The 60,948-nt window shown below is 41.3% G+C and overlaps 2 protein-coding genes and 2 long non-coding RNA genes across 4 annotated transcripts; 1 reads left to right on the top strand and 3 right to left on the bottom strand.

Moving 5' to 3' along the window:
- Positions 1-8,672: 8,672 nt before the first annotated feature.
- On the bottom strand, positions 8,673-13,266 carry LOC308439791 (uncharacterized protein; the record flags this gene model as incomplete). The annotated part of the gene is made up of 3 exons (XM_080941727.1): positions 8,673-8,791; positions 11,299-12,361; positions 13,198-13,266. 3 exons carry the CDS (start codon positions 13,264-13,266, stop codon positions 8,673-8,675), a joined length of 1,251 nt encoding a protein of 416 aa, XP_080797853.1.
- Positions 13,267-14,282: 1,016 nt separating this feature from the next.
- On the bottom strand, positions 14,283-22,066 carry LOC308439753. Its single transcript, XR_013975627.1, has 3 exons — positions 21,799-22,066; positions 14,626-14,752; positions 14,283-14,444 (listed from the first exon to the last, which is right to left on the bottom strand). It is a non-coding gene; the product is annotated as an uncharacterized lncRNA (long non-coding RNA).
- A 5,377-nt stretch (positions 22,067-27,443) lies between these two features.
- Positions 27,444-41,521, bottom strand: LOC308439752 (zinc finger protein 431-like). The gene is made up of 4 exons (XM_080941713.1): positions 41,254-41,521; positions 36,865-36,991; positions 36,621-36,681; positions 27,444-29,324 (listed from the first exon to the last, which is right to left on the bottom strand). The coding sequence occupies exons 1-4, from the start codon at positions 41,254-41,256 to the stop codon at positions 29,201-29,203; spliced, it is 315 nt and encodes a 104-aa protein (XP_080797839.1). The 5' UTR covers positions 41,257-41,521; the 3' UTR covers positions 27,444-29,200.
- A 4-nt stretch (positions 41,522-41,525) lies between these two features.
- On the top strand, positions 41,526-45,150 carry LOC308439754. The gene is made up of 3 exons (XR_013975628.1): positions 41,526-41,747; positions 44,341-44,476; positions 44,786-45,150. It is a non-coding gene; the product is annotated as an uncharacterized lncRNA (long non-coding RNA).
- The last annotated feature ends 15,798 nt before the right edge of the window (positions 45,151-60,948 follow it).

The following is a 60,948-nucleotide window of genomic DNA, read 5'->3' as shown; positions in this document are numbered from 1 at the left end:
CCATTATCATCAAGGCAGGAAACATGGCAGCATCCAGTCAGGCCTGGTGCTGGAAGAGCTGAGAGTTCTACATCTTGTTCCAAAGGTAAACAGGAGAATATTTTCTCCCATGTGGCTAGGATGAGGGTCTTAAAGTCCACCTCCAAAGTGACACACTTCCTCTAATAAAGCCACACCTACTCCAACAAGGCCACACCTCCTAATAGTGTCACTCTGTGGGCTAAGCATATTTAAACCACCACACAGGGTCTGCTGGTTCTGTAAACATTTAAATAAGAATATAATGTGTCTACCTGCCTGAGACACCCTGCAAATATGGGCACTGGGCCAGTACAAAGAATTATTAGAGCATTATCTGTTATAGTGTTGTGGGTGGGGCAAGGCTTTTAAGCTGAGTGGATTTTGTAAGCTTATGGCAGCTGAGGGAGGGAGAGTCACTTTTCTTTAGTGTGGCTCCTGCTAGGATGCCATGCCCCAGTGGATAGCTCTATGTGTGCACATGGGTAGCACCAATTGGACTCAGTGGGCTTGATTAATTAATTAATTAATTATGAAAGGAAGATATAAAGTTGGGAGTGGGATGTAATCCTTGGATGGAATTGGAGCAGGGTAAGGAGTGGTCCACAGAATATACCTGTATTAAATTTTCACATAAAAATGGGAAAAATGTTATAATCATCATCAGTGTTAATGACAAGTTTATAACTTTATATTATAAGCACTATTTGATGTTGATTTCCTGTAAGAAAAAACATTAGCAGTGGGACAATTTGACCTCCCAAGTAGCAGCCATTAAACTTTCTCTTGCTGAGTCACTTATTTTGAGAAATAGTCATATTCATTTAGAAAAAATGACTTCATGAAATTTCTAGGTAAATGGGTGGAACTAGAAGCTATCATCCTGAGTGAGGTAACCCAGTCACAAAAGAACACACATGGTATGCACTCACTGATAAGCAGATCCTAGCCCCAAAAAGCTCTGAATGCCCATGAAACAACTCATAGAACTTATGAAGCTCAAAAAAAAAAAAAAAAAAAAAAAAAAAAAAAAAAAAAAAAAAAAGGAAGGCCAGAATGTGGATGCCTCATTCCTTTTTAGAAGGTAGAACAAAACACTCATGGGAGGAAATACAGGGACAAATAGAGGAGCTGGGATTGAAGAAAAGATCATCTAGAGACTGCCTCACCAGGGGATCCACCCCATATGCAGCCACCAAACCCAGTCACTATTGCTGATGCTGAGAAGTGTTTACTGGCAGGAGCCTGATATGGATGCCTCCTCAGAGGCTCTGCCAGAGTCATACAGATACAGTTGAGGATGCTTGCAGCTAACCATCGTACTTAACACGGGGAACCCCAGTGTAAGAGCTAGAGAAAGGACTGAAGGAACAGAAAGGGTTTGCAACACCATGGGAAGAACATTATCAACCAACCAAACCCTCCAGAACCCGCAGGAACTAAAACATCAACCAATGAGCACACATGGAGAGACCCATGGCTCCAGGTGCATATGCAGCAGAGGATAGCATTGTCTAGCATCGATGGGAGGAGAGGCCTTTGGTCCAGTGAAGGCTCATTTTCCCAGTGTAGGGGAATGCCAAGGCACTGGGGTGGAGGGGGTGGTTGAGAGAGGGAGTGCCTTCATGAAAGCAAGCAGAGGGGGAGGGGAAATGGGAGTGGGGAAAATAGGGATAACATTTGAAATATAAATACAGAAAATATCCAATAATAAATTTAATTTCAAAAAAAGAACAAAAGAAAAAGAAGATTTGCAATGTTCACAGACCTCTAACAAGGCTCTTGGAGACAATCTTCGTAATTATAAAAGGAAAAAAAAAAACACCCTTTTTTTTTCTGTAGTGGGATGCTGGCTTTATTTTATATTTATGAATGTATGAATTTCATTCACAGTCATGTATTAGTTCATAAAAATTGATGTACTAAGAAAATTTCAAAGTGAGATTAATCTGGTATAGTTCAAAGAAAACTAGTTTAGAATGCATGAGGTAAAGGATGTGAACCCTAGGTCTCTGGTTAATGAACCGTGTGGCAGGGGACAATCTGAGACACTTCAGGAATTGCATCTAAAGCTGTGAAATACCATGAAAGAGACATAATCAGCAGATGCTAGCACTGATTAGCATAGAATATATAAATGAAAGTGTCTGACTGTTTGAGTCATAGTGGACATGTGATACTGTAAGATACTAGGCAAATACCAGTGTAGTTTCTTGTTTAACTGTCATTCAAATTAACATATTTTATGGCTCTAAAACCTTCATTTTGTGACTATTGGGAGCAAAATTGCTGTCTTGTTTTACCCATGATTCTTTGTTCAAACTTTTATCAACATGATGTTTTGTTTCTGGATATTATGTCTACATACCTTTTACCTTCTCCCTTTACTATGAAAAAAATATTAAAATGTTACTTTAAAATTTTTTAAAAGCCAGCTACACTACTCCTGAACTAGCACCACCCTACAGTCCCCTTGAAATAAAATTTTTAACGTTTATTTATTTGTTTTATGTATGTGAGTACACTGTGACTGTCTTCAGACACACCAGTAGAGGGCACCAAATACCATTACAAATGGTTGAGAGCCATACACACACACACACACACACACACACACACACACACACACACACACACACACAAGAGACTTAGGTCCAATCCATGTGTGATCTTTGGTTGATGGTTCAGTCTCTGGAAGTTTCCAAGGGTCCAATTAGTTAACTCAGTTGGACTTCCTGTGGAGTTTTCATCTTTTTCAGGTTCTTCAAACCCCCCCATCTTTCTCTCTCTCTTGAACAAGACTCGCCAAACTCTAATGTTTTGAGGGGTGAGTCTCTGCATCTCTTTACATTGGCTGAGGGTGGAGCCTCTCAGAGGACAGTTATGCTGGACTCCTGTCTAAAAGCATAACAGAGTATCATTAATAGGGTCAGGAATTGGTTCTTGCTTATGGGATGGGTCTCAATTTGGGCCAGTCATTGGTAGGCTATTCCCTCCTTCCTTGATCCATCTTTCTTCCTGTATATCTTGTAGGCCAGACACATTTTGGGTTAAAGATTTCATGGGTGAGTTGCTGTTCTTATCCCTCCACCTGGAATCCTGCCTGGCAATAGAAAGTGGCTACTTCAGCCTCCCCAGACCCCCATGACTGTGAGTCTCTGATAGAGTCTCTCCCATAGACTCCCTTGGGAACTCCCCCTGTTCCAAGTTTCTGGAACATCCTAGAGATACCCTCACCTGCCCACTACCAATTTCCCTTCTTTCTCCCCCGCTTTCCCTACCCCTGATGCCCTGTCATGTTCTCCTCTCCATCCTATTTTCCACCCAGTTCTCTCCCTCCATCCACCTTCAACACCTATCTTATTTCCCCTTCTGAGAAAGATTCAAGCATCTTCCCTTGGACCTCCTTGTTATTTGGCTTGTTTGGGTCCATGAATTGTAGCGTGGTTATCCTGTACTTTATGGCTAATATCCACGTAAAGGTGTGTGCATACCACACATGTTCATTTATATGTGGGTTACCTCACTCAGGATGATATTTTTTTGTTCCATCAATTTGTTGGTACAATTCATGATATCCTTGTTTTTAATAGCGTAGTAGTATTCCATTGTGTAAACGAACCAAATTATCTTTATCCATTCTTCAGTTGAGGGACATCTGGATCATTTTTAGTTTCTGGCTATTACAAATAAAGCTGCTATGAACATAGTAGAGCAAGTGTCTTTATGGGATGGTGGAGCATCTTTTGAGTATATACCCAAAAGTGGTTTAGCTGGCTCTTAAGATAGAACTATTTATCCTCAATTTTCTGAGAGACTGTCAAATTGATTTCCAGCGTAGCTGTATAAGTTTGCACTCCTACCAGGAAAGCTGGAAAGCTCTTGCTTGCTCCACATCCTCGCCATGAGTTTTTGATCTTAGCCATTCTGATGGATGTAAAATGGAATCTCAGGACCACTTTGATTTGCATTTCCCTGATAAGTAAGGAGGGGCTTTAACCATTTCTTTAAGCGTTTCTCAGCCATTGGAGATTCCTCTGTTGAGAATTCTCTGTTTAGCTCTGTACCCCACTTTTCAATTGTGTTATTTGGGTTGCTGGCGTCTAATTCCATGGGTTCTTTACATATTTTGGATATTAGCCCTCTGTCAGATGTAGTGCTGGTGAAAATATTTTCCTAATCTGTACCCTATTTTTTTTTTATTGCCAATGTCTTTTGCCTGACAAAAGCTTTGGAGTTTCATGAGGTCCCACTGATTAATTGTTGATCTTAGTGCCTAAGCTACAGGTGTTCTGTTCAGGAAACTGTCTTCTGTACCAATGAGTTCAAAGTTTAGTGTATCTGGTTTTATGTTGAGGTCTTTGTTCCATTTGTCCTTGAGCTTTGTACAGGTGATAAATATGGATCTATTTGTACTCTTCTTTAGATACACTAAACCTTTCTTCCTCTTGTCGGAAGGAACCATCTAGGTGCTGCCGGGCCAGTTTCCCCTTCAGTGTCCTGACCCTGTGGAAAATTCTATCCAGGTCCCGTTTGATGTCCACCAAGGTGCAGGTATGGTCATCTGTTGCAGCCGCGGGCTGGACAGGTAGTTACAGTTCAGAAGCATCTCACTGGTTTCTGGAAGTGATCCAGCATGCTCTGGGCCAGCATTATGGCACTGGCATCATCAGTGTTCACCATGCCGAGGAAGTGGCCGCAGAAGTTCCTTGAGGCTGAATCTGGGGTTTCCATGGCTTTCTCCATGGCCTTCGATGCCTAAACATCTGGTAGCCTGGCCTGTGCTTCTGGCATGGTGCCCTGATTGAGTGATTTTAAGTATACATGGAATAAAGAAATCTAATCCTTTGATATAAAATAGAAAAACAAAAGATTGGAGACAGAAGGAAACACTGTCTCAATAATAACGATGATAATAATAATAGTAGTAAATTGCTCTTCACAAAAGGGAGAATTAATGAAATTGATTTAACTGATATTAAGGACTAGAGGAGAAATAGTGCTAATTGGGTAAAATTAGTTTTTAATGTACAGCCATGTTATTGACAGACATATTTCTTTATTTCCTTTTTTAATGTATATAAAATGTTCCATAATATACTTGTTTATTGTCTGAAAAACCTTTTGCTTTCATTTTATATATACATTAGATTGGTTTAAGTAATAAAGTTTTGAAAATTTTGAAATTATATATATATATATATATATATATATATATATATATATATATATATATATATGGGTTTTGTCTGCATGTATGTCTGTACAATAGGTGTCATTAGTGCCCATGGAGTCTGGAAGAGGGCATCTAATCCCATTGAAGTGTAGATACTTATATGAGGTAGTGATACTCTAGAAAGGTTCTGGAACTTAAACCCTGGATGTCTAAAAGAGCACTCAGTACTCCAAATTCTGAAGTTGGTGGGACATTTCCTCATCACATGAAGGGTTTTTTAAATTTCCTCTGATAAGTGAATTATGGAATGAGAACAGACTATAGAGTTGGTCAGGTCCAACTCTATCCATTACAGAAGGAAGACTTACTGACTGGTTTTTAAGTCAGTGACTCAGGATCAAGTGGACTATGCCTTTGTGTTTCTGCTTTTCAGGCACATGAACTATTAGAATTAGTCCCAGTGGACCTTGTATTTAGGATGTACATTTTCCTAAGTTCTAGTCAAATTATGACTACTAATATGTCTACTAAAGATGCTAAATACCTTGTGGAAAAGCACCCCCTTTTTACCAAAGTATACTAAATTAAGTAATTCTTTTCCAGTAAATAGATAAATTACCAATTTTGCACAAAACTGATTGTCCTAATGAAGATTGTTCCTTTGATAAATATCAAAATTAGGAATCAAATCTGGTAGGTAATGCCAGGACTCAGGTTGAGTCGGGAAGATAAGATAGTTGTGAGTTCTAGGTCATCCTGGGCTATAGAGACCCTCGGTCAGAAAACCAAAAAATGAGCAAATATACATAACACCTACTAATAACCGTGGGAAGCAGGGAAAATGCAGATTTGATGGGACATGAGCAGCCTCTTAGCATGCACACTGACGTCCAGAATGAGTTGCTGCAGCGATGCCCGTCAAGAAGGGCACATGCTTAGCAATCCTGTTACGTACCAATGACGTAAGCATGTTCTGGCAAGACTTCCTCGTGGGGAGCAGGGTAAGTCAAGAAGCCTACAGTAACATTTCCAGTCCATACACTCTACCATTTCCCTTCCATTGACCTTATATGATATTACATGCTGAATGGGACTGTGAAGTGATCTTTGATAATCACTCATTTGGTTGGTCTTTAATATTTTAACTGAATATTTCCCTATGGTTTTGGCTTACAGAACCTTCCAGTGGTTGAGGCATTTCTGGGCCCTTTCATAGAGTTCCACGAAAAAAAGCAGACATGAGAATTCTTAGACTTACTTTTAACCAATCAGTTTCATTCAGTCTAATCCTTTCCAAAGTATCTTTATTTATAAACCCTTGAACAGTATCCAGAACCTGAATCTTAAACTTGAAAGAGGAGGGCTAAAGATGGTTTTAAGGCATGGAATCCTCCTCTCTTGCCATTTGCACCTCCAGTTCCCTTCATCTGTCACATCTCTACCACGAATCCATCCATGGCTCCATCCGGGGATTTTCCGAACACTAGTCAGTCATTTCTCTTGAGTAGGTGATGAGGTGTGATGTGGGAAGCCACTGTATTCGCCATTACAAGATGGCACTCAGCCCGAAGGGAGGGTGGCCAGTTTTGAGATAAACAACCTAAGTGCTCATGCACGCCTGCCTGTTTTTGCTGTATCATGGTGACTTTGAGTATGCTAATTAGGGCGCACAGAATGCACCAATCAGGTGGCAGCACAGTCCTCCTAAGCATATATAAGGAGGGCTGGTTTCTGGGCTCAGGGTCTTTTGCTACTGCAATCAAGCCCGCAATAAACGCCTGTAGAAGGATCCTGTTGTGGCGCGTCTTCCTTGCCGGCAAGATAGGCGATCGCTACAGTGTGAGACTCACTGCTCTTGAATGCACCCTGTACCATAACCAAGGTGGTGGTCTTTAAACTGAGATTTGGCTGGGATCTTTCATTACTAAATCCTTTCTGCTATGTCTCTATGGAGATTGGATGTTTGCTGTAAGTACCATGTTTTCTACAGTTTTCAAAGGGTTTTAAAGTCTGTTTTACTTTGATTTCATGTTGTACAGACAGGGTCGAAAACCATATTCAATAACTACAGTTTTTAGAGGTCACACCCTAAATGCTTACGATAAGGGTGTCTTAGATTTACAAGCTCATCCCTTATCCATTTCTATTTATTTTTTCTTATGGCTTTTACGGGGAGACATCATGGAAAACCTATGGGTACACATGGAGAAAAGAAGATCACAAGAGAGAATTGGCACAGCAGCTTCAGTGTCTGCCCCTAATGCTGGAACTGTAGTTCTGAATTTAGACAAGACACAGGGGCTGGAGGAAAGGACAAGTAGTCCTCTCCTTCCTCATCCTCAATAGAATCCACACCAACCTTCTCATAATTCTCTAGAGCAGCCATGTCCTTACAGGGCTCAGAGATCTCCCCCTCCTTCATGCCCTCACCCACACAGGTACACAAGGACATGCTTAGCATACATGTCATCTAGGCATGTCTAGGCCTCAGCAATGGCTGTGTTGTTGTCCAGCATCCAGAGCTCTCTGGACCAGGTACCACAGTTGTGGGTTAATAATTACTGCCAAACTTGAGGCAAGTGGGACACCAGTCCACAAACTGGATGCTGTGCATGGTCTCCATGGTAGCATTGGCAGTATTGACATCTTCTGGGACCCTATTACCACAGTAGAGGAGGCAGAAAGCCATGTATTTACCATAGCGGGGGTCACATTACACTATCTAGTTGGCTGGCTCAATGCAGGTATCACTGTGATAAAATGCTGTTCATGGAAGGCTTTCTCAGGAGACATGAGAAGCAAAAATGGCCAATAAGAGGAAAATGGAGGGTAGAGAACCAGGTTGAACTGGCATTCTGTCAGAAACATTAAGGGTCTAAACAAATCTGAGGCAAGTGGTGATGGAACAAACACTCTGGCTAATAAAACTTTTATGGTTAGTATATGTTGGGCACTCAATGTTGACATTTCTATAACAGGTATCATAAATGGTCCGACTATCTACCATTAAAAAAATATTGAGAATGCTACAGGTTGGAGTGGGTGGTGAGGATGGAATTGTAGGGTCAACAACAGTAGTAAAAACCTGGGAGTACAGGGTAAAAGGCAAACACCAGCTTGACTTCTTTCTCTTATTTAGAGAGAACCACTCCATCAACAGTGAGGTAAACCCTGAAAGTTTCCCCACCAGCACTATGAAAGAAGGCCTGGGACCCCTGCCCTGGTCAGCCAGCTGAGAATTCTATGGAAGACACAGTCAGTGATCTCTTTGCCAATGGTGATGTGACCACAGCCATAGCTATTGGTACCATTTTCCTAGCTTGAGATGAGCTGTTCAACGTGGAAGAGCTGGAAGGAGGGGCCAGTGAACACATCAGTAACTGTGGGTTCCAGGTCTATAAACACTGCCCAGAGCACATGCTTGCCAGCTCCTGTCTCACTGAAGACGTTGAAGGAGTAATTTCCCTCAGTGCCGTTGTCACTGGGTATCTGCCTTCAGGATGGACGTCATGTAGAAGGCATTAGAGCTCCAGCAGGCATTGTTAATCTGGACACCGGCCTGGCCAACATGGGTGGAGATGTACTCACACATGATAGCTTTGTTAGAAGAAAAGGGAACAGAAGCAGAGACTGGGTCCCCGTTTCTATTCCCAACACCCAACAGTCAAGGTACATAACACAATGACACCCCTTATCTATTTCAGAGGTAAGTTTTAACGTAAGGTGTAGGCTATTTTATTCTATATATTGACTTTTAGAAACTGTTCCACTTAACCTGAGATCAGAAACCACCATGCAATTAGCTTGGAAAACCCAATCACCTCACAGCACATGATTTTTACTTATAAATCTAGCTTGAATATTGAGGATTCACCAATGTAGGGCTATTGCTACTTAAAAAAGAGCATAGGGTAGATGATACATTGTAACTGAAAAGCTTGCTTGGAACACAGAAAGTAAACGGCTCCTTCTAGTCCCACCCCCTTTTTTTGTGGATCAGTCTGTGAGGTAATTTGTATCCTGATTCATTGCCCTCCTACTTTTAGGAAAAGTCTTATTTAAACAAATTGACCAGTCTCTTGAAGTGAAGAACCTTTCTATAGTTAAGATTGCAGAGACATTGATACACATTTCTATTTTGATGATTTATACATATTACCTGAAATTTATGCTTTTATATCATGACACAGATTATTAGAATAGAGCTTGAGGCTGGAGAGATGGCTCAGCAGTGAAGAACACCTACTGTTCTTCCAGAGGTTCATATTTCAATTCAGAGCAACCTCATTGTGGTTCAAAACCATGTTAAGGGAACTGGTGTCCTCATTGGGTGTGTCTGAGGACACCAACAGTATACTCACGTACATTAAATACATCTTTAATCACACACAAAGAATTAAGATTTACCTTACTCCTGATATAACATCCTATTTTCAATCTAATCGTTTGCAGCTAATTTCCATGTACTATGTGGTTCTTGTTTTTATGGCTAGTTTTGTCTGCACCACTTTTAGGAGAGAATTTTGTAATATATTTGCTCTGATTTGATTCTAATTTTCTGATAACTTTTTGTTAGAAATATGTAAAGAAAGTTGCTGGCATCCAGAGTGTCAGAGATCTTCAGGCTGACTTTAAACCTGACCCCTAAACTTCTAATATCCTAACCCCTAAAACGTAACCCTGACCCCTAAAAACTCAACCCTATCCCTATCCTCAGCCCTACCCCTTATAACCTTACCCTTCTACCCCTCTAACCCTAACTCCCGCCCATTCCCTAACCATCTATCCCTACACCTCTAACCCTTTTCCGTTTAACCCTATCCACCTGACCCTCTATCTCTAACCTTTAAATTTCTTATACAAAGTGTATCCCCAATGTCCCTAACTGTAACCCCTGACCTTCGAACACAAACAGCTTGATTACAATAAACTGTAAACTTTGATTTTGACCAGGTGCTCGAGATGTTGTACCTCTAAGCAGACTTCAAAACACTAAGATTTTATCACACTGAACAGATATGGGTTTTTTCCACTACCTGCTCTTTTCTGCATTCAGAGATAACTGGGAAGGGCAAAAGCTGTACACTGCTTCCATTTACAGGTGCTCAGGAAATGGAAACATAAAAAATAGTTTTTGTTATATAATGAGTATAGAAATGTGCAAAGACTTCACCATAGTAAACACATTGAGCACTTTCTCTGCAGTGTGATATGTTTTATGCATCCTGTCTTAGTTTGGGTTTTATTGTTGTGAAAAGATACCATGACCAAGACAACTCTTATAAAGGACAACATTTAATTGGACATAGTGTACAATTCCAGATGTTCAGTCTATTATCATCAAGGTGGAAAGAATGGCAGTGTCAATCAGTCATGGTGGAACAGGAGCTGAGAGATCTATATCCTGATCAGAACATAGCCAGAAGAATCTTCAGGAGTGGATAGAGCTTAAGCATAGGATCTCAAAGCCAATCCCTACAGTGACACACTTCCTCAAAAAGGCCACAACTCCTAGTGCCAGTTGACATGGGCCAAGCATATTCAAACCACCACACTTTGAAGATCAGTGTGATCTGTAAAACCTTTATCAGAATTGTTACATTCATGGTGTTTCTCTCCAGCATGTGTTCTTTTATGTACCTGGAGGTGACTGGATTGACAATAAGCTTTATCACACTGATTACATTTATAAGGTTTGTCTCTAGTATGAATTCTTTCATGATTTTGAAGTTGACCATGAGATGCAAAGGTTTTACTACATTGATTACATTCATATGGCTTTACTCCAGAATGTATTGCTTTATGCATTCCGAGCTTAGCACTAGATACAAAGGCTTTATCACATTCATTACATTTGTAAGGTTTCTCTCCAGTGTGAATTCTTTCATGTCTTCTAAGACCACTCGGACATGAAAATGGTTTACTACATTGATTACATGCATAGGGTTTTTCTCCAGTATGTGTTCTTCTATGTACCTGAAGATGGCTTCCATTTGTAAATGCTTTACCACATTGGTCACATTCATAGGGTTTCTCTCCAGTATGTGTTCTTTTATGTACTTGTAGATAACTATGATATGCAAAGGCTTTGCCACATTGATCACATTCATAAGGTCTCTCTCCAGTATGTGTTATTTTATGCATTTGGAGATGACTTTGTCGAGAAAAGGCTTTGCCACATTGAAGACATTCATAAGGTTTTTCTCCAGTATGTGTTTTTTCATGCCTTCGGAGATAACAGTTGTTTGCAAAGGCTTTACCACACTGAGCACATTCATAGGGTTTTTCTCCAGTATGGGTTCTTTTATGAATTTGGAGATGACTGCGGTGTGCAAACATTTTGCCACATTGGTTACATTCATAGGGCTTTTCTCCAGTATGTTTGCTTTCATGTATTTGAAGATTACTTTGTCCTGAAGAGGCTTCACTACAATCATTACATTTGTAGGGTTTTTCTGCAGTAGGTATTGTTTTGGGCATTTGAAGATTATAATCATGTGTAAAGTCTTTACCACACTGACTGCATTTGTAAGGTTTTTTTCCAGTGTGAATTTTTTCATGTCTTTTAAGAGTATTCTGACCTGCAAAGGCCTTACCACATTGATTGCATTTGTAAGGTTTCTCTCCAGTATGTGTTCTTTTATGGACTTGGAGTTCAGTTGATCGAGAATAAGCTTTACCACATTCATTGCATTTGTAACGTTTCTCTCTATTATGCTTTCTTGCATGATTTTGAAGTTGACCATGAGAGGCAAAGAATTTACCACATTGCTTACATTCAAAAGGCTTCACTCCAGAATGTGTTGCTTTATGCATTCGAAGACTAGCATTACACACAAAGGTTTTACCACATTCACTACATTTGTAGGGTTTCTCTCCAGTGTGAACTCTTTCATGTCTTTTAAGATCATTCTGACCTGCAAAGGCCTTACCACATTGATTACATTGATAGGGCTTCTCTCCAGTATGTGTTCTTCTATGTACTCGGAGATGACAACTGTGTGCAAAGGCCTTACCACATTGGTCACATTCATAGGGCTTCTCTCCAGTGTGAATTCTTTTATGTACTTGTAGATAACTATGATATCCAAAGGCTTTGCCACACTGATTACATTTGTAAGGTTTCTCTCCAGTATGTGTTATTTTATGTATTTGAAGATGACCATACTGTGAAAAAGCTTTGCCACATTGATCACATACATAGGGTTTTTCTCCAGTATGGATTCTTTTATGAATTTGTAGATGAGTATGGTGTGCAAAGGCTTTACCACACTGGGTACATTCATAGGGCTTTCCTCCAATATGTGTGCTTTTATTTGTTTGGAGATTACTGTGATCTGAATAGACTTTATCACATTTATTACATTTGTAGGGTTTCCCTGCAGTAGGTAGTATTTTCGGCTTTTGAAGATTATAATCATGTGCAAAGGCTTTACCACATTGATTACACTTGTAGGGTTTCTCTTCTGTATGAATTTTTGCATGACTTTGAAGTTGACCATGAGAGGCAAAGGATTTACCACATTGTTTACATTCATAAGGCTTCAATCTAGTATGTGTTGCTTTATGTTTTCGCAGACTAGAATTACAGCTGAAGGCTTTACCACATTCATTACAATTGTAAGGTCTTTCTCCAGTGTGAATTCTTTTATGTCTTTTAAGTTCAGTCTGCCATGCAAAGGCTTTACCACATTGATTACATTCATAGGGCTTCTCTCCAGTATGTGTTCTTCTGTGTATTTTAAGATGACTAGCATTTGCAAAGGCTTTATCACATAAATCACAGTCATAGGGTTTCTCTCCAGTATGTGTTCTTTTATGTACTTGTAGATAAGTATGATATGCAAAGGCTTTACCACAATGATTACAATCGTAGGGTTTCTCTCCAGTATGTGTTATTTTATGTATTTGGAGATGACTGCGTCTTGCAAATGCTTTGCCACATTGATTGCATTTGTGTGGTTTTATACCAGTATGTGTTCTTTTATGTGTTTGAAGATTACGAGGATGTGCAAAGGTTTTGCCACATTGACTACATTTGTAGGGCTTCTCATCAGGACCACTTTTTTCATGCCTGCAAAGATAATTCGAACATGTGAAAGCTTCACCACAATAGGTACACCATTGAATCTCTTTATCTATGGTAATTGATATAACAATTAGGTGTGAAGAAAAATCCCATCTTATAGCTTTATCACTTCGTTTACATTCATGGTTTCCCCTTCATGGTTTCCCCTTCAGTACAGATTGTTTTGCATCTTTGAGCAAACCTGTAATCGTACTTGGCTCACATTCATAGCCACCCTTTTCTCTATAAGATCTGTCACATATTTAAAGAGAAATGAATGAGCTCACAGATTTACCATACTCAATACATTCATAGATTTTTCGATATAGGGAAATACTCTAAATTCGCATAGTTTAGTGGCAACTCCAACCAGGAATATCAGAAAAGCATTCCCACATTCCCAGTATCATATGGATTTTCTACAGTGTGGGTTGATGGATATATTCACGATGAAATTGCAAACCAACTCATTATAAACTTATATCACATTGAGAAATTCTTAAATGGAGATTAAACATGAAGATTAATTGTTCTGGGAGAGAAAAGCCTTCTCTCAATATCCCTAGGTTCACATGGCTTTTATCCATTGTGACACATGGTATACCTATTAAAGAAGAATAACAAATAAAAGATTTCCACATTGCATTCACACAGTTTTACTTTCTGTTCATCATAGACATGTGGAATAGGGATTTAGGTTTCTCTCTAACAACATTCACTCTTGACTCTCATACACCACTACATTCACTTCAACTTAGCAATGTTTGGAATATTTGCTGATTAGAAACATATACTTATCACCTATTCAATACATACACATACTCTTTTGTAATATGTGAGTGGCAGGAGTCTAAGTAGTTTTTGTAGGTTTACAGAGTAGTTATGTAGCTATGATTCAGATGGTAATAACTGTTAAGACATTGTTTCCTTCTCTTCTTTTTTAAATCAAGGCCTTGCAAACACAAATCAGACTCCTGAAATTGATGTTTATGGGTTTGTGAGAATTTAATAGCCATCAAAACATTTAAGAAACAAACCACTGTTGCTTTTCTTTAAGACTTCCAGTACATATTAACATTTCTTCTAAGGCATATTCATACCAACTTGAAAATGAAATTCACCTTCCATGTCTTCGAGAACTTTGAAGATGTTCATCAATGTTACGAACTTCCCAATTGTAGCCTAAAATATAATACCAAAAAATATATGACATATTATTGAAAATTAGGTAAAATTTATTCTACTATCTTCAGTGAACCTGATTTATTCACCTCATTTTTCCTCATTCTCAATTGAAATTACAGAAAAATATAAAATAGTTGTTGCCTTATAACACAAAAGGAAGGAAAATTCACTGTCTTACCTATAAGTGTGAGGTTCTTGTAGGTCTCCAACATGACCTCTTTATAGAGACTCTTCTGGGAAGAATTCAGCAAAGCCCATTCTTCTCCAGTGAAGTTCACATGCACATCATCATAGGTCACTGTATCCTAAATTATCCATCACACACGGGAGACAGAAACCATGATACAGACAGTCATGTAAATGTATACTTCATTGAGAATATATTCTTATAATTTGGTGGCTCATGCACTTACTACTTGACCCAGAGGTTCAAATGTAATTGACAGGTCCCCTTTAAGGAAACTGAGTAATAAGGATTCTCTCTGTTGTTTCTTTGATCTTTGAATAGGATATAGCCTTGCAAGGCAAATGCGAATTAACAGAGAAGGGGGAGGGGAGGCAAACAGTAGTGAACACACACCTGAGAAACTGTAAAAACCATTACTACAAAAAATGATGAGCAAGCTGGATGTATTGGCTCATGCCCTTAACCCCAGCATTCGGGAGGCAGAGGCAGCTGGATATCACTTAGTTGGATGCCAGGCTGGTCTATCCAGGATTGTCAGTATATTTAGACCCTGCCTCACCTATAAAAAACATTCAAACAAGAAAGACAGAAAGCACTCAGAGCGTTTTACTGTCGTTCCCTCAAAGAACTACACATTCATTCCAGTTCTGTTTTCTTCTTCCAGAATCCTGACTTTCCCCAGTTTACACTGTAACCCTGAAGAGATCTTACTAAAAGGAGATGCCTCTTTAAACAGTTACAAATGACAGATGAAAACATGGCAATGTAAACGTTGATCCTATGTAAACAACACAGGACAAGACAGATGGCTCAGCAGTGAAGAGCTCTTCCTGGCCTTGCAAATAACTGGGCACCATTGCAAAGACTTACTAGAGGGCTTCACAATGATGTTACTTGAAGTTCAGGAACTCGGCAGCTGTCTTCTGAGGACTATAGGGCCGAGGTAGAAAAGTTACTCCATGCACAAGGGAAAAATACACATACTGATTAAAAAAAACAAGACAAACACAAAAGGCAGAAAGAATGTGATGAACCTGCAATTCACATTACATTCTAGGCCCATCAGCCAATAACACACACACAGAGAAACAAAGAAAGAGCCAGAAAAAGGAACACTCCTCCACTGATTGTGGGTGTGTTACTGGTACAACTACTCTGCAAATCAGTTTGGCAGTTCCTTAGAAATATTGGACATAGTATTTACTGAAGTCCCAGCTTTTCCACTTCTGGGCATATACCCCAAAGATGCTCCAACATATAATAAAAACACATGCGCCACCATGTTCACAGCAGCCTCATTTATAATAGCCTGAAACTGGAAAGGACCACATTTCCTTCAACAGAGGAATGGATACAGGAATGGAAACAGGAATGGATACAGGAATTTTGGTACATTTACAGAATGGAGTACTACTCATCTATTACAAACAATGATGATAAGAAATTCCTAGGCAAATGGATGGAACTAGATATCGTCCTGAGTGAGGTAACACAGTCACAAAGAACACACATGTTATCCAGTCACTGATCATTGGATACTAGCTCCAGAAAGCTCTAAATACCCAAGAAACAACTCACAGACCTTATGAAGCTCAAAAATGAGGAAGGGAAAAATGAAGAAACCTCAGTCCTTCTTAGAAAAAGGGAAAAAAAAAAAAGAAACAAAAAACATGTACTCATATTATCATGTAACAAATTTTTGTGAGCTGTTGTAGGAAGCCGTTGGTGCCAATAGATGGCGCCAGCTTCCCGCCTATTATTCAGCCTACAAAAACCTTTCCCCTTGTGATGCTTTTAAACCACATACGTCATAGCCCACTCTCGGGGCACACTAATGAGCTACTGGAGGATGCACCAATCAGGTAGCAACACAAGTCTTTTAGGCATATATAAGTAGTGCATTTCTCTCCCATGGGAGAGAAGACCCCTGCTGAAGAGAAGTCCCACACAGAGAAGTCTCCTGCTCAGAGAAGTCCCACGTGGAGAAGTCCCCTGCTGAAAGGAAGATTTCCTGCTCAGAGTGTTGTACAATAAAGGTTGTTTGCAGAAGAATCCTGTTGTTGCACGCCTATTCCTGCCGGCGGGACGTGGGGCGCGCGACAAGCTGTACTAATATTTTATAAAATAAAATAATAAAAAAGTTTGAGGCCTGCATGTTCTACTCACCTACATTCAGGACAGACAAGGCTAAACAGAGAAACTTTGTCTTCAAATACAACACAAAGAAAATGAAAACTATAAAAACACCAGGCTCACAAAATAGCTTAGCCCTGAGTAACGACTGCTACAATTGCATCTTCTATGACTTAGAAATGGTCTTTAATGCTGAAGGCAAGAAACGTAAGACGGAATCAACAGATCAGGTTCAACCACAACACAGGATACACACACACACACACACACACAGAGAGAGAGAGAGAGAGAGAGAGAGAGAGAGAGAGAGAGAGAGAGAGAGACAGACAGAGAGAGAGAGAGAGAGAGAGACAGAGAGAGAGAGAGAGACAGAGAGAGAGAGAGAGAGAGAGAGAGAGAGAGAGAGAGAGAGAGGAAACAGTGTGAATGCATAGCCACTCAAATGTCATCCCAAATAAGAAATCTAGAAATATTTCTCCTAAAGAACCTTCTTCTATTTAGAGAACTGAGTTGGCCGGAGCCAGGATGGAGCCATGACAGGCTGCAAACTGGCATTTTGGAACACTAGGCCTATGTTTCTGCTTCCCAGAACTGGCAAAGTCCAAAACAAAACAATTTGAGGAAAAATACCCCTTACAGGTGGCCTATCAGGAGCTCTCAGGAGCAGCCCCTGCTGCCAGGCCTGAGACAAGATTAGCCAGTCAGCAACGGTTCTAGAAAGTCCTCCAACGTGCCCCAGAACATTGCCCAAAGACAACCAAGCCCCTGGAAATTGAGCCAACCAGTCAGGATAAGGGTCACTTACTCCTCCCTGGAATTCCCCTAATTGGCTTTAAATTGAGCTTGCAAAACTCACTTGTCTTTCTCCATCCTGGTGAATGGTAGACCCCTGTATGCTACAAGTCTGCAGAGGAAAACACTCTTGGCTTTTGCATACTCTCTGAGTCTGGGGGTCTTTATTTGGTGATTCTTGGATCCTAACAACACAAGCTTTGCACAATGGAGAGACAAAGAGTTCAAGACATCACCCTATGTAGGAGCCTTTTGACTGGACTACATTCTGACCCTGGCCACTACAAGCTCATGTTAGTCTGTCATGAAATGCATTTCGTTTCACTCCGTGATCCTAATAGCCTGCAGCAGTCCCCACAATCTTCAAATGTCCAAAGTCTACTGACCCTCAGACAATCTCTAGATCACCACATGTAGTAAAGTCAGAAGGCAGGATAAGTCTTTCCAACACAAATGCTACAGAATACCCCTTCCAGTCCTAATAGAGAGCGGCGATTACATAGTGAGGGAAGATTGGACCAAAGCAAGAAACCCAGGAGGGTAAACACCAAATCCTGTAGCTCTGTCTCAGACACATGGGGCCTCAGTTTCAAAAGGCATAGATAGATGGCCCCATCCCGTCAACATCTCAGACATCCCTCAGTTTAGGTTCTCACACAACCTATATGTGGCTCTCATGGCAGGTGCCTCAGAGGTCAGGTGTGTCAACATCTTGTGGTCTCCAAATGCAAAGCAGGCTTCATCCTCACAGGTTCATGCAATGCCCTCTCTCAGTTCCCTTCCTCACTGAGGCTCTGATTCTGACAATCCTGGATGGTTGGGACAGTGCTGAACTGAAACCACAGAGGAAGAATCCATGACCTTACATTTCCATCTTTCTCATTTCCAGAAGGTGGGTGGTACTGCCAAGTATAAATCTACATTGGGGAAGAACCCAGAGGACTGCACCCTTCAGGTAAATTTGGACCCCTACCCAGACACTTTTTAATTTATTTTGGGAAGTTCTTCCTGCTCCCTAAAAGAATTTCAAGTTATCCGCACTCTCACTGACCCAGAACACCCAGACGAAATTATGACATTGGCTAGAGTGTTAGAGGGTGCTACAGATCTCTCTCCTCAGTGACCCACTGCCCAACTTCTACCTAAACCTAAGCTACAAAATCCCTATCGTAAAGATTCTAGAGACCCTGGAGACACAGGCATAGCTGATATTTTTGGGGCTTAAAAATATCCTCCTCCGAGCCCATGGTCACCTTAAAATTAAATGGCAAGGCCTTTAATGGTCTGCTTGACTTTGGAGCTGATGTCATAGTCATTTCCTCTGGATTTAAGCCAAAGGTTTGGCTCCTTACTGCTTCAATCACCCACCTTCAGGGTATTGGCCAGTCTGATAACCCTCAGGTCGGCTTTCAGGCTTTGACTTGGACAAATCAACATGGCAATTCTGGAATAGTCGGCCCTATGTTATCCCACATCAGCCGATCAACCTGTGGCAAAGAGATGTTCTGTCTCATGAGATCCAGCTGTAAGACTTTTTCTCAACTAGTGATCAAGGGGGAGAGGGCTTATCCCATTGTGGGTGGTGCCATCTCTGGGCTGGTAGACCTGGGTTCTATAAGAAAGCAGGCTGAGCAAGCCAGGGGAAGCAAGCCAGTAAGTAACATCCCTCCATGGCTTCTGCATCAGTTCCTGCTTCCTGACTGCTTGGGTTTCAGTCCTGACTTCCTTTGGCAATGAACAGTGATGTGAACAGTGTAACCTGAATAAACCCTTTCCTCCCCAACTTGCTTCTTGGTCATGATGTCCTGTGCAGGAATAGAAACCCTGACCAAGACAAGGGGTATGCCGCCATACCATGAGACAGATAGAGGGACTGAGGGATGATGGGAGAACTTGAAGGCCAGGTCCATGGCATTAGTAAGATACTGTTTAATCTTGACATCCTTGTTCTATGTTACCTGCTGACACCTCTTACTTGCCACCCACAGTTACAGTTTAATCAAGAGGAAAGCAAGGTCATGAGTAAATTCCCCTATGGTGGGAAGAGATGGGTACTCAGATTTGCAAGCACTGCCTCCCCTGCCCCCAGGCCAGGACCCCAGACCATTACTAGCTCTCCCTAGCATTTTCCTGATATTAGCTGTTTCATGTCTACCTCAGGGCGTTAGGGTAAGCTCCCACAGCCTAGGCCCCAGACTGTCACTGGTTCTGCCAAGCATGTTCCCGGGTTTCAGAATGAGTGATAACATTTTCCATATATGGAGACCTTAGGGTAAGCCTTGCTTGGTTAGACCAGTATAGCACACAACAGTGGTTTTCTACCTTCTCAAATGGTTCTCACCAGGTGTCACCTCAGCCAGGTGGCAGAACTATGCTTTTCCCAAAAAGGAAATGGAATCTTTATGGCACACCAGGCCCTAATGTTGATTATGATCCTGTAATGCCCCATTGGGCACCTTCTTAGATGCCTGCTCTTTGATATGGGGATGGATGGGCTTGGTGGCTGGTTGTAAACCAGGACTGTTTCCTTTGTTAATGTTTGGAGCCCTATTTCTTGATAATGCTGGTTAAACAAACTCGGGTATACTCATATCCTAATCTGTACCAGGCCTGGTTAGCAGACTACCTAACCATGGGGTGTCCAACAGGCAGTCCTTCCTCAGCTAAGTTCTACTTGTTGTGCCTCACTATCTCCTAAGCCTTAGTAAAACCTTTACATCATCAACTCTTCTCCCTTACATCACAGCTTGAGTTTGGATTGCTACCCAACACATGAGATGCCTTTTACAACACAGGGTGCCTGCTCATCAATAGCTATTCCGAGTCATTTCAAGTCGGGTAAGGCCTGAGGATATAAAGAAAGACATTACTTGTTCATTTCTGTGAGGAGGATGCTACTGACCCTCGGAATCCAGCTCCATATTTATGGTACAAACAGTGTGGAAATACCCCAGCTGCTCTTTGGGGTGCTACCTGTAACTTTCAGATCAGAGTAAACAGGAACTAGGGAGTCCTCATCTCCTGATTAGGCAAATCCAAAACACAAAATAGGGGGTGTTGTTTTCCTTAGTCTAGACAAAGTAGCAGGTAGTTTGGATAACCCCTCAGGGATGGGCATAGCTCCCAACATAAACCTCCACAAAATCAACTTCAAAAGGATTGTATATTAATATTAAGTATGAAGAACAAAATCTGTAGGAACGAGGGCTCTCTGTGTTGGGATTCTGTAAACCCCACCTCTCGGTTACCTGGCCATGGACAGTTATGCTCTGCCCCAGTGACCTGACTCTGTAAAGGGGCTGTAAGCTCCCTCCTCTCTCTCTTGCTCTCTCCTCTCCCCATTCCCACCCTCCCCCTCTCCGCGTACTCATGGATGGATGGCTTCTGCTTCTCTACTCTTATTCTCTCTGTCTCTACTACCCTCTTAAAATCCCCCATGACCTGAATGAACTCCATTCTTTACTATACCTTCTTGTGGTTCGCCCCTCAGAGGGAAGGGATTCCCAACATAGACCCCCACGGCACCTTGTCACCATGCCTCTAAGCACTTCCATGGGCCATCCTACCCCTCCCCCACTCTCTTCTCTTCCTAACACTGGTGCCGAAACCTGGGACATCATCTTGTCTTTAATATGTACACATCACTCAGAGTTTGGTATCACGCCCAGGTATTGGACCCTATAACCTTGCGCCGCCTTTTCAGGCCTCAGAGACTTTTCACCTGCTGTGGCAAGAACCTGTTTAAGCCCTTGGAAGCTGCTCCCGGCCCCTAGTCTTGGGGCTGGGGACTTTCCAAACTCAATTGTTGATTCTTCTTTCCTGATTCTGAGCTTTCCACCTGAGCAGTGACCTCCGGGACGCACGTGGTACTTTTCCTCGGTTTCTCGATCAGTACTTAAGAACACTCAGTAAAGCGCATGGGCGTTTTCTTGAACGAATGACCCGTGTACCTATTTGCTTTCAATCCCTCAGACCTACGACCGATCCTCACACTGCCAGCGCGGGCACTGTCACCCAGCACGTTATTAGACACAAGCCACTGATCCAAATGCCCTCGTCCGATGCAGCCCCCACAGTGAAGTTATTCAGAAGATGCCACTGTGTCCAGTGAGTGACCACGACCACAAAGGACCTAACAGGTGGCCGCCGGTTCCCAGCCAACCGCGGGAAAATCCAACCACATCAGCTCAAGCTGCTCAAGCCCCTCCTCCTGGTCGTGGGCAGTGACCCTGTGCTTACCATGTCGTAACTTCCGAGCTTGCCTGACGGCGCACCTCACAGCATCCAGGGGCAGGACAGAGAGCACGTCTCTCCGGACCGTTCAAAGCAGCAGCATCCAACGGCAGGACAAGGAAACATAACGCTGGACCCTTCAAGCCCGCTCAGCTACAAAGCGGAAGTTGCCGCAATGAATCCGGAAAAACCCGCCTTCTTTTCTGAGTGGCAGGTGATCCAGGAGGCTTTGATTGGCCAGTGTGTCTTGAATGACATGAGCACCTGCCTTAGGCTTAAAGTGTCCTGAAGGGACACAGATTTGCATTTCAGCCTCACTTGAGCATTGTCCTGCAGTACAATACCCACCTGTCTCCTCACCCAGCCCCAGGGAGGATCACTGCTCAGCCGCCGGCTCCTCCCCTTTGTGGGCAGTGAAGCTGTGCTCACCAGATCCTGACTTCACCCTAAGCTCCCCTTAGTGCTTAGGAAGCTCTTTCCCTCCTTCCTCCTGGCATCAGGTAGGTAGCTTGCATGGTTACTCAACTTGCACCGGAGTTATTAGTCTGTCCCACAAGTGGAAGGGTGTCTAAGATATTAGCAATTAGAGAGAGATTTGGAAATCAAGCTGTGTGTTTTGTGTCTGTTGGAATTCAGACCTGGGACAAGCTGTTGTTGTGCAAAGTTAACTGACCAAATCCTCCAGGTTCTCCCAGTGTTTCTCAGTCCCCACCTACTTTCCACCCAGAGACTGGGCTCTCCCACCCTCACCTGTCACCCCAGAAGCTCTTCCATACTATCCAGACCTTTTGTGCTGTTTGTCTCTCTCCCTCTCCTTCCCTCTTCACTTCCTCCTACCTCTCCCTCCTTCCCTTCTCCTTCCCCCTCTACTGTCCTAACCCCAATGTTGCTAGCCCTCTCTTTCTCCCCACATCACCCTTCTGCATTCTTTTTTCCCCATAGTGATTTCTCTGACCTCCTTGGGACTAATGAACCATTTGTTTCCTTGGGATCAGTGAATCTACTAAAGAGCTGACCTTAATAAACCCGCAGATACTCTAATTTGATTTGGGTTGAATCCTTCATGCTGGGTTTAGGTAAACTGCAGGTAGTTTTCACCTGGTAGGAATGAGAACCCTGGGAAACAACAGGAAACAGATGACAAACTGTGCTGAGCACCATCTTTAGCCAGCATATCTTCCTCTGTTCGAAGGTGAACACACACTCATATACAGAGCTGTATTAGTCAAGGTTGTCAGATGGCCAGATGTGACAGGATGAATCTGTGTATGTAGGAAGTAGAATATTTCTCAGGCCGTGTCCAGTACTCCAACACTGGCTACCTAATTAGTGGTTCAGTTCATGTTGTTCTGTGTCTCAGCTGGTCTCCAGTACATACCAGAACTCTAGTTTGTTTTTTTTTTTCTTTGTTTTTTTTTTTTTTTTTAATTTTAACTGCATTTATTTTATGCTGAATTTATTCCCATGCCATGAGCTTTTGCTTCTTCAGTTTCCTCGGGGATATCTTTTTCTTCTGTGCAACCTCTTCTTCTGGCTTTGGAACAATCTGTTCCTTCTCAGTGAGGATCATCTCAATGTGGCAGGGGGAGCTCATGTATGGGTTAATTTGGCCAAGAGCTCTGAAGGTTCTCCGGCGCATCTTAGATGTTTTGTTTATCTGGATGTGTCCAATGACTAGAGAATCTACATCTAAACCCTTACGTTCAGCATTACTCTCTGCATTCTTAAGCACATGCAGGAAAAAGTCACCGCTCTTTTTTGGCCACTGCCCCGTGTCCATCTCCACCGTTTGGCCTGGGCACACCTACCAACACCACCATTAAAACGCCGGAATGACACACATTGCTTCTTTAAAGTGACATCCTTCAGATACTTGGTGTCTTTAGGAATATGCTTACCCTTGATGGCCTGGGCAGTTTCCCGGGTGTTCTTAACAGGAAGGTTCGAACCTCTGGATTTGTATGATTTTGTGGGGTTCTCTGGGTCAGTGGAGTCGTGAACCATCTTTACAGGTCACCTCTGGCCATTTACAGGAAGAACTAAAGTAGGTTTTAATGCCAATAAAAAATGATCTTGTTATATGACCCTGGCATAGTCCCTGAGGGGTCATCAGTATCTGGTTACTACTATTAATTACTTCTTGGCATCAGCTATAGTGGATTTGGTGGCTGCATATGTGGTAGATCCCTGGGTGAGGCTGCCTCTGAGTGATCTTTTCTTCAATGCCAGTTCCTCTATTTGATCTTGCATTTCCTCTTGTGAGAGTTTTGTTCTATCTTTTAAGAACAGTGGCATTCCCATTTTGGCCTACCTTCTTCTTGAGCTTCATAGTGTCTGTGAATTGTTTTTTGATATTCAGAGCTTTGGGGGGCTACTATCCACTTATAAGTGAGTACATACCACGTGTGTTCTTTTGTGACTGGGTTACCTCACTCAGGACGATAGTCTCTAGTTCCATCTACTTGCCTAGGAATTTCATGAAGTCATTGTTTCTAATACCTGAGTAGCACTCCATTGTGTAAATGTACCACACTTTCTGTATTCATTCCTCTGTTGAAGGACATCTGGGTTCTACGAGGTAATGGCTATAATAAATAAGGCTGCTATGAACATGGTGGAACATGTGTCCTTGTTATCTGTAGGAGCATCTTTGGGATATATACCAAGAGAGAAATAGCTGGGTTTTCAGGCAGTACCATGTCCAGTTTTCTGAGGAACCTCCAGACTGATTTCTAGAGTGGTTGTACCAGCTTACAACTCCACTTACATTGAAGTAGTGTTCCTCTTTCTCCATATCCTCGCCAGCATCTGCTGTCACCTGAATTTTTGATCTTGGCAATTATGACTGGTTTGAGGTGGAATCTCAGACATGTTTTGATTTGTATTTCCCTGATGCAGGATGTTGAACATTTCTTTAGGTGCTTCACAGCTATTCAGTATTCCTCAGTTGAGAATTCTTTGTTTAGCCCTGTACTTTATTATTAATAGGATTATTTGATTCTCTTGAGTCTAACTTCTTAAGTTATTTGTATACCTTAGATAGTAGCCCTCTATAAGATATAGGCCTGGTAAAGATCTTTTCCCAATCTTTTGGGGGGCATTTTGTCCTTGACATTGTCCTTTGCATTACAGAAGCTTTGCAATTTTATGAGGTCTCATATGTCAATTGTTGATCTTAAAGCATAAGCCATTAGTGTTCTGTTCAGAAAAATTTCACCTGTGCCTGTTTATTCTAAGTTCTTCCCCACTTTCACTTCTAATAGTTTCAGTGTACCTGGTTTTATCTGAAGGTCTTGGATCCATTTGGACTTGAGCTTTGTACAAGGAGAAAAAAAAATGGATCTATTTACATTCTTCTGTATGCTGATTGCCAGTTTAATCAGAACCATTTGTTAAGGATGCTGTCCCTTCACCATTGAATGGTTTTAGCTCCTTTGTCAAAGATCAATGACAATTGGTGTATGTGTTCATTTCTGGGTCTTCAGTTCTATTCCATTGATCTATCTGTCTGCCTTAGTAACAATAATATGTAGTTTTTATCACAATTGATATGTAAAAAAGCTTGAGGTCTTTTATTATTGAGAATAGTTTTTGCTATCCTGGGTTCTTCTTTATTCTAAATGAATGCTCTTTTTAACTCTTTGAAGAATTGAATTGAAGTTTTGATGCTGATTGCATTGAATGTATAGATTGCTTTTGGCAAGATGGTCATTTTTACTATATTAATCCTTCCAATCTATGACCAGGGGAGATCTTTCCATCTTCCGAGAGCTTTTTCAATTTGTTTCTTCAGAGTCTTAAATTTTTGTCATTCAGATTCTTGATTTGCTTGGGTATTTTATACACTTTGTGACTATTGTGAAGGGTGTCAATTCCCTAATTTCTTTCTAAGCCTGTTTATTTTCTGAGTAGAGGAAGGCTACTGGTTTCTGAGTTTATGTTATATCCAGCCCTTTCGCTTAAGTAGTTTATCAGCTGTAGAAATTCTCTGGTGGAAAATTGGGGATAACCTAAATATACTATCATATCATCTGCAAATATGCTATTTTGACTGATTCCCTTCCAATTTCTATCCCCCCCCCCCCCCCCCCCCGGCTTCCTTCAGAATTTCCAAATGGAAACACAGGCTGTGAGATAAGATTAGGAGGTGGTGAGAATTGGTTTCTTAGCAGAGCTGCTCAGTTTTTGTCCAGGGCATGTTGGTTTGGCACTAGGACTAAAAATGTGTTAAACTGACATGCCTACTTCTGGGATTCTTGGTTTAATCTGAGACCAGGAACATGAGTGGCAGGTTGAGGATTAACCAGATGCTGTCCTGTTCTGCAGTATTGCAAGTATTGCAGAGAGCTTAAGGGGCTGCTGCTGAGAGCTCCTGCTGAGAAGGCAGGCTGGAGACCAGGAATAAGAGAGGAAGAAAGGAAACCTGGATTGTCTGAAGGATGGAAGAATAAAGCTGAGGACAGGCTTATACAGACATATAGAAGGCAATTTAATCTAAGCTAAATACATAAGAAAGGCTATTAATTCAAGCTATATAAAGAGAGAGGGAATGTAATCATGTATCCATAGATACTGATCTCCCTAGAAGGAAGAAACAAAAAAAATTGTGCTGTTTCAAGAATAGAAGGGAGATATCATGGTAATTGTTTAAGTGATTCCCCCACTTTTAACAACAGAGTCTTTATTGATAACTTCCCATCATCTGTAAACATTGGGTGCAAAAACATCCCATCCAGCTGTGTAAGGTGACCTTCAGCTCCTGGAGTCACCAGATGGACCCTCGAGAAGCACAGCTCCCCACCTTCAAGGCTGCTAATTTCTGGATCCTTGTTTCCCCCAGAACTCACCACATCAGGATAAAAGGACTCCACAGTGCAGGGAGACCATAGTTGAATCAGCAGCTGCCAGTGGGAAAGAGCTTGGCCGTCCTGTGCCTACCCAGTGTGTGTGGGACGATCTGGCTTTATTTTCTGTGAACCTCAGAAGCACTGTTCAAAGCTGGCCAGAGCTGAGCTCAGTCAAGGTCACCTGTCCCCAGCCCCACTGTCCCAGCTAGGCACCCATGCTGGCATTAGGAAGTTCCGCTCTTAGGGTGAGTGGAGGAATTAGGAGCCTGCCCCATGAAAGAAGGAGCAACAAAGGTGACTGTGACCCTAGGAGCACCAAAGCTGCCCTGGGCCTTTCTGGGATGTTGGGAAGGAGGCTATTCTTCACCTTTCTCTTCCTCATCTGTCTGGCTCTGGCCATTGATGGCAGGAGAGCAAAGTGGCATGTGTGGTAGCCCCTCGGAGCTAGAACTGAGGGATGGGGAGACAGTGTCAGGGTGTCACAGAAGCCTATGCTCTGCTCCGAGATAGTGATGGTTGTAGGGATACAGGGCAGAATAAGGTCTTCATCTTTAGGAAGGAACCATCTAGAAGAAAAATGGTTTTAGCTTAAAGAACCTTCTAGTGGTTGAGGCATTTCTGGGCCCTTTCATAGAGTTCCATAAAAACAAGACATGAAAAATCTTAGATTTACTTTTAACCAGTTTTATTCAGTCTAATCATATCCAAAGTGTCTTTATTTTTAAACCCTTGAACAGTATCCAGAACCTGAATCTCAGACTTGAAAGAGGAGGGCTAAAGATGGTTTTAAGGCATGGAACCCTCCTCTCTTGCCATTTTCACCTCCAGTTCCCTTCATCTGTCACATCTCTACCGCGTATCCATCCATGGCTCCATCCGGGGATTTTCCGAACACTCGTCAGTCATTTCTCTTGAGTAGGTGATGAGGTGTGAGACTCACTGCTATTGAATGCACCCTGTATCATAACCAAGGTGGTGGTCTTTAAACTGGGATTTGGCTGGGATCTTTCATTACTAAATCCTTTCTGCTATGTCTCTATGGAGATTGGATGTTTGCTGTAAGTACCATGTTTCTACAGTTTTCAAAGGGTTTTAAAGTCTGTTTTACTTTGATTTCATGTTGTACAGACAGGGTCGAAAACCATATTCAATAACTAGAGTTTTTAGAGGTCACACCCTAAATGCTTACAATAAGGGTGTCTTAGATTTACAAGCTCATCCCTTATCCATTTCTATTTATTTTTTCTTATGGCTTTGACTTGGAGACATCATGAAAAACCTATGGGTACACATGGAGAAAACATATGATCACAAGAGAGAATTGGCACAGCAGCTTCAGTGTCTGCCCCTATGCTGGAACTGTAGTTCTGAATTTAGACAAGACACAGGGGCTGGAGGAAAGGACAAGTAGTCCTCTCCTTCCTCATCCTCAATAGAATCCACACCAACCTTCTCATAATTCTCTAGAGCAGCCATGTCCTTACAGGGCTCAGAGATCTCTCCCTCCTTCATGCCCTCACCCACACAGGTACACAAGGACATGCTTGGCATACATGTCATCTAGGCAAGTCTAGGCCTCAGCAATGGCTGTGTTGTCCAGCATCCAGAGCTCTCTGGACCAGGTACCACAGTTGTGGCTTAATAATTACTGCCAAACTTGAGGCAAGTGGGACACCAGTCCACAAACTGGATGCTGTAAATGGTCTCCATGGTAGCATTGGCAGTATTGACATCTTCTGGGACCCTATTACCACAGTAGAGGAGGCAGAAAGCCATGTATTTACCATAGCGGGGGTCACATTACACTATCTAGTTGGCTGGCTCAATGCAGGTATTGATAATCACTGTGATAAAATGCTGCTCATGGAAGGCTTTCTCAGGAGACATGAGAGGCAAAAATGGCCAATAAGAGGAAAATGGAGGGTAGAGAACCAGGTTGAACTGGCATTCTGTCAGATTAACATTAAGGGTCTAAACAAATCTGAGGAAAGTGGTGATGGAATAAATACTCAGGCTAATAAAACTTTTATGGTTAGTATATGTTGGGCACTCAATGTTGACATTTCTATAACAGGTATCATAAATGGTCCGACTATCTACCATTAAAAAATATTGAGAATGCTACAGGTTGGAGTGGGTGGTGAGGATGGAATTGTAGGGTCAACAACAGTAGTAAAAACCTGGGAGTGCAGGGTAAAAGGCAAACACCAGCTTGACTTCTTTCTCTTATTTAGAGAGAACCACTCCATCAACAGTGAGGTAAACCCTGAAAGTTTCCCCACCAGCACTATGAAAGAAGGCCTGGGACCCCTGCCCTGGTCAGCCAGCTGAGAATTCTATGGAAGACACGGTCAGTGATCTCTTTGCCAATGGTGATGTGACCACAGCCATAGCTATTGGTACCATTTTCCTAGCTTGAGATGAGCTGTTCAACGTGGAAGAGCTGGAGGGAGGGGCCAGTGAACACATCAGTAACTGTGGGTTCTAGGTCTATAAACACTGCCCAGAGTACATGCTTGCCCGCTCCTGTCTCACTGAAGACGTTGAAGGAGTAATTTCCCTCAGTGCCGTTGTCGCTGGGTATCTGCCATCAGGATGGACGTCATGTAGAAGGCATTAGAGCTCCAGCAGGCATTGTTAATCTGGACACCGGCCTGGCCAACATGGGTGGAGATGTACTCACACCTGTTAGAAGGAAAGGGAACAGAAGCAGAGACTGGGTCCCCGTTTCTATTCCCAACACCCAACAGTCAAGGTACGTAACACAATGACACCCCTTATCTATTTTCAGAGGTAAGTTTTTAACGTAAGTTGTAGGCTATTTTATTCTATATATTGACTTTTAGAAACTGTTCCACTTAACCTGAGATCAGCAACCACCATGCAATTAGCTTGGAAAACCCAATCACCTCACAACACATGAATTTACTTACAAATCTAGCTTGAATATTGAGGATTCACCAATGTAGGGCTATTGCTTCTTAAAAAAGAGCATAGGGTAGATGATACATTGTAACTGAAAAGCTTGCTTGGAACACAGAAGAAAACTGCTCCTTCTAGCCCCTACACCACTGTTTTTTTGTGGAACAGTCTGTGAGGTAATTTGTATCCTGATTCATTGCCCTCCTACTTTTAGGAAAAGTCTTATTTAAACAAATTGACCAGTCTCTTGAAGTGAAGAACCTTTCTATAGTTAAGATGGCAGAGACATTGATACACATTTCTATTTTGATGATTTATACATATTACCTGAAATTTATGCTTTTATATCATGACACAGATTATTAGAATAGAGCTTGAGGCTGGAGAGATGGCTCAGCAGTGAAGAACACCTACTGTTCTTCCAGAGGTCCAGATTTCAATTCAGAGCAACCTTATTGTGGTTCAAAACCATGTTAAGGGAACTGGTGTCCTCTTTGGGTGTATCTAAGGACAGCAACAGTGTACTCACATATATTAAATACATCTTTAATCACACACAAAGAATTGAGATTTACCTCACGCCTGATATAACATCCTATTTTCGATCCAATCATTTGCAGTTAAATTCCATGTACTATGTGGTTCTTGTTTTTATGGCCAGTTTTGTCTGCACCACTTTTAGGAGAGAATTTTGTAATATATTTGCTCTGATTTGATTCTAATTTTCTGATAACTTTTTGTTAGAAATCTGTAAAGAAAGTTGCTGGCATCCAGAGTGTCAGAGATCTTCAGGCTGACTTTAAACCTGACCCCTAAATCTCTAATATCCTAAACCCTAATCATAACCCCGACCCCTAAAAACTCAACCCTATCCCTATCCTCAGCCCTACCCCTTATAACCTTACCATTCTACCCCTCTAACCCTAACTCCCGCCCCATCCCTAACCATCTATCCCTATACCTCTAACCCTTTTCCGTTTAACCCTATCCACCTGACCCTCTATCTCTAACCTTTAAATTTCTTATACAAAGTGTATCCCCAAGGTCCCTAACTGTAACCCCTGACCTTCGAACACAAACAGCTTGATTACAATAAACTGTAAACTTTGATTTTGACCAGGTGCTTGAGATGTTGTACCTCTAAGCAGACTTCAAAACACTAAGATTTTATCACACTGAACAGATATGGGTTTTCTCCACTACCTGCTCTTTTTTGCATTCAGAGATAACTGGGAAGGGCAAAAGCTGTACACTGCTTCCATTTACAGGTGCTCAGGAAATGGAAACATGAAAAATAGTTTTTGTTATATAATGAGTATAGAAATGTGCAAAGACTTCACCATAGTAAACACATTGAGCACTTTCTCTGCAGTGTGATATGTTTTATGCATCCTGTCTTAGTTTGGGTTTTATTGTTGTGAAAAGATACCATGACCAAGACAACTCTTATAAAGGACAACATTTAATTGGACATAGTGTACAATTCCAGATGCTCAGTCTATTATCATCAAGGTGGAAAGAATGGCAGTGTCAATCAGTCATGGTGGAACAGGAGCTGAGAGATCTATATCCGGATCAGAACACAGCCAGAAGAATCTTCAGGAGTGGATAGAGCTTAAGCATAGGATCTCAAAGCCAATCCCTACAGTGACACACTTCCTCATAAAGGCCACAACTCCTAGTGCCAGTTGACATGGGCCAAGCATATTCAAACCACCACACTTTGAAGATCAGTGTGATCTGTAAAACCTTTATCAGAATTGTTACATTCATGGTGTTTTTCTCCAGCGTGTGTTCTTTTATGTACCTGGAGGTGACTGGATTGACAATAAGCTTTATCACACTGATTACATTTATAAGGTTTGTCTCTAGTATGAATTCTTTCATGATTTTGAAGTTGACCATGAGATGCAAAGGTTTTACTATATTGTTTACATTCATATGGCTTTACTCCAGAATATGTTGCTTTATGCATTCCGAGCTTAGCACTAGATACAAAGGCTTTATCACATTCATTACATTTGTAATGTTTCTCTCCAGTGTGAATTCTTTCATGTCTTCTAAGACCACTCGGACATGAAAATGGTTTACTACATTGATTAAATGCATAGGGTTTTTCTCCAGTATGTGTTCTTCTATGTACCTGAAGATGGCTTCCATTTGTAAACGCTTTACCACATTGGTCACATATATAATGTTTCTCTCCAGTATGTGTTCTTTTATGTAGTTGTAGATAAGTATGATATGCAAAGGCTGTGCCACATTGATCACACTCATAAAATTTCTGTCCAGTATGTGTTATTTTATGCATTTGGTGATGACTTTGTCGAGAAAAGGCTTTGCCACATTGATCAAATTCATAAGCTTTTTCTCCAGTATGGGTTCTTTTATGAATTTTAGATGAGTATGGTGTCCAAAGGCTTTACCACACTGGCTACATACATAGGGCTTTCCTCCAATATGTGTGCTTTTATTTGTTTGGAGATTACTGTGATCTGAATAGACTTTATCACATTCAATACACTTGTAGAGTTTCTCTGCAGTAGGTATCATTTTCGGCATTTGAAGATTATAATCATGTGCAAAGGCTTTACCACATTGATTACATTTGTAGGGTTTCTCTTCTGTACGAATTCTTGCAAGACTTTGAATTTGACCATGAGAGGCAAAGGATTTACCACATTGTTTACATTCATAAGGCTTCAATCTAATTTGAGTTGCTTTATGTTTTCAAAGATTAGAACAACAGCTGAAGGCTTTACCACATTCATTACAATTGTAAGATTTTTCTCCAGTGTGAATTCTTTTTTGTCTTTTAAGTTCATTCTGCCATGCAAAGGCTTTACCACAATGATTACATTCATTGCTTACATTCATAAGGCTTCAATCTAGTATGTGTAGCTTTATGTTTTCGCAGACTAGAACTACAGCTGAAGGCTTTACCACATTCATTACAATTGTAAGGTTTTTCTCCAGTGTGAATTCTTTTATGTCTTTTAAGTTCATTCTGCCATGCAAAGGCTTTACCACATTGATTACATTCATAGGGCTTCTCTCCAGTATGTGTTCTTCTGTGTATTTTAAGATGACTAGCATTTGTAAAGGCTTTATCACATAGATCACATTCATATGGTTTCTCTCCAGTATGTGTTCTTTTATGTACTTGTAGATAAGTATGATATGCAAAGGCTTTGCCACAATGATTACATTCGTAGGGTTTCTCTCCAGTATGTGTTATTTTATGCATTTGGAGATGACTGCGTCTTGCAAAGGCTTTGCCACATTGATTGCATTGGTGTGGTCTTACACCAGTATGTGTTCTTTTATGTGTTTGAAGATTACGAGGACGTGCAAACGTTTTGCCACATTGGTTACATTCATAGGGTTTTTCTCCAGTATGTTTGCTTTCATGTATTTGAAGATTACTTTGTCCTGAAGAGGCTTCACTACAATCATTACATTTGTAGGGTTTTTCTGCAGTAGGTATTGTTTTGGGCATTTGAAGATTATAATCATGTGTAAAGTCTTTACCACACTGACTGCATTTGTAAGGTTTTTTTCCAGTGTGAATTTTTTCATGTCTTTTAAGAGTATTCTGACCTGCAAAGGCCTTACCACATTGATTGCATTTGTAAGGTTTCTCTCCAGTATGTGTTCTTTTATGGACTTGGAGTTCAGTTGATCGAGAATAAGCTTTACCACATTCATTGCATTTGTAACGTTTCTCTCTATTATGCTTTCTTGCATGATTTTGAAGTTGACCGTGAGAGGCAAAGAATTTACCACATTGCTTACATTCAAAAGGCTTCACTCCAGAATGTGTTGCTTTATGCATTCGAAGACTAGCATTACACACAAAGGTTTTACCACATTCACTACATTTGTAGGGTTTCTCTCCAGTGTGAACTCTTTCATGTCTTTTAAGATCATTCTGACCTGCAAAGGCCTTACCACATTGATTACATTGATAGGGCTTCTCTCCAGTATGTGTTCTTCTATGTACTCGGAGATGACAACGGTGTGCAAAGGCCTTACCACATTGGTCACATTCATAGGGCTTCTCTCCAGTGTGAATTCTTTTATGTACTTGTAGATAACTATGATATCCAAAGGCTTTGCCACATTGATTACATTTGTAAGGTTTCTCTCCAGTATGTGTTATTTTATGTATTTGGAGATGATCATACCGTGAAAAAGCTTTGCCACATTGATCACATACATAGGGTTTTTCTCCAGTATGGATTCTTTTATGTATTTGTAGATGAGTACGGTGTGCAAAAGCTTTACCACACTGGGTACATTCATAGGGCTTTCCTCCAATACCTGTGCTTTTATTTGTTTGGAGATTACTGTGATCTGAAAAGACTTTATCACATTCATTACATTTGTAGGGTTTCTCTGCAGTAGGTAGTATTTTCGGCTTTTGAAGATTATAATCATGTGCAAAGGCTTTACCACATTGATTACACTTGTAGGGTTTCTCTTCTGTATGAATTTTTGCATGACTTTGAAGTTGACCATGAGAGGCAAAGGATTTACCACATTGCTTACATTCATAAGGCTTCAATCTAGTATGTGTTTCTTTATGTTTTCGCAGACTAGAATTACAGCTGAAGGCTTTACCACATTCATTACAATTGTAAAGTTTCTCTCCAGTGTGAATTCTTTCATGTTTTCTAAGATCACTTGGACAGGAAAAGGGTTTACCACATTGATTACATGCATAGGGTTTTTCTCCAGTATGTGTTCTTCTATGTACCTGAAGATGGCTCCCATTTGTAAACGCTTTACCACATTGGTCACATTCATAGGGTTTCTCTCCTGTGTGTGTTCTTTTATGTACTTGTAGATAACTATGATATGCAAAGGCTTTGCCACACTGATTACATTCATAAGGTTTCTCTCCAGTATGTGTTATTTCATGCATTTGGAGGTGACTTTGTCGAGAAAAGGCTTTGCCACATTGACCACATTCATAAGGTTTTTCTCCAGTATGTGTTTTTTCATGCCTTCGGAGATAACAGTTGTTTGCAAAGGCTTTACCACACTGAGCACATTCATAAGGTTTCTCTCCAGTATGGGTTCTTTTATGAAGTTGGAGATTACTGTGGTTTGCAAAGGCTTTGCCACATTCGTTATATTCACAGGGTTTTTCTCCAGTATGTTTGCTTTTATGAATTTGAAGATTACTTTGTCCTGAAGAGGCTTCACCACAATCATTACATTTATAGGTTTTTTGTGCAGTAGGTATTGTTTTAGGCATTTGAAAATTATAATTATGTGTAAAGGCTTTACCACATTGATTACATTTGTAGGGTTTCTCTTCTGTATGAATTCTTGCATGACTTTGAAGTTGACCATGAGAGGCAAAGGATTTACCACATTGTTTACATTCATAAGGCTTCACTCTAGTATGTATTGCTTTATGTTTTCGCAGACTAGAACTACACCTGAAGGCTTTACCACATTCATTACATTTGTAAGGTTTTTCTCCAGTGTGTATTCTTTTATGTCTTTTAAGATCATTCTGACCTGCAAAGGCTTTACCACATTGATTACATTCATAGGGCTTCTCTCCAGTATGAGTTCTTCTATGTCCTTTAAGATGACCAGCATATGCAAAGGCTTTACCACATTGATCACATTCATAGGGTTTCTCTCCAGTATGTGTTCTTTTATGTACTTGTAGATAAGTATGATATGCAAAGGCTTTGCCACAATGATTACATTCGTAGGGTTTCTCTCCAGTATGTGTTATTTTATGCATTTGGAGATGACTTCGTCTTGCAAAGGCTTTCCCACATTGATTACATTTGTGGGGTTTTATTCCAGTATGTTTTCTTTTATTTGTTTGAAGAATATGAGGATGTGCAAAGGTTTTGCCACATGGACTACATTTGAAGGGCTTCCCATCAGGACCACTCTTTTTATGCCTGCAATGATAATTGGAGCAAGTGAAAGCTTCTCAACAATAGATACAGGGGAATCTCTTTTTCTATGGTAATTAATATAACAATTAGGTGTGAAGAGAAATAACATTTTATGGCTGTATCACTTTGTTTACATTCATGGTTTTCCCTTCAGTACAGATTGTTTTGCTATTTAGCAAGCCTGTAATGGTAGGAGTGTTATTGGTTCACATTCCCAGAAGCCCTTTTCTCTATGAGATTTTCACATATTTTAAGAGAAATAAAAGAGCTCATAGATTTTCCATACTTATACTTTCATAGATTTTTTGATATAGGTAAATACACTAAATTTGCCTAATTTAGTGGCAACGCGAACCAGGAATATCAGAAAAGCATTCCCACATTCCCATTATTCATATAGATTTTCTGCCGTGTGAGTTTATGGATATATTCACGATGAAGTTGTAAACCAACTCATTATGAACTTGTATAACACTGAGAAATTCTTAAATGGCGATTAAAGAAATATTTTATTTGTTCTGGGAGAGAAAAGTCTTCTCTCAATATCCCTAGGCTCACATGGCTTTTATCCATTGTGACACTTGCTATACCTATTAAAGAAGAATAACAAATAAAAGATTTCCACATTGTACTCACAGTTTTACTCTTTGCTCATCATAGACATGTGGAATAGGGATTAAGGTTTCTCTCTAACAACACTCACTCTTGACTCTTATACACCGCGACACTCACTTCAACTTAGCAATGTTACTATTTGAGTAATCAGCTTTACTATGGAATATTTGCTTATTAGATACATATACTTATCACCTATTCAATACATACACATACTCTTTTGTAATATGTGAGTGGCAGGAGTCTAAGTAGATTTGCAGGTCTACAGAGTAGCTTTGTAGCTATGATTCAGATGGTGATATCTGTTAAGGCATTGTTTCCTTCTCTTCTTTTTTAAATCAAGGCCTTGCAAACACAAATCAGACTCCTGAAATTGACATATATGGGTTTGTGAGAATTTAATAGCCATCAGAACACTTAAGAATCAAACCACTGTTGCTTTTCTTTAAGACTTCCAGTACATATTAACATTTCTTCTAAGGCATAGTAACATCAACTTGAAAGTGAAATTCACCTTCCATGTCTTCTAGAACTTTGAAGATGGTCTTCAATGTTACGAACTTCCCAATTGTAGCCTAAAATATAATACCAAAAAAATATGACATATTATTGAAAATTAGGAAAAATTTATTTTACTATCTTCAGTGAACCTGATTTATTCACCTCATTTTTCCTCATTCTCAATCGAAATTACAGAAAAATATAAAGAAATAGTTGTTGCCTTATTTTACAAAAGGAAGGAAAATTCACTGTCTTACCTATAAGTGTGAGGTTCTTGTAGGTCTCCAACATGACCTCTTTGTAGAGACTCTTCTGGGAAGAATTCAGCAAAGCCCATTCTTCTCCAGTGAAGTTCACACGCACATCATCATAGGTCACTGTATCCTAAATTATCCATCACACATGGGAGACAGAAACCATGATACAGACAGTCATGTAAATGTATACTTCATTGAGAATATATTCTTATAATTCGGTGGTTCATGCACTTACTACTTGACCCAGAGGTTCAAATGTAATTGACAGGTCCCCTTTAAGGAAACTGAGTAATAAGGATTCTCTCTGTTGTTTCTTTGATCTTTGAATAGGATATAGCCTTGCAAGGCAAATGCGAATTAACAGAGAAGGGGGAGGGGAGGCAAACAGTAGTGAACACACACCTGAGAAACTGTAAAAACCATTACTACAAAAAATGATGAGCAAGCTGGATGTATTGGCTCATTCCCTTAACCCCAGCATTCGGGAGGCAGAGGCAGCTGGATATCACTTAGTTGGATGCCAGGCTGGTCTATCCAGGATTGTCAGTATATTTAGACCCTGCCTCACCTATAAAAAACATTCAAACAAGAAAGACAGAAAGCACTCAGAGCGTTTTACTGTCGTTCCCTCAAAGAACTACACATTCATTCCAGTTCTGTTTTCTTCTTCCAGAATCCTGACTTTCCCCAGTTTACACTGTAACCCTGAAGAGATCTTACTAAAAGGAGATGCCTCTTTAAACAGTTACAAATGACAGATGAAAACATGGCAATGTAAACGTTGATCCTATGTAAACAACACAGGACAAGACAGATGGCTCAGCAGTGAAGAGCTCTTCCTGGCCTTGCAAATAACTGGGCACCATTGCAAAGACTTACTAGAGGGCTTCACAATGATGTTACTTGAAGTTCAGGAACTCGGCAACTGTCTTTTGACGACTAAAAGGAGGAGTCAGAAAAGTAACTCTATGGACATATTTATGCACATGTGTAAAAAAAAAAAACACATATCGATTAAAAAATCAAGACAAAAACAACCGGTAAAAAGCATGTTATGCACCTGCCATTCACTTTACATTCTAGGCCCATCAGCCCATAAAACACACACACACACACACACACACACACACACACACACACTAATAGACAAACAATCAAAGAAAAGGCCAGGCATGTTGGCTCATAATTAATCCCAGCACTCTGGACATAGTCCGGTGTATCTTTAAGTTTGAGGCTTGCCTTGCATGGATGTGGAGAAAAAGGAACACTCCTCCACTGTTGGTGGGTTTGTTACTGGCACAACCACTCTGGAAATCAGTCTGGCAGTTCCTCAGAAAAATTGGACATAATATTTACTGAAGTCCCAGCTATTCCACTTCTGGACATGTACCCCAAAGATGCTCCAACATATAATATAAGTACATTCTCCACCATGTTCATAGCAGCCTTATTTATAATAGCCTGAAGCTGGAAAGAAGTCAGATGTCCATCAACAAAAGAATCAATGCAGAAATTGTGGTATTTACACATGGAATAGTACTCACCTATTACAAACAATGACATTAAGAAATTCCTAGGCAAATGGATGGAACTAGAGAATATCATCCTGAGTGAGGTAACAGAGTCACAAAGAACATATATGATATGCAGTCACTAGCACCAGAAAGCTCTGAATACTAAAGAAACAATTCACAGACCTTATGAAGCTCAAAATGAAGGAAGGGAAAAATGTGGAAACCTCAGTCCTTCTTAGAAAAAGCAAAAGAAAGAAACAAAAAGTATGTACTCCTCATATATTATTATGTAACAAATTTTTGTGAGGTATACCAATTATTTTATAAAATAAATTAATTAATAAAGAAAGTTTGAGGCCTGCATGTTCTGCACACCTATATTGAGGACAGACAGGTCTACACAGAGAAACTTTGTCTTCTAAAACAAAACCAACAACTACAACAAAAAAAACTATAACAACACCAGGCTCACAAAATAGCTTAGCCCTGAGTAACGACTGCTACAATTGCATCTTCTATGACTTAGAAATGGTCTTTAATGCTGAAGGCAAGAAACGTAAGACGGAATCAACAGATCAGGTTCAACCACAACACAGGATACACACACACACACACACACACACACAGAGAGAGAGAGAGAGACAGAGAGAGAGAGAGAGAGAGAGAGGGAGGGAGGGAGGGAGGGAGGGAGGGAGGGAGGGAAGGAGAGAGAGAGAGAGAGAGAGAGAGAGAGAGAGAGAGAGAGAGAGAGAGAGAGAGAGAGAGAGAGAGGAAACAGTGTGAATGCATAGCCACTCAAATGTCATCCCAAATAAGAAATCTAGAAATATTTCTCCTAAAGAACCTTCTTCTATTTAGAGAACTGAGTTGGCCGGAGCCAGGATGGAGCCATGACAGGCTGCAAACTGGCAGTTTGGAACACTAGGCCTATGTTTCTGTTTCCCAGAACTGGCAAAGTCCAAAACAAAACAAATATCAGGAAAAATACCCCCTTACAGGTGGCCTATCAGGAGCTCTCAGGAGCAGCCCCTGCTGCCAGGCCTGAGACAAGATTAGCCAGTCAGCAACGGTTCTAGAAAGTCCTCCAACGTGCCCCAGAACATTGCCCAAAGACAACCAAGCCCCTGGAAATTGAGCCAACCAGTCAGGATAAGGGTCACTTACTCCTCCCTGGAATTCCCCTAATTGGCTTTAAATTGAGCTTGCAAAACTCACTTGTCTTTCTCCATCCTGGTGAATGGTAGACCCCTGTATGCTACAAGTCTGCAGAGGAAAACACTCTTGGCTTTTGCATACTCTCTGAGTCTGGGGGTCTTTATTTGGTGATTCTTGGATCCTAACAACACAAGCTTTGCACAATGGAGAGACAAAGAGTTCAAGACATCACCCTATGTAGGAGCCTTTTGACTGGACTACATTCTGACCCTGGCCACTACAAGCTCATGTTAGTCTGTCATGAAATGCATTTCGTTTCACTCCGTGATCCTAATAGCCTGCAGCAGTCCCCACAATCTTCAAATGTCCAAAGTCTACTGACCCTCAGACAATCTCTAGATCACCACATGTAGTAAAGTCAGAAGGCAGGATAAGTCTTTCCAACACAAATGCTACAGAATACCCCTTCCAGTCCTAATAGAGAGCGGCGATTACATAGTGAGGGAAGATTGGACCAAAGCAAGAAACCCAGGAGGGTAAACACCAAATCCTGTAGCTCTGTCTCTACTACCCTCTTAAATCCCCCCATGACCTGAATAAACTCTATTCTGTACTAAACCTTCCTGTGGCTGGCCCCTCAGGCGGAATAAATTCCCAACAGAGGTCCCCCAGAGGCATCCCCTGTGTCCCCATGGCTCTCTGCACCTCCAAGGGACATAGTCCCTCTCCCCCATTCTCTTCAACATCTTCTTAACACTGGTGCACAAACCCGGGACATCATGTTGTCTTCTGTCACTCTGAGTTTGGCATCACGCCCAGGTATTGGACCCTATAACCTTGGGCTGTTCTTTCTCCCCCTCTGAGCCTTTTCACCTGCTGTGGTGACAGTGCCCTGGCTGCAACTGTCACCAAGCCTGGGACAGAGGCCTAGGGGATTAAAGAAGAAACACACATGGGTCATTCAAGAATGGGTGAATGCCAGCCAGGCTTTAATCTGGACTGTTTTAATAAGGAGTGAACAAGGAAGTCTGGGGAGGCCAGGTGCAGTTAAGAGTGTACAAAACAGGATGTTCTCAGGGTAAAGATAGCTCCAACAGAATGTTTTGGTACGTGGTTAAAAGCCGCAAGGGATATAAGGAAGGAGTTCTTAGCAAAACAAGCGGGGAAAGGGAAATAAGGCCAGGCTCCAATTTCAGGATACAACACTATGGCAAGAACCTGTTTAAGCCCTTGGCAGCTGCTCTAGGCCCCCAGTCTTGGGGCTGAGACTTTCGAAAACTCAACGGTTAATTCTTCTTTCTTGATTCTGGGGTTTCCACCTGAGCAGTGACCTCTGGGACGCACGTGGTACTTTTCCTCGGTTTCTCGATCAGTACTTAAGAACACTCAGTAAAGCGCATGGGCGTTTTCTTGAACGAATGACCCGTGTACCTATTTGCTTTCAATCCCTCAGACCTACGACCGATCCTCACACTGCCAGCGCGGGCACTGTCACCCAGCACGTTATTAGACACAAGCCACTGATCCAAATGCCCTCGTCCGATGCAGCCCCCACAGTGAAGTTATTCAGAAGATGCCACTGTGTCCAGTGAGTGACCACGACCACAAAGGACCTAACAGGTGGCCGCCGGTTCCCAGCCAACCGCGGGAAAATCCAACCACATCAGCTCAAGCTGCTCAAGCCCCTCCTCCTGGTCGTGGGCAGTGACCCTGTGCTTACCATGTCGTAACTTCCGAGCTTGCCTGACGGCGCACCTCACAGCATCCAGGGGCAGGACAGAGAGCACGTCTCTCCGGACCGTTCAAAGCAGCAGCATCCAACGGCAGGACAAGGAAACATAACGCTGGACCCTTCAAGCCCGCTCAGCTACAAAGCGGAAGTTGCCGCAATGAATCCGGAAAAACCCGCCTTCTTTTCTGAGTGGCAGGTGATCCAGGAGGCTTTGATTGGCCAGTGTGTCTTGAATGACATGAGCACCTGCCTTAGGCTTAAAGTGTCCTGAAGGGACACAGATTTGCATTTCAGCCTCACTTGAGCATTGTCCTGCAGTACAATACCCACCTGTCTCCTCACCCAGCCCCAGGGAGGATCACTGCTCAGCCGCCGGCTCCTCCCCTTTGTGGGCAGTGAAGCTGTGCTCACCAGATCCTGACTTCACCCTAAGCTCCCCTTAGTGCTTAGGAAGCTCTTTCCCTCCTTCCTCCTGGCATCAGGTAGGTAGCTTGCATGGTTACTCAACTTGCACCGGAGTTATTAGTCTGTCCCACAAGTGGAAGGGTGTCTAAGATATTAGCAATTAGAGAGAGATTTGGAAATCAAGCTGTGTGTTTTGTGTCTGTTGGAATTCAGACCTGGGACAAGCTGTTGTTGTGCAAAGTTAACTGACCAAATCCTCCAGGTTCTCCCAGTGTTTCTCAGTCCCCACCTACTTTCCACTCAGAGACTGGGCTCCCCCACCCTCACCTGTCACCCCAGAAGCTCTTCAATATTATCCAGACCTTTTGTGCTGTCTGTCTGTCTGTCTGTCTGTCTGTCTCTCTCTCTCTCTCTCTCTCTCTCTCTCTCTCCTCCCCTCTCCCTTCCTCCTCCCTTCTCCCACTCCTTACCCCTCTACTCCCCTACAGCCCTTGTAGGGAGCTATTCCTTTTTCTTCTCATCACCCTTCCTCATTCTCTTTCCCAATAGGGATTTCTCTGACCTCCTTGGGACTAGTGAACCCTTTGTTTCCTTGGGATCAGTGAACCCACCAGAGAGCTGCTGAGAGAGTTAACATTTTAAGTTGGCCTCACTGATCCTGCCTTATGGACAAGTATGCTTCAAAGATAAGAACAAAGCAGCATGTTCAAAGAAATGGCCCTAACCCAGACTATCTAGACTTGCTAAGGTCTGACTCTGCAGTCCATAGAAAAACAACTACAAGTTCAGTGTGCCCCAAAATAGAGTGGCCTTGAGTTGAATCGTGTCAAAAATGGACAGTGTGCCAATTTGAAGAAACCAATGAAATTGCTATGTGCCTGTTGCTAATTGTTCAGGTAATTTTCCCTATAAATATGTCTCCCAATTGAGTTCAGGATCGACTCCTCCATCTTCTGTGTGAGATATGTGTCATCCCAAGAACTCTGGTCTCCCCCTTTACCCTCAATAAACCTCTTGCCTGATTGCAGCAAAATAGTCTCTCCTTGAGTTCTTGAGTTCCCATTTCCAGGTACTAGAGTGAGTGGCTTCCCCAATTCGGGGCCTTTCACTGCCAGTTATAAATAAACCTCCAGATTCAAAATTTGGCTTGCATTGAGTCCTTCATGCCGGGTTTAGATAAACTGCAGGTAGTTTTCACCTGGTAGGAATGAGAACCCTGGGAAACAACAGGAAACAGATGACAAACTGTGCTGAGCACCATCTTTAGCCAGCACATCTTCCTCTGTTCGAAGGTGAACACACACTCATATACAGAGCTGTATTAGTCAAGGTTGTCAGATGGCCAGATGTGACAGGATGAATCTGTGTATGTAGGAAGTAGATTTATTAGCATATTTCTCAGGCCGTGTCCAGTACTCCAACACTGGCTACCTAATTAGTGGTTCAGTTCATGTTGTTCTGTGTCTCAGCTGGTCTCCAAAACTCCCAAGTCTCTTGTGCATGCTATTTTATTTTATTTTGTTGAAAGTGGTTGGGTTGGGGCTAGAGATCATTCTGTTAAGAGCTCTCTTAGAACCAGATTCAGTCCTAGCATTTGCAGGACAGCTCACACAGTCTGTGTCCACAGTGCCATAGAAACCACATATCTGAATACTTGGGTATAAACTGGTACCAGGCATGGACTTGGGTGTTTACATAAATTATATTAAATGAACCAATTTACCCTAGCCTTAATTCCTAACTCCTTAACCCCTGTCCACTAACCCTTCCCATTCTGCCTATGAGGAAACATCATGACCCTAACTCTAACCATAACTCTAACCCTGGTCCTATATCCCAACCTTTCCCCTATCCCTAGCTCTAACCTTAACCCTAATCAATAAAAGGTCCAGCTGTTTCGCATATGAGGAAACATCCTAGAGAAATTTAAAAATATAAATCATTATAGCCTAAAGGCAAACATTTGAATTTTTGTTGTTGAATACTGAGATTTTTATCACTGTTCCAATTTTTATCATCCCTTTTAGCTTGTGATTCACTAAGAGACTGTGGTTTTCTTTGTTAGGGTTTCTGTTGCTTTGTTAAAACACTGACCAAAAGTAACTGGGGGAGGAAAGGTTTGCTTCACTTAAGTGTTCTCTTCATACTCCATCGTTGAAGGAAGTTAGGGCAGGAACCAGACAAGGTAGGAAACTGGAATCAGTACCTGAAGCAGAGATCATGGAGAAGGGCTGCTCTCTCGCTCCCTCCCTTTGCCTGATCAGCCTGCTTTCTTATAGCACCCAGGACCAGCAGCCTGCAGTGAACTGGGCCCTCTCATATTAATCCCCAATCATGAAAATGCCTTACAGTATCAGCAAAAAAATGAAAACATAGATGTAACTTGTGTATAGTCACTAAGTAAGTATAGTTTTGTTTTGTTTTTAAGTTGTTTTGTACAGAGGCTTACAGAGAGGTCTGTAAGTTAGTAAAATGAGTCAGGGTTAGAGCCAAGGAGTTGGACTTGAGTTCTATTCATGGGTTTCCTACTCTTGTGCTGGTTAGTTTTTGCATCCCAAACTAGAATCATCTGGGGAGAGAGAATCTCAATTGAGGAATTATCTTTTTTAGACTTGTCTGTGAGCATGTATACAGGGCATTTTCTTAATTGCTGATTGATGTGTCTGCCAGGTCCCTCCCACTGTGGGTGTTGCCATTCCTGGTCAGTTGAATCTGGGCTGTATAAGAAAGGTGGCTTAACAAGGCAGGGGAGACGAGCCCAGCAGATTTTCTGCAGATTCTGTGATCATGGTGTGTAACCTGTAAGGTAAGCTACACCCTTTTGTCCACAAGTCAGATCTAATCACAGCAGCAGTAAACAAAATAGAGCTTCCATTAAGGAGTTACCCTGCTCACCTCAGAACTGTTTTAAGAATTCTCTAAAACAATCCATGCAGAAGGCTTTGTACTCACTGAGTGATTATGACCATTTGCTGTATGGAACCTCTAAAACGGGAATTGTCATACTAAAGAGAGAAGTCCAGACTCTAGGCTTTCTTCTTCTTCTTTTTTATTGGTAATTTTACTTACATTTCAAATGTTATCCTCCCCCATCCCATCTCCTCTCTCTTCACAGGACCAGGAGCCAGAAAAGGCCCTCTACAGCTACATATGCAGCTGGAGCCATGGATCCCTTCATGTGTGTTTTTTGGTGGATTTTTTTTCCTGGGAGCTCTGGGGGGTCTGGTTGGTTGATTTTGTTATTTTTCCACTGGGGTTGCAAACCCCTTCATCTCCTTATTTAGATTTGCTAAATTAAATTCTAAATTGAATTCTACCATTCCCTGTTGGGTATTCCTTAAGAAAAGTGGTCTTACCCTGGGAAGAACATTCTAACCTGTTTTCCCCTGCCAAACTGTCAACCCTAATATGTATATATGTGTGTGTGTGTGTGTGTAACACTATGTGGATTGAGCAGGTTACTTTTAGGAATATATATGCATATAAAATATATCCTATAATAGTAAAATAAAGAACATGAACCACGTAGAGTGGGGAAGGCTACGTGGGATGGTTTGGAGGGAGAAAAGGGGCTGAAGAAATGTAATAAAATTACAATCTCAAAGGCTAAAAAATTACTCAGAAGATAGAATAAAATGTAAAAAATGAAAGAAGAAACCTTTGTAGGCAAGCTTTTCTTGTGTGAGTTGACTTGAAGCACCTGTTGAGTCTGTTTGACTCAATAGAGGGCGAGATAAGAAACCTTTAAATATTCTGGCACCTGTTCCTAATATATGCTTGCTCCTAAACTTTCTGTTCTGATTGATGGTGATTTTAAATCAGTTTCTCTGGTGAAAAACAAATTTAAAACCAATAAAACAAGGTTTCCCTTTAATAAAAAAAAGAAAGAAACCCATACAATAGACGATGAAACAATTCCTTTAAAAATTTTGACATTAAACTTCCTTGTATAAGAAATGTAATGGATACTTACAATTAATAGAGATTTAAGGTAGGCACATTGGGTGGCTTCTTATATCAAAAGATGGCCTACAGAAAAGGGGTTGGAGATCCCTGATGTCATTGGCTTAGTGTTGATGAAGGGATTTTTAAGGCTCAGGGAAATTGCAATACTAGAGTGGATACTGAGAAGCCCATTTTTGCTTTAGCTATTTGTAAAAAATCGTTTCAGAAAAACAAAGAAGCCCAGCAGGCTCAGATTAAGTCAAGTGCCCATGTCTCCACCCCTCCAGGAAACTCCTGGACCAGATGGCCCACAATTACTGATGAGCCAACTGCTGGGCCAGGTGGCTGACAGTTACTGATTAGGAGATCTTGAACTTTCCCAAACAATTCTAAGAGGGCAGTGACCAGGACATGAGCCATTACACAAACCAAGCAGATCACCAAAGTATGGTGCCAACCCGCACAGCCAGTAGATTTAAAGAGCATTTGCCACAAACTAGTCAGTTTGTATCCCCTAGACCCCTACTTCAGTTCATGGTTTTTGGCTTTAAGAGTTTGTTTTTTGCTACACGGGGTTCTGCCTTTAACTCTCCTGAGTGAGTGCCTAGGAACCCCAGAGCTCAACCATCAAATAAACCTCTTGCTGTTTGCACCAAACTCTCTTGAACCCTTGGCTTTGTGGTGTTTGTGGAGGAGCTGAGCTGGATTGGAAGGCCTGAGCAAGGGCCACTGGGGTCTTTCAATACATTGTGTAAAACCTAATCTTCCACAATGGGAAGGCCCTTCTCAAATCCATATGATACAAACTGGTGACAGGGGGACCAACACATTTAAAAGGGTTTTGTTCTTTCCCTTTTTCTTGTGCCAGACATTAGGGTTGGAGATGCTGCTGCTAAATCAGATGAATTAAATGCAATGGGTTTAACTGGGCACCGTGGTAAGGAGGGCCAGGTGTCAACATTGCCTGGACAGAGACTAGGCGATCATAGTTATTATAAGACAGACTTTTGGTACTGGCTAATCAGTCATGGTGTTTCCAGGCATGAAATAGATAGGAAGCCTTCTACTTCTCTGTTTTATCTGTATGTGCAGAAGAATTCTCAAATATTCTCAATAAAAATTTTCAAAAAATGAAGGAAACGCTACATTGGATGGTGGCAAAAGGCAGTCTTGGCCAGAGAACCAATGTCCAGACTTGAGCCAGTTTGCAGACCCAGAACCTTTTGAATGAAGGGTGGCCTGGTTCCCCTGAGGAAGGATCTTGATAAGACATCTAAAAGTTTTGCTGTTAGTCTTTCGGCAGTTCTTCCCCAGAGGCACCTAAGGCCTTTTACAAGAGTAAGTGTGCACTGGGGGAAAGGAAATAATCAGACTTTCTGGGGTCTGTTGGTGTAAGGAAAAGATGACGGGGCACCAATGAAAGAAAAAGTCACTGAAAGGAAAACAAGGGGCACCAATGTTAGGGAATGGATGACATCCCGGGTTTCGGCACCAATGTTAAGGATGAATTGAGTGGGGGCATATGGCCCATAGAGGTGGGGCAAGCCCTGGGGGCAAGGGAGATGCCTCAGGGGGGGGTCCATGTTGGGAATTCCTTCCCCCTAAGGGACCAGCCACACAATGGTATAGTACAGAATAGAGTTTATTCAGGTCATGGGAGAATTAAGAGGGTGGTAGAGGCAGAGAGAGAAAGAGAGAGGATTAGAGGAGTAGAGGCCGGCCATAAGCATGTGGAGGGAGGGGGGAGGGAAAGGGAAGAGGAGGGGTAGGGATGGGAGAGCAACACTGCAAGAGGCCAAGAGGCCTAGAGAGGAAAGAGAGTCAGGAGGCAAGAGAGAGAGGAGGGGACAAGCAGCCGTTTTATAGTGTCAGTCATTGGTGCGGAGCATACTTGGCTACTGCCTGGTAACTGAGGGGTATGGTTTACAGAATCCCAACAGTTGGATACTGGTTCTGAATTTATACTGATCTCCGGAGATCCCAAGAAGTGTTGTGGCCCTCCAGTCAAAGTAGGGGCTCATGGAGGACAGGTGATTAATGGAGTTTAAACCGAACTCAAAGAAGGTCCAGTCCTGTAGTCATTTCCCCAGTTCCAGAATGTATAATTGGGGTAGATAATCTTAGAAAATTAGAATTCTCACATGGGTCTGCTGACCTGTGGTGTGGGGGCTGTTATGGTTGGAAAGGTTAAATGGAAGTTGCCTCAGCCAAAGAAAATAGTGAATCAAAAATTATATCATATTCCTGGAGGAATTGCAGTAATTACCGCCACTATCAAGGACTTGAAAGATGAAGGGGTGATGGTTCCCACCACATCTCCTTTTAACTCTCCTGTTTGCCCAGTGAAGACAGACAGATCGTGGAGAATGACTGTTGATTATCGAAACTCAATCAGGTAGTAACTCCCATTGCAGCTGCTATACCAGATGTAGTTTCCTTACTTGAGCAAATTATCACGTCTCCTGGTACCTGGTATGCAGCTATTGATCTATCAAATGTCTTCTTCTCAGTACCTGTCTATTAGAACCACCAGACGCAATTTGCTTTCAGTTGGCAAGGCCAGCAGTATATCTTTACAGCTTTGCCTCAAGGATATATTAGCTCTCCTGCCCGGTGTCATAACTTAGTCAGAAGGGATCTTGATCTTTTGTCTATCCCACAAAAATATCACTTTGGTGCAATATATTGCTGATATGCTGATTGGACCAAGTGAGCAGGAAGTAGCAACACATATGCGTAAATATATGGACCATCTACATAATGAAATTCTTAGGAGTCCAGTGGTGTGGGTCATGCAGAGATACTCCTAAGGTAAAAGATTAGTTATTCCAGGTGGCCCCTCCCACACCCAAGAAAGAAGCACTACGTTTAGTGGACCTACTGGATTCTGGAGACAGCACATTCCACACTTGGGTGTGTTACTCAGAACCATTTACCTAGTGACTCAGAAAGCTGCTAGCTCTGTGTGGGGCCTGGAACGGGGGAGGCTCTACAATAGGTCCAGGCTGCTGTGCAGGCTGCTCTACCTCTTGGACCATACCATCCAGCAGACCTGATGTTACTTGAGATGTTGGTGTCAGATGGAGATGCTGTTTAGAGCCATTGGCAGGCCCCTGCAGGTCAGTCACAGAAGAGACCTTTGGGATTTTGGAGCAAAGCTCTACCATCATCTGCAGACAACTATTCTTCATTTGAAAATCAGCTCAGACTGGTATTGGGCCTCAGTGGAAACTGAACATTCGACAATAGGACATTAAATTATCTAGCTACTCTTCTGCCCGAGACCAGCTCAGTCAAACAACCAGTAACCCAGGGCAGGAGTGAGGATTGAAAGAAAAAAAGAGACTGTCAAAATTGTAACATGACTTTGGCCCGTCTTGAGGCTGAAGCAAAGCCTTCTTTATTCAGTCCTCTTTTAAACCACTTTAATTGCATGCAGAAAGAAAGTATCAGTTCTAAGTCAGGGAACAAGGAAGTTAATCAAAATTCCTGTTAACATCTTTCTGGAGGCCAAGTATGAAGATTAGGGACAAGAGGGGATCCCAAGAGACAAAGAGATGGTCACACCTACATCCACTGAACCTCCCCTGAGCTACAGGTGTAAACGATATTTTCTACTTCCATCCATTTACCTGCAAAATTCATGATGTCCTCATTTTTAATAGCTGAACAGTATTCCATTGTGTAAATGGACCAAATTTTATGTATACATTTTTTTTTTTGGCTGAAAGAATTGTCCCCCCCCCCCAGCTTCTGGCTATTAGAAATGAGGCTGCTATGAACATAGTAGAGCCACATGTCCTTGTGGTATGGTGTAATATATTTTGGGTATATTCCCAGGAGTGCTATAGATGGGTCTTCATGAAGAGCTGTATTATATTTTCTGAGGAACTGCCAGATTGATTTCTGGAGTGGTTGTACCAGTTTGCAGTTCTGCCAGCAACGGAAGAGTGTTCCTCTTTCTCCACACCCCTGCCAGCTTGTACTGTTTGTTAGGAAAAGGCTGAAGAGAGTTGGGGTGGGGGATATGGCCCATGGAGGTGTAGCAAGACCTGAAGGCCAGCGGGGATGCCTTTGGGGGAATCCATGTTAGGAATACCTTCCTGCTGAGGGACCAGCCCCATGACCATATAGTACAGAATAGAGCTTATTCAAGTCATGGGGGGAAGTTAAGAGGGTAGGAGAAGGAGAATGAGAGAGTGAGTGAGAGAGGAATAAGATAGAAAGGCGTAGAGGCTGTCCATGAACATGTGGAGAGAGAGGGGGGAAGGGGAAGAGGAGGGGTAAGGGCAGAGAGCAAGAGAGAGAACAAGAGAGAAAAGAGGGGGCAAGCAGCTCCTTTTATACTGTCAGGTCATTGGAGTGGAGCACACCTGACTATGCCAGGTAACTGAGGGGTGGGGTATACCTGGCTGTTGCTAGGTAACTGAGGGGTGGTGTATACCTGGCTGTTGCTAGGTAACTGAGGGGTGGGGTTTACAGAATCCCAACACTGTGATTTGAGTTTTTGATCTTAGCCATTCGTATTGGTGTAAGGTGGAATCTCAGGGTTGTTTCGGTTTGTATTACCCTGATGGCTAAGGATGTTGAACATTTCTTTCAGTGCTTCTCAGCCATTTGAGGTTCCTCTGTTAAGAATTCTCTGTTTAGCTCTGCACCTCATTTTTTAACTGGGTTATTTGGTTTTTTTGGAGTCTAACTTTTGAGTTCTTTATAGATTTTTGGATATTAGACCTCTATCAGAAATAGGGCTAGTAAAGATCTTTGTTCAATCTGTAGAACAGTAGTTCTGTCTTATTGACAGTGTCCTTTGACTTAAAGCTTTTCAGTTTCATGAGGTCACATTTTTCAATCGTTAATCTTTGAGTCTGAGACATTGGTGTTCTGTTCAGAAAAATTTTCCCTGTGCCAATGTGTTCAAGGCTATTTCTCACTTTCCCCTCTGTTAGATTCAGTGTATCTGATTGAATGGAAGTCCTTGATCCTCTTGGAGGTGAGCTTTGTACGAGGAGATAAGTGTGGATCAATTTGCATTCTTCTAGACCATCCGTTAGACCACCACTGTCCGAGACCAGCTTGAGCAAACAACAGGGGTTCCCCTGGGGCCGGAGCAAGGATTGAAAGAAAAAGGAGACATGGTTAGATAAGTTGCAGCATGACTTTGGCCCAACTTGAGGCCTAAGGCTCATGGCCTAAGTGTGAAAGACCCTCGTCCAGAGGACCTTTATCTGAGGGGACCCCAGGACCCAAGAATCAGCCGAGACTACTGGCTGCAATCAGCATGAGGGTTTATTTGATCAAAGTACACAGGTACCTGCGGGCACACAGTCTCTCGGAGGACTTGTGCGCTGGACAAAGGGGCAGTCCCCTTTTTATAGGGCTTGGGGGGCAGAAGCAAGGTACAGAAGCAGAAGCATAGCAACAGGGTTCTAATTGGTTAGTTTAAATGTGGCCAGGGAGTGAGCCCAAATATATAACTCTAAGGACATGGCTCCTGGTACCAGCCGGGGCTGCGGCTCCCGAGAATAGTTGCCTTGGGTTTATCTAAGTGTGGGAACTGTGGCAGAAATATGGCTCCAAGGACACAACTCCTGGTACCAGTCGGGGCTGCAGCTTATCTGAAAGCTGGGCTTGTCTGAGTGTCTTCCTTTGTCTATTGCAAGCTGGCCGCCCACCGGTATCTTGCTTGGCCACCTGGGACCCTGACCTAGCCTGCCCCGTGTGTGCACAGCCTTACAGACATGGCATTTACTGTTGCTAAGCGGGGGTCTTTCACTCTACTGTCAATCATGTACCACCTGGACATCAACCTACACTTATCTATACAAAACTTCACTAATAACTTAGTTATGGTTTTAAACCTTCAGTGAACCTGTGGAATTGAGTCAGGTGATGCATGTTTAGCTGAATAATTGCTCCTAATGGATATGCATGTTAACATACTCTGTTGTAAACTTCTATTTCAATTTATGATTTGATTGTTTTTGTGTGAACTTGTGTTGAACTTTGTTACATGGGATCATGTATTCTGAAAATGTCCAAGTTCTGAGGACAAAGAGAGACAGAGAGTTATTTCATTCTTTTTTCCCTTAGAAGAAAAATTTTACCTGAAAACCTTTTTCCCTTAGAGATACTGTTTTCCCTTTCCCCACTTAGGATTTTCTGTTTTCTCCTTAGCATTCACAGGATACTTTTTACAACTTAGTAATAAACATTATAATCACTTTTCTAAGTGTCCCTTTTTCTTCCTGTGAGTTCTGACTAGCAGGCTGAAAGTTAGATCCCAGCAGTTTCACTTGAGATAACACAAAGGCTGTTTTAGGAAGAGGTGCTAGTTTCTGGTACTGCATTTTCTGGCCTCACAGGAACACAGAAGGCAGATCAGCTACAGTAGCAGAGTAACTTAGACTTTGATAGTAAACATTTTATTATACAGCAACCCTAAATACCTGGTAAGACCAAGTCTTACCCACCCCTGACTCTTTTCCCCCTCCTCTGCCTCAAGAAGAACCCCCACACAGAGGCTGGCCCCCTGTAGTGATACCTTGACTTCTTTCTTTCCAATTTGTATCACCTTGCTTTCCTTTTGTCTTCTTAATGCTGAAGCTAGACTTTTGTATTAAATATATATGAAAGAGTGGGCAGGCTTGTCTGTCTCTGATTTTAGTGGGATTGCTTCAAGATTCTCTGCATTTAACTTGATATTGGCTATTGCTTTGTTATATATTGTTATTATTATGATTAGGTATGTTCCATGAATTCTTGATCTCTCCAAGACTTTTAACATGAAGAGGTGTTGTATTTTGTCACAGGCTTTTTCAGCATCTAATGAGATAATTATGCGATTTTTTTTTCTTTGAGTTTGTTTATATAGTGGACTATATTGATAGATTTTTTTTTTTTTTTTTTTTTTTTTTTGGGTATATTGAACTATCCCTGAATCCCTGGGATGAAGCGTACTTGATCATAGTGAATGATAGTTTTGATGTGTTCTTGGATTTGGTTTGCATAAATTTTATTGAATATTTTTGCATCGACATTCATAAGCAAATTTAGTCTGAAGTTCTCTTTCTTTGTTGAGTCTTTGTGTGGTTTAGTTATCAAAGTAACTGTGGATTTATAGAATTAATTAGGTACAGTTTGTTCTGTTTTTATTTTGTGGAATAGTTTGAGGATTATTGGTGCTAGCTCTTCTTTGACTGTCTGGTAGAATTCTGCACTAAAATCATCTGACTCTGGGATTTTTTTGGTTAGGAAGATTTTAATGAGTGCTTCTATTTCCTTATAAGACTGTTTAGATAGTATACCTGCTCTTGATTTAACTTTGGTATGTGGTATCTATATTAAAAAAATCACCCATTTCATCTGGATTTTGTTAGCTTTTATAGTAAAAGCTAATGATTTTTTTGTATTTCCTCAGTTTCTGTTGTTATGTCTCCCTTTACATTTCTGATTTTGCTAAGTTGGATACTTTCTCTGTGTCCTTTAGCTAGTCTGGATAACGATTTATCTATTTTGTTCATTTTTCTCAAAGAGCCATCTCTTGGTTTTGTTGATTCCTTGTATCATTCTTTTTATTTTTAGGTGGTTGATTTCCGTCCTGAGTTTATTTCCTGCCATCTACTCCTCTTGGGTGTGTTTGCTTCTTTTTGATCTAGAGCTTATAGATATGCTATTAAGCTGCTAATGTAGGATTTCTTGAATTTCTTCTCTGAGGGCCCCTAGTACTACGAATTTTGCTCATAGCACTGCTTTTATTGTGTCCCATAAGTTTGGTATACTGTGTCTTCATTTTCATTGAATTCTAGGAAATCTTTAATTTCTTTCTTTCTTTTCTGACCAAGTTATCATTGAGTAGAGTTGTTCAGTTTCCATGAGTATCTGTGCTTTCTGTTGTTTTTCTTGATTTTGAAGTTGAGCTTTATTCCATGGTGACCTGATAGGATACATGGGATTATTTCAATCTTTCCGTATCTATTGAAGCCTCTGTTATGGGTTAGTTTGGAGACGGTACCATGAGGCACTAAGGCAAAGGTATATTCTTTTGTTTTATGGTGAAATGCTCTGTATATATGTGTTAAATCCATTTGGTTCTTAACCTCTATTAGTTTCACTGTGTCTCTATTTAGTTTCTATTTCAATGACCTGACCATTGGTAAGAGTGGGGTATAGAGGTCTCTCACTATTGTGTGAAATGCACAATGTATGTTTTGAGCTTTAGCAAAGGTTGGTTTCTTTGTTTCTTTGTCTCTCTTTTCTTCCTTTCTTTCTTTTCTTTCTTTTCTTTCTTTCTTTCTATGAATGTGGATGTCCTTTCATTTGAGGCGTAGATGTTAGAATTAAGACTTCACTTGGAAAACTTTTCTAGCCTTTCACTCTGAGGTAGTTGCTGTCTTTGCCACTGAGATGTGTTTCTTGAGTGCAGCAAAATACTAGATCCTGCTCTCATATCCAATCTGTTAGCTTATGTCTCAGCCTGTCTTTTTACTGGGGAATTGAGTCCATTGATGTCGAGAGTTATTAAAGATCAGGAAGTCTTGGTTCCTGTTACTTTTGTTGTTGGAGTTGTGTGTGTGTGTGTGTGTGTGTGTGTGTGTGTGTGTGTGTGTGTGTGTGATTTTCTTCTTTTGGGTTTGTTGTAAAATGATTAATTTCTTCTCTTTTCCTTGGTGTAGATACCCTTCTTGTGTTGGTGTTTTCCTTCTAGAATTTACCATAGTTCTGGATTGGTAGATAGATATTGATTAAATTTGGCTTTGTCATGGAATATCTTTATTTCTCTATCTGTGATGATTGAGGATTTTGCTGGGTATAGTAGCTTGGGCTGGCATTTTTGTTCTCTTAGGGTCTGGATGACATCTGCCAGGAATTTTCTGGCCTTTTTAGAGTCTCTGTTGGGAAAACTGATGTATCTCTGATAGGTTACTTTGTCTTTTCCCCTTACTGCTTTTAATATTTCTTTTTTGTCCCATACATTTAGTATTTTATTATGTGACAGGGGAATTTTCTTTTCTGATCTAATCTATTTGGTGTTCTATAGGCTTTTTGTACATTTATGGCCATCTCTTTCTTTAGGTTAGGAAAGTTTTCTTCTATGATTTTGTTGAAGATGGTTTCTGGCCCTTTGAATTGGGATTCTTCATTCTCTTCTGTTCCTATTATGCTTGGGTTTAGTCTTTTTATTGTGTTCCAGATTTCCTGAATGTTTTGAGTTAGGAGCTTTTCGTGCTTTGTATTTTTTTGTGACAGTTGTGTCAGTATCTTCTGTGGTATTTTCCAAGCTTGAGTTTCTCGCTTCTTTCTCTTGTATTCTATTTGTGATGGTGATAGACTGACTACCAGAACAGGGAGACCCTCACTCAAGTCTCGGGATAACACAACCTCCCCCCTCCAAGAACTCATGAGAGACCATCCTTGCTGCAATTACATGAGGTTTATTGATGAGAATTGAATCAGTGCACTGGGGTCAAGACTCGTATCTCACTCAGGGGTAGAGTAGTTCGACCCCGAGTGGCTGGGAGAAGAGGTTTTTAAAGGGAAAAAAAAAAAAAAAAAAAAACCACAAACCAAGAAGGGAGGGAATAAGTCATTGGAGAATGCCAAAAATACCAGTGAAGAATCCATAATGGAAATACCCAGTTTCTCAAGACTGTTTACAAGGTTTTACTTTAACTTTTATGGTTTTATGGTCAGTCAGTTCCTGAAACACCCTAACCTTGAGGTCATATGTTCTTTATGATCAGCCAGTTCCTGGAATAGAAGAATAGAATTGCTAAACTGGCTAGCCTACATTTTTGGTTCTACTTTACTTGCAAGGGGTCTTTTGTTTTACCTGTTAGGGGGTCAGGATTTATCCTGGCCTTTCAATGGCTGTTACATCTGTTTTTTTATCTCTTCCCTAGGATTTTCCATCTCCAGGGTTGCCTTCATTTGTGTTTTCTTTATTGTTTCTACTTCCATTTTTAGGTCTTGGACCACTTGTTCAATTCCTTTAACTATTTGATTGTGTCTTCCTGTATTTCTTCAAGGGATTTACTTGTTTCCTCTTTAAGGCTATCTATCTGTTTGCCCATGTTTTCCTGTATTTCTTTAAGTTGGTTATTTATATTCTCTTTAAAGGTCTATGTCATCTTCATGTGATGGGATTTTAGGTCAGCATCCATCCTGCTTTTCAGGTGTGTTAGGGTATCCAGGGTTTGCTATTGTGGGAGAATTGGGTTCTGACAGTTCCAACAAGAACATTGGGTATGTTGCTTATGTTCTTGTACTTGCCTTTTGCCATCTGGCTATCTTTGGTGTCAACTGACCTGGGTGTTTTAGTCTGAAGCCTGCCTCCTTGGAAGCAGTTCGAGAACTGTGTCCTGAGTTAGACAAGGCATCCTGGAGTGCAGGCAGTGCAACCTCTGGTGGTTGGGGGTAGGGTGCTCTGTGTCCCTGGTTAGAGCAGTTCTCCAGTGACTTGTGACCCTGGTTATGGCAGTTGTCCTGCGAGACCTGCATACTGTGGGGTGGGAAGAGGCAGACACTCTGATCTGTTCCACTGTTGGTGCAGACTTAGGGCTTTCTGTTACTTCTTATTCAATTTATGATATGAACTTATGTTTGAACATGTGAATTTTTGATGCTTGGAATATCATGTGATCACATATCCTGAGAAAGCTAAGAACTGAGAACAATGACAACAGTCAGTCAGGTCTTTTCCTAAGATCAATAGTTAGTTCCCCTCCCCCTCTCCCCTCTCCCTCCCTCCCCTCCCTCTGAAATAAAGATTAGATTCTCTCAAAAGTGAGTGTTTCTTTCTTCAATTTTCTCTAGCAGACCAGGAGCTAATAAACTGGCCAGGACAGGACCTGTAGGGTGGGGTGGGGAGAACAAAGAACCTCTTTAATTAATACCCCTGCCACCCTGCTGTTAAGCAAAATGTTAATTGCAATTAGCCCACAGAATAAGCAAGAAAGTGTTCAGATTCTTTAGAGGCCATCAGCTTCAGCTTCCAGCCCAGTTAGAGAGTGAGGAGGCCCAATGCTGAGTACTACTTCAGGAGGCCCAATGCTGAGTACTACTTCAGGAGGCCCAATGCTGAGTACTACTTCAGGAGGCCCAATGCTGAGTACTACTTCAGGAGGCCCAATGCTGAGTACTACTTCAGGGTCCATCTCCCTATAGCTGTCCAGGTTCTTGCCTCATCATAGCTGTGCAAAATGGTGGACCATCTCTAGAGAGCTCACTTGCCCACTGCAGCTCCTCTTATATGCTGTCAGCCATAAATAGATATGAACTTTGGCATTGATGAGGGTTGACTCTATAAACTGGCATAAACCTGTCATAATTCTTACAAAGATGTTCTGATGTTCTGAGGCAGTATATGAGTATCATTCACATGGAAATGGAGGTGTCTTTTGCTACTTAGCCAAATCAGAAGAGAATATGGGTCTTGGCAAAGAGTAGATGTAAAGTGTCTTTGACGGAAGCTAGCATAATGAATACTGAGACATGGGGTAAACCAACATGTCTGGATCACCTGTCTCAAATGGGATCATGCTGAGTGGGATCTAAACTCTGCTGCTCACATGGATTGTAAGTATGCTTAGATTAGGTTACTTCTCAATGTTCCTAACACTGCTTTCATATAGTCCCTCGTGTTGCCGTGACTCCCAACCATAAAATTATTCTGTTATAGCATCAACAGTATACTTTTACTACTGTTTTTAATCATAATATAAACTTCTGGTGAGAAGGGTGTCTGATATTCGATACTTGTGAAAGTGTCATTTGACCTTCCCCTCCCTTCAAACCAAAGTAATCAAGAACCACAGGTTGAGAACCTTTGGTTTTGAACAAATGTTAGTGATGCTCTGTCTGATTTTTCTAAGAAAAAATTCTAAATAGGTTTGATGTGAGGAGCTTTATAATATACCCCACCTGCTTGAAAAAAAAAAGTCCTTGCTTAAGCATCATGAGGTTATTTTATAATTCACTGTTACTGTAGAAAAGAACAAGTCTTTCCTGGCTTGATGGCTCTGGGAGGAATCAAACAAACCCTGAGATACTAACTTTACTATGTAGCCAATTGTATCTTTTTTTACAACTTTATTTAAAGAAGAGAGATACATGTACAGATTTTTAAAAGCATTTTGTCAATTCTTTTAGAGGTTTGACAGCATGCATTGAAATCCCACTAGCATAAGCATAAAGTACATGTAGGACAGAATGTAACATGGAAACAGAGTTTTCTTGGTGTGTCTAGATTAAACATAATGATCTTTGGATACCAAAAATTGCCACAGGGCTATATTCCTAGCTCTTGGATTATTAATGATTTAAGGTCTAGGTGTACCACACTCGGAGAGGGTACTATACACTTATTTATTTCCTAAGAAGGACTGAGGCTTTCACTATTTGGCCTTTGTTATTCTTGAGCTTCATATGGCCTGCGAGTTGTTTCTGGGGTATTCAGAGCTTTCTGGACCTAGTATCCAATTATCAGTGAATGCACATTATATCTGCTCTTTTGTGACTGGTTTATTTCACTCAGGATGATATTCTCTAGATGCATCCATTTTCCCAGGATAAGTATTAGAAACAATGACTTTATGAAATTGAGTAGTACTCCATTGTGTAAATATACTACAATTTTTGTATCCATTCATCTACTGAAGGACATCTGGGTTCTTTCTAGCTTCTGGCTATTATAAATAGGGCTGCTATGAACATTGTGGTGCATGTGTCTTTGTTGTATGTTGGAGCGTTTCTGGAGTATATTCCCAGAAGTGGATTAACTGGGTCTTCAGGTAGTACTATGTCCAATTTTCTGAGGAACCGCCAGACTGATTTCCAGAGTGGTTGTACCAGTTTACAACCCCACCAACAGTGGAGAAGTGTTCCTCTTTCAGCACATCCTCGCCAGCATCTGCTGTCATCTGAGTTTTTGATCTTGGCCATTCTGACTTGTGTGAGGTGAAATCTCAGAGTTGTTTTGTTTTGCATTTCCCTGATGGCTAAGGATGTCGAGCACTTCTTTAGATGCTTCTCAGCCATTCAATATTTCTCAGTTGAGAATTTTTTGTTTAGCTCTGTACCCTATTTTTATAGGATTGTTTGATACTCTGGACTCTTAACTTCTTGAGTTCTTTGTATATATTGAATATTTAACCTTTATCAGATGTGGGGTTGGTAAAGATCTTTTCCCAATCGGTTGGCTGCCATTTTGTTTTCTTGACAGTGTCCTTAGCCTTACAGAAACTTTGTAATCTCATTAAGTCCCATTTCTTGATCCTTGGTCTTAGAGCACAAATCATTGGTGTTTTGTTCAGGAAATTTTCCCCTGTGCCATGTGTTCTAAGGTTTTCCCTACTTTCTCTTCTAATACTTTCAGTGTACCTGGTTTAATATGAAGATCTTTGATCCACTTGCACTTGAGCTTTGTATAAGGAGATAAGAAAAGGTCTATTTTCATCCTTCTGCATGCAGAGTGCCAGTTGAGCCAACACCATTTGTTGAAGAGGCTGTCGTTTTTCCATTGAATGATTTCAGCTCCTTTGTCAAAAACCAAGTGACCATATGTGTGAGATTTCATTTCTGAATCTTCTATTCTGTTCCATTGATCAACCTGCCTATCTCTGTACCAGTACCATGAGGTTTTTAACACAATTGCCTTGTAATATAGCTTGAGGTCAGGGATGGTGATTCCAGCTGATGTTTTCTTGTTGTTGAGGGTGGATTTCGATATTCTATGTTTTTTGGTATTCCAGATGAATTTATAAATTGTTCTTTCGAGCTCTATGAAGAATTGAGTTGGAATTTTGTTGGGGATTCCATTGAATCTGTGGATTGCTTTTGGTAAGATGACCATTTTTACAATGTTGATCCTTCCAATCCATGTGCATGGGAGATCTTTCCATCTTCTGAGATCTTCTTCAATTTCCTTCTTCAGAGATTTGAAGTCCTTGTCATACAGTTTCTTCACATGCTTATTTAGAGTCACACCAATGTATTTCATATTGTTTGTGACTATTGTGAAGGGTATCTTTTCCCTAATAAAGGACAGCATGTCTGTCCTTTGAGTAGAGAAAAGCTATTGATTTGTTTGAGTTAATTTTATAACCAGCCACTTTGCTGAAGTTGTTTACCAGCTGTAAAAGTTTTCTGGTGGAATTTTTGGGGTCATTTAAGTTTACTATTGTGTTATTGGCAAGTAGTGATATTTTTACTTCTTCCTTTCCAATTTGCATCCCTTTGATTTCCTTTTGCTGTCTATTTGCTCTGGCCAGGACTTCCAGTACTATGTTGAATAGGTAGGGGGAGAGTGGGCAACCTTGTCGAGTCCCTGATTTTAGTGGGATTGCTTCAAGTTTCTCACTGGTAAGTTTGATTTTGGCTATTGATTTGCTGTATATTGCTTTTATTATGTTCAGCTATGGGCCTTGGGTTCCTGTAATTTCCAAAACTTTTAACATGAACAGGTGTTGAATTTTGTCAAATGCTTTCTCAGCATCAAGTAAGATGACCATGTAGTTTCTTTCTTTGAGTTTGTTTATATGGTGGATTATGTTGAGGGATTTCCATATATAAAACCATCCCTACATCCCAGGGATGAAGCCTACTTGATCATTGTGAATGATCGTTTTGATGTGTTCTCCATTTGGTTTGCAAGAATTTTGTTGAGTATTTTTGCATCAATATTCATAAGGGAGATTGGTCTGACGTTCTCTTTCCTTGTAGGGTCTTTGTGTGGTTTAGTAATGAGGGTTTTTGTGACCCTGAAAAATAAGTTAGGTAGTGTTCCATCTGACTCTATTTTGTGGAATAGTTTGGAGAGTATTGGTATTAGGTCGTCAATAAATGTCTGATAGAATTCTGCACTGAACCCATCTGGTCCTGCGCTTTTTTTGGTTGGGAGGCTTTTCATAACTGCCTCTATTTCTTTAGCTGTTATGGGATTATTTAGATGGTTTACCTGGTCCTGGTTTCACTTTGGTATCTGATATCTGTCTAGGAATTCATCCATTTCCTCCAGGTTTTTCAGTTTTGTTGAGTATAGGCTTTTGTAGTAGGATCTGATAATTTCTTGAATTTCTTCAGTTTCAGTTGTTATGTCTCCTCTTTCATTTCCGATTTTGTTAATTTGGATACTCTCTCTTTGCCTGCTAGTTAGTCTGGCTAAGGGCTTATCAATCTTGTTAAGTTTCTCAAAGAACCAGCTCTTGGTTTTGTTGATTCTTTGAATGGTTCTTTTTGTCTTTATTTGGTTAATTTCTGCTCTGAGTTTGATTATTTCTTGCCGTCTACTCCTCTTGGGTGTATCTGCTTCTTTTTGTTCTAGAGCTTTCAAGT

The sequence above is a fragment of the Micromys minutus genome (assembly GCF_963924665.1).
Source record: "Micromys minutus genome assembly, chromosome: 30".
Classification (NCBI taxonomy): domain Eukaryota; kingdom Metazoa; phylum Chordata; class Mammalia; order Rodentia; family Muridae; genus Micromys; species Micromys minutus.
Note: the sequence above shows the minus strand (reverse complement) of the source record. Positions and strands in the feature narration are given on the sequence as shown.

What these genes read in the sequence shown, in the direction of transcription:
- LOC308439752 (XM_080941713.1), bottom strand. An exon ending in CAAGAACCTCACACTTATAG is followed by an intron (nt 36,682 to 36,864) that starts GTAAGACAGTGA and finishes ATTATATTTTAG; the next exon opens with GCTACAATTGGGAAGTTCGT. An exon ending in AGTTCTAGAAGACATGGAAG is followed by an intron (nt 29,325 to 36,620) that starts GTGAATTTCACT and finishes TCCTTCTAACAG; the next exon opens with GTGTGAGTACATCTCCACCC.